The sequence below is a fragment of the Grammomys surdaster genome, unplaced genomic scaffold (genome assembly GCF_004785775.1).
Source record: "Grammomys surdaster isolate TR1022 unplaced genomic scaffold, NIH_TR_1.0 125704, whole genome shotgun sequence".
NCBI lineage: Eukaryota > Metazoa > Chordata > Mammalia > Rodentia > Muridae > Grammomys > Grammomys surdaster.
Window position 1 is genome coordinate 1,129,465 of NW_021620539.1, and position 68,847 is coordinate 1,198,311.

General features: G+C 42.2%; 3 protein-coding genes across 5 annotated transcripts in view; 2 read left to right on the plus strand and 1 right to left on the minus strand.

Moving 5' to 3' along the window:
* Positions 1–1,777: 1,777 nt before the first annotated feature.
* Positions 1,778–31,495, minus strand: Tmem39a (transmembrane protein 39A). Of its 3 annotated transcripts, none has more exons than XM_028788188.1 (9): positions 31,183–31,495; positions 29,988–30,174; positions 21,484–21,706; positions 18,571–18,654; positions 12,276–12,430; positions 8,089–8,431; positions 7,195–7,382; positions 5,276–5,396; positions 1,778–2,258 (listed from the first exon to the last, which is right to left on the minus strand). In XM_028788188.1, the coding sequence occupies exons 2-9, from the start codon at positions 30,098–30,100 to the stop codon at positions 2,025–2,027; spliced, it is 1,461 nt and encodes a 486-aa protein (XP_028644021.1). In that variant the 5' UTR covers positions 30,101–30,174; positions 31,183–31,495; the 3' UTR covers positions 1,778–2,024. The 3 variants fall into 3 exon arrangements, with proteins under 3 accessions (XP_028644021.1, XP_028644022.1, XP_028644023.1); XM_028788189.1 differs by having other exon boundaries at positions 31,266–31,454; XM_028788190.1 differs by lacking the exon at positions 18,571–18,654 and having other exon boundaries at positions 31,183–31,454.
* Positions 31,496–41,747: 10,252 nt separating this feature from the next.
* Poglut1 (protein O-glucosyltransferase 1) lies at positions 41,748–64,969 on the plus strand. The gene is made up of 11 exons (XM_028788162.1): positions 41,748–41,925; positions 42,568–42,658; positions 43,179–43,322; positions 45,332–45,467; positions 48,344–48,465; positions 52,547–52,606; positions 55,532–55,631; positions 58,191–58,249; positions 60,567–60,734; positions 62,215–62,271; positions 63,271–64,969. Exons 1-11 carry the CDS (start codon positions 41,841–41,843, stop codon positions 63,425–63,427), a joined length of 1,179 nt encoding a protein of 392 aa, XP_028643995.1. The 5' UTR covers positions 41,748–41,840; the 3' UTR covers positions 63,428–64,969.
* A 2,617-nt stretch (positions 64,970–67,586) lies between these two features.
* Timmdc1 (translocase of inner mitochondrial membrane domain containing 1) overlaps positions 67,587–68,847 on the plus strand; it is a 28,878-nt gene continuing 27,617 nt past the window's right edge. Inside the window, exon 1 of the mRNA XM_028788179.1 lies at positions 67,587–67,876. Within this exon, the coding sequence (XP_028644012.1) occupies positions 67,683–67,876 (194 nt within the window). The 5' untranslated portion in view covers positions 67,587–67,682. The remainder of the gene's footprint in view (positions 67,877–68,847) is intronic.

The following is a 68,847-nucleotide window of genomic DNA, read 5'->3' on the forward strand; positions in this document are numbered from 1 at the left end:
GGGAATATAAATAAAAGTTAAAAATATCTCTCTGGGTTCCCTGAGGGACAAGCCTGACTGCATAGGGGTTGGTGTCAAAAGTATCCCCTCTCCAGGAAAAAGACATCGGGATGGGTATGGCCCTCATGCCTCACTGGACAACGACAGGAGGACCGGAGCCATTACAAGGTCCCCTTCAATTACTGGAGGTCAGGCCTCTATCCCTGCCTTCGCAAGATTTGAATTGCCACAGCCCTTCTATACTTAGAGAAGGGAGGAGATGTCAGGGGCATCCCTGATTACACACTGAAGGCCTAAAATCAGTCATAGGCCTAAAATCAGCAATAGGCCTGTCATACATGTATACTAACACCAAGTCTTGGGTCTCTGTGGAAAAACATTGAAACAGATGGCTATAAGCTAATGTAAACAGGCAGCTTTTGTGGAAATTTACCAGCCTGAGTAGTCATAGAGCTTGTAAATAGGTAGCCTGGGCAGACAATACCAACTTAGATAAGAACAAGCGAGTCATAGGCAGAGTCATAGTGACCTGTCCCCTGAACCTTCACCCAGACGATATCCGGTTGTGAAAGATAATCTGTATTCCCCCTGAACACTCACACTCCAGTGTCATTCCCTTCCCCACATCCTGCCTTTCTGTGTTTATAACTCCTGTGTGAATGAATTACGATTTGAGAAAAAATAAATAAATTATTAAAAAAAAATAGAATGGGTTTCCTTTGCTAAACTCTTTCCTTTGGGGAACTCAAGAATTGTTTTATGAATTAAGCTTTTGAACTAGAAGGTTGCTAGTTTTGCTTTATAAGTCATATTTGTATCAGCCAAAGCTTCAAAGTCTAAACAGCTGAGCCTAGCACAGAAAACAGGACAGTCTGGTTTTGGTTCTCTACGACAGGAAGTTGATAATGCATCAGCTCCCAAGAGGATGGGCAGTGAGGACCTATAGGGGTAATGCTCACAAATATGAAGGTGTTGAATTAAAGTATGGTGTTTATTTACTAACCCTTTGCACTGTAGAGGCACAAATCAGACCTGGTGCACATGAACAGGTACATTAATATGAAGCTGCATCTCCAGCCTTTGAGTATGAATTTAAAACACAAATTTTGGCTATAGATCAAATTCTGAGACAAAGCAGCAACTTCTTGTATTTTTCCTCCTCTCTGAACTCCAAACCCACCACTGTGAAGAGGTGGCAGCTGGAGCGCCCGCTCTAAGGCTGTTTTGCTAAAGGCTTGCCCGTTCTTCCAATCAGTTGACAGTTTTTTATCTCCCCACACTCTAGTAATACACGTGGCTTTTACACTCAGCTTCTCCCTGGGACCCAGCGACATGTCTTCTCCTTCATGAGTGTGGGCACCCCAAACACTTCCTGTCTTTGAAAAGCATTATTACATATAACTAAGAATAAAAGGAAAACCTTTGGAAGTGAAAGCCATGAAAGATCAGGCAAAGTGACAGCAACCCCTAGGACCCCAGGCGAGATTACGCAAAAGTATCACAGGAGGCAGAGACAGCAGTTTAAAAGGGCCTCCTCCCAGTAGGACTTGAACTCACTCTGCTGTAGGCAGCACTATTAGCCAGCTAAGTTAAGGGGGAGAGGGAGGTGTAGGGAAGGCAACTCCATCCATCTGCTGGGTTTGCTTTTCTAGAGCAAAAATTATGGCCAGGAGAAGAACTAAAGAAAACAAAAAAGACTAGAAAGAAAACAGACACACCAAAGACACCAATTCAAGTGATATGCCAGACAAGCTCCTAAGTGAATGTTACTCCAGAGCCAAACAAACAAGTCAATCTTTTACTGAAGGGGCAACCTCTCATGTATAATATTCAAATATACTAACACATGAAAGATAACATCATCTTGTTTATGGATACATTTAATATCCCTTACCCTTCCCAACTTTCAAAACATAATAGTATACAAAATATAAAATATCTTAAATATTTATAAAAATCGCAAGAAAAAATAGATCGTATGAAAATATTTTTATCTGAGTTCTCCCTCGTTGTTGAGAGGCAGCTTAGTTTGCCTTGAGTTCGTAACTGTTGAGGGGGTAGGAGTATGCCCTGCCTAAGACTATTCTGTCCCGGAGGAGCTTAAATAGAACATAGTAGTTGCAGAAAAGGATGAGCGCCATGGAGAGCGTGTGGTTCCACCTGTCCGAGCGCAACAGGGAATATAGCTGGTAGCAGACCACGCTGCCCTCGATGACGATGAGCAGGTTCAACACTCTCAACGGGCGGTGAAACAGGAACTGCAGAGGTGAACACACAAAAGTTATTTTGGAGGAAAAGTAAAGTTATTTAATTCATCTTCCTAAAACAATTGCATAATTATAAGTGCATGTACCCAATAACAAGTAAATCTGCATATTCAGTGGTAAACTATTCTTGCTATAGAGATCTAGAACCTTTCTCCTTTTGCTCATGAACAACAAAATAAATGTTAATGCAATGCCTCTAAAATGCAAAAAATGATTAAGTACAATAAGATTTTTCTAACATGGTATCATAGATGTATTTTATCTAAGACATTCCAAAGTATATTTATCTAAGACCAGAATGATAAAATGACCACATGGAAATAGTTTAGACTTTGTAACACCGACCAAAGAATTAAAGCTTCAATGTAGTAGTAACATAACTACTTTAAAAGGTATATTTAAAATATTATAAAAATATTTTAAAGTATATATTTATTTATACATTATTTATGAATTATAAAATATTTTAAAAATCATTCTTAGCTTCGTTTGGGGAAGTATCAATACATAGCTTCTTCTTTTTTTTTGTTTTGTTTTGTTTTGTTTTGTTTTGTTTTTCGAGACAGGATTTCTCTGTGTAGTCCTGGCTGTCCTGGAACTCACTCTGTAGACCAGGCTGGCCTCGAACTCAGCAATCCGCCTGCCTCTGCCTCCCAAGTGCTGGGATTAAAGGCGTGTGCCACCACCGCCCAGGTAATACATAGCTTCTTTAGTTTTGTTTTACAAAGGGATTTTGCTCTGTCACCTAAAGTGGTTCTGACAACCACTTTGCCTTAGCCTTCTGAGTGCAGGGATTATAGGTTTTATTTTATATTGCAGCTATCTCACCAAGCAACATTAATGTCATAATTTTCCCTAAACTGTTTACAAAACTTTGATTACTGACTGAAATCCTCTACCCCATATACTTTTGCTGAGTCCTTTCTCCTTTCCTCGAATATGAAAAAATCAGGCAGACAAAGACGTGGGAAAGAGGAAGGATGGGAAAGGAACAGGCATTAGAGCCAGACTAAAAAATGAGCTTCTTACTTTGATCATCTTTTGCTCTAAGGGGCCAGATCCTAGCTTACTACTAAAAAGGTACTTTGACTATAGAGACAGATTGCAACATAACATGTGACCACATAGTCCTAAATTCAGATGAAGACAGGTGTTAGACATAGTTACTAATTTGGATGGAATTTCTGTCTCAGGAGCTAACCTGCCAGGGCTGCTCTCAAGGACACTAAGTTTCTCAGAGCAGTCCTCAGGGGACAAAAACTTTAACTTGAATTTTATTAAGATATTTAGCAACACTGTATATAAAATTGGCTCAGACTGGGCGGTGGTGGCGCACGCCTTTAATCCCAGCACTTGGGAGGCAGAGGCAGGCGGATTGCTGAGTTCGAGGCCAGCCTGGTCTACAGAGTGAGTTCCAGGACAGCCAGGACTATACAGAGAAACCCTGTCTCAAAAAAAAAAAGGCTCAGAATTACTGTTCTACAAAGATTACAGCAAAGTGCAGCAACCCAGAAACTGAACAAGTCATAAAGAAAGGTTTTAAAGTGTAGTAGCTACTGCTAGTAGGCAAACTTTTATTTATTAAGTTAAATTTATCAGGGTTTTTAAAAAACCTACAGAATCTCACTCTTGTAGCTAAAGGCTGGCCTGGAAACTCACTGATGTGAACTGCCTTCCTAGACAAATAGTAAGGTTTTAAATGAATTTGAATGCTCTCACTTCACAAAAATGTTCTAAATTCATGGGCTCTTCCAGGGATTCTGATTCAGAAAAGGGTCCCTTTCCCTGTTACGGATAGGCCAGATAATATATACATAGTAGCACTAGGGCTTTTGAGAAGTAGTGATTTACCTATGCAAAACCAACAACTAATTCATCTTTCTTATATGAATTTGGCTTGATTTTTCAGCTATCCAACATGAACAAGAAAACTGATAGCTTAATGGGATAACACTGGCCAAAATAATTCATTCGCAATTCCCTAGAGACTCCACTGGCTGAATTAAAGCCTATGGAGAAATGAAATGCTATGGAGCTGTGACGTGAGTCCACTCCTCATCTTAAGACCATCCTATATGAAAAGAAAATGATACTGTCTCCTTTTCAAGACCCTCTCCCTCTTTCCATGCTCTTCCCCCTAGCAAAATATCTCCAGGCATCTTGCCCTAGATGCAGGTCAAAGGCCTCTCAGTAACCAAAAAATCCATGTCCTTTCATAAGGAATTGGGAGGGACAGGAAAAAGAGATGTAGATTTTTTTTTAACATCTCCATTTTATTATAGAATTCAAGGGTAATGCACTACACACTAGGTAGTTTGACTGAAATTTACTCTCTGCATATACATTTTCCCTACCACATGGGTCAGCCAGTTGCCCTTTCTTTAGAAGTCAGACATTTTCAGGCCCCTAGAGCCGAAAATTTAATTAGAACACAGTTTAATTAGAACACAACTCAAGGCATAAGGTCAAATGGGACAGAAGCCGGGCTTAATGCCTACTGCTTTTTCCTCTTTTAAATCTTAACTTTATTTCTTTCAAACTCAAGTAAACACTGAAAAAATCCATCATTACTATATTAAATACCACTTTAATGCATAGATCTCGTTGGCTTGTTTTGAACAAGGCTGACATAGCCAGATCTCCCTGAACTCTGGATCCTCCTGCCTTTACCTTCCAAGTATTAGGATGACAGTCACATGCCACCATGCCAGGCCCAGATACAACAAACATGAAGGTCACTTCTAAACCTAACTATTAACAAATTAAGCTGTCAGGTGTAAAAGGAAGTCATATAATCGCCTACCTGTTTTAAGCAACAGTATGTGAACTTCAAGCTACCTTTCCAAAGACACTTCTCAAGATCAAAGGCCAATGTCACGGTAATAGTAATAATTACCTATTATTATTAACTCCCTATTGTGCATCACAAACTGTGCTAGGTGCTTACATACATACAGAATGGCCTTGTAACACTTCTAAGATTATGCTTAAAAGTAAATGATACTTGCATAAAAGCGGGCATGGGATACATCTGAAGGCACTGCTACGTTGTAAGGTCCCATGGCTCTATATAAACATCTGCTGTGCCGCACCAACACCCCTTGAGGCCATATTGTGTTTTCTGACCAACTACGGGGAAAAAGAAACATACTGTTAGAATACTGAGAATTAGGGAAGGCAGTGTTTTGAAAGGCCAGCTATATTTCTACGAAGATCAGATAAAGGATTCAAGACTTCATCTCCCTGAACTCTAGACATACATTCCACAGCCAAAGCCTTAGCAGTTAGAAAGAATTTGTTATGATAACTTCACTACTATACAGCATACAGGAAGTACTGAGTGAAACGGTAAACTCAGTGTTGAAGGATTTACAGGCTTGGAAGAATGAGCAGGCCAGAAAACAAAGTATTAAGAGGGTGACTTGTCATCTGGATGCTAAGTGAGCAGTACAAGGATTCAAACAGGAAGCGAACGCCAATGACAGCGAAAGCAGAAAAGAAATGAACAGCACTGCCAACTAGGAGACATCTGCTGTATAATCACACCCTAGAGAGGATCACTCAGCTTATGTCTCACAGATGTGAGAAGCTATATAGGAGAACACAGACAAACACAAGTACTAACAGACTTCCTCTTTACCGCTTTATTGGTTTATTTCTAGAGGTTTCTCTAAAGAAAAGAAATTAGGGAAGAAAAGGTTTCTTTCCAGCATCAATGTAATGGAATTGCAGAAGGATGGAAAGCTACAAATTAAATCTTTTTTTTCCCACTTAAATCTAAGTTAATTCATCATTTCCCGATTTTGGCAAGGTTAGTTTCCTAGGATAAGAACTGGGACAGCAGTTTAGATATGTTAAAAATAAGTTATTCTAGTCCCCTGAAGCTCTCCCAGTTTAGAACACGCTCCTTGCTCTCACTTACCAGCATTAAGGTGATGATACACCTCATGGCCACGTGCCACCAGTAGCCTCAAGATGTACAGCACTAGGACTGTGGGTTGTACTTTCAACTGCTATTGAAATCTGTCCTTTGCCCACATTCAGGTTTCTTTTCAGCCTGGCCCAATCTCTTTCAGTTCCTGGCTTGAAGGCCTGTGCTAATCTGTATCAGACATCAAGGCAGATAATTGAAGGGAGAATTCTTGAAGGGGTGAGAGGAATGGACGGTCACCTCAATCTGTCCCATTTAATGAGGGGAAAACTGGTGGATGAAGTTGTGAAATATTTAATTATAAAAGAGAAGAAGGTGAAGAGGGTCCATGTTTGAAGATGCTCCAAAACTGAGGGACAGTTCTGATAGGAGGCTCAGAGTAACAGAATGAAATCATTTGGAAGCTAGGCATTTTGAATCCTAGAGGTCATACAAAGAAATGATTAATATGGGTACACAATAAAAGTTATCATTTAATAGGAAACAAAGAAACAGCAAAGATTAGGAAGAAAAGGAAAAAACTATAGGCAAGAAGAATGACTACACCAGATCTGATTAATTAATAAGGATTAAGCAAATTCCAGCTGTTTAAGTGTGGGATGATGAGGCAGCAACTACTCAGCTGCGGCAATGAAGATGCGGACAAACTTTAAGTCTTACAAAATGGTTTAAACTATATTATATGTACATATATGTATACACACACAGACACACACACATATATACCCAAATCTATCTGGATTGGGGTATAAAGTAAAAACTGAAGGAGACTCCTGTGTATAATGCCCTGTAGCGTACTAGGCAGCTGAAACGTGGACCCACTGAAGGAGAGCTGGTGATGGTGGTGGAAATGAGTTAATGCCCTGCATTCTTTTTAGTACTGTGACAAGCAACCACGGAAACAAAAACCAAGAACAAGAATGCCACACAAAGCATGGAGGCGTGAGCAGCATCATGAAGAGAAGTGTTACTTGGTTTGTCCTCTGCCCTACTCACATGTGCTGTGGAGCATTGCTGTAGAACCCATGTTCCAACTTCTGCCACTTGCCCAGGTGAGCAGCTGATTTGTGTAGTAAGTCACAGTATTTGGATGGTAGTAGTTGCGTGGTGAGCATGACAAAAGCATTGATCCACACCATAATGAGGTGCTCGCATGACCAGCGCATGTCGTAATACTGGGTACTCTGGAAGAGATCATACGAGAAACGATCCATGCACTGGCGGTGAACAGAGGCAGGAAGGGTGTGTGGACAAACGCCACACTGAGTCAACATGCACTGCAGTCCTGCTGTCCGTGCAGAATCTTCCAAAATCAACCTGACTTTCTGGCTGTACGAGTTAGGGCTGGGAGGGAGAGCAATCACGTTTAAGTGCTTCCTTTCTGGAAGACCTGAGTGCCTCTGAAGTCCAGCTGCAGAAGTACTTCTGAATGGGTGAAAGGGGACACTAAAATGGCCCCATGTGGTATCCAGACCACTTATCTCTTCTATTGAAATAAATTAAGTTTAGTTGGATGGTTAGGTTAAATTCAAGGAAACTTTAGAAAACCTGTTAATAACCACAGCAGTCTAAATTTAATTGAAATTTTGGTTCTCTTAAGCTGCTACGTAATCATTCTATGTTAAGTTCAATCTTTAATCTTCCCAGAAACTTAAAAAAAACATATGGGGGGTAGGGGGAGAAAGAAAGGAGGGGCTACCATGGGGTGCATCACATATATGGAAATACCTCTCCGCCAACCAGGAGCGGTATTAGTGCACTCCAGATGCAGCCGAAATCCACCATCCAGGCTGCCAAAGGGGAGACAGAGAAAAGGGGAATTAAACAAGAAATACCCAGTTTATGTAACTGACACAAATCCAGGGAGCACAGAGCAAGATACCTGCTTACCTTCACAAAACACAGCGGGAGAAATGCAACATAGTAGGCACTGAAGAGGGAGTTGAAGAGAACTTCCTTGATTCTGTGGTTGAAATCTGCTTTCAGACATTCTACTTCATTGCGAATGAGATCAGGAGATAGGGGGCAGCTGTGGGTGGGGATGGGCGTGGCATTATTAAACTGTTCTTTTAGAGACTCCAGCAGTAATGAGAGGAAATCTTTGGATCTGGCCAAACTGCCCACATTTGAAGCCGCGTCCTCCACTGCCTGATGCTGAACCACATAGTCTGTGAGAAGAAGATGGGCTCTGCTATCTTGGTGAAAACAGTAGAGAGGAACATAAACACCAAACCTGTAACACACAGTGAATATGAAAATGAGACCAATCTCCACCTCAGCATAGCATATGACTACAGCATGCTCTACCCAAGGCAATGTAATTCCAAGGGGCTTTGTTTTCTACAAAAGCAGTATATATACATTGCAGGATAGGATAGGATAGGATAGGATAAAAGCCCCAATGACAACACACAAACACGTAGAAACAATCATTTTTATCAAGTGCAGTTTTTCAGAATGCAAATTCATACATGGTCATTACCAGTGGTCAGGGAATTGCCAGGTACTTGGACTCTTATTCAAAGAACTAAAATAAAGGCTCACAGATACCCAAGGGCCCTGATTACTGTTCAGGCTTCTGAGGTTCAGAAAAAGATGTCTTTGGTTATTAAGAAATGCAATGAGAGCGTGGTTCTCTCTTTTGGTTGAGATGAGGTCATATAATAATTCTGCTGTGCCTGTCGCTTCCTGTAATGCACATGACTTGAATTACATACTCTAAATTATGCATAAGATGATAAATAGTAGGTTTCCCCGACAAAATTCATTTCAAGACAGTTTGACTTACTGCTCATCCACCCCAGTAGATATGCGCACTATGTTTCAGGACAAACCAGTCTCTCCACTCTTTGTTAGGAGTATATATGTAAATAAACTGTCTAAATCTGATTGCTGTTGGGGGAGAAGAAACCCATTCCATTCACTCTTCAGAAAGGGATGTCTACATAGCTAGCTGCTTGCAAGTACAAGCGAGGGTTGCTAGATGCATGGTTCAGAGAGGGCTGTGTGAGTACATAGTACATGCAGGTGAAGGAGCTGGACTGTCAAGAACTTTACTGGGTAGAGGTAGTACATAACAAAACCAGTAGCGTCCCATGATACTAAATTAGTCCACTTAATTGCCTGCCTCATTTCCCTGTTATGTTCTCCAAAAATTCTGCTTGCATGTTTGATAGATTTGTTATTTGAGGATGTGTCTGTTTCCTGGATTACCTTCCCTCATTACCAATGTAAACTCTATAAAGCAATTTAAATCTGCTTAATTCACTGATGTGTAACTTTGTGCCTGAGATAGTAGATGAAACAGAGAAGTCAATCACTCAGTAAATATTTGATAAATCAATGGAAAAGTTCTAGAAGTACAATAAATTTCTACACACAATACTTGGCTAAATAATTGAATTTTTAGAGAATTTTGACAATTTCTCTTTTGACCCTAGAGCTAAATTCAGTCCTTACATGTTAAGTACATATCTATCCTGGGCTGTGCATACCTGCAGCCATGAGCATCTCAGTTATACTCATTCTAAGTCCCCTCAAGTCTTCATTAGGTAACTGCTACAGCATGGACTAGATTTTGGGGGTGGGGAGGGGTAGGTGGAATCAGGAATGGTCACTTCATGGATATCAATTCAAATACAAAAAACACCACCAATTTATGTCATTTCCCTAACAAAACCAACAATGACGCTTGTTCTTAATTTTCTATGAAGGGGACAAAAATGAACTTACTAATTGAGAGAGTGGCTTGTGGTAGCTTCAGGATCCACTATGAATAAGAAAATGTATGTCGAGAAGGTGGGATTTGGGTGGGATAAAAAGGTACAAGCTTCAGGTAGAAAGATCACTTGTGTACTTGAAACCATCAAACAGTTACACTGCCAAGAGTCTGAGGCTAACCTTGGCTACACGGTACATTCCAGACTACACAATGAATGAGATCCTCCCTCAAACAAACAAACAAACAAATTAAAATCCTCTCTATACAAAACCATGTTGTCTACAAGTTTCATGAAGTTCAATGTTGCTGTAACATGTGTAGGGGGTGGGTGCTTTAATCCCAGCACTTGGGAGGCAGAGTCAGGTGGAGGTTAGCCTGGTCTACAGAGTTCCAGGATTGCCAAGACTACGAGAAACCCTGTCTTTTGCACAGAAAACAACAAATCTGCGGAAACACAAGCTGACATCTAGAAATGACTGTGAGAGGCTCAGTGGATAGCATAGTGTGTGACAAGGCCCCACTTCCTTGGCCTTGTCATCTCACACTTCCTATGTGACTGCATAGCTCATCCTGTGGGTGTGTGATGCACCCCAATCCTCATGCTGAGCTCAGCAATGAGGCTTTTTTGTTTGGGTCAATTAAGATGTCAGCCAACACAGTACAGTCAGAAAGCTAAAATGAGCTTGTACAAAGACACTTTCTTGCAATACTCTGCCAAATTCATGTGAATATAACCAAGCTAGCCTGCTAAAGGAGGAGACGTGGGGAACAGAGGTCACATGTATGTTCTAGTAGCCAGTTAATCCCAAGTTTGTGGCTGAATCCAAGCAGTTAAATCAGGAAAGAGAGCCTCCTGATTGCCAGGTAACCTCAACACACATGCAATAAACACAGGCTGAGTAGGATAGCATGTGGTGAGAATAGCTGACTTAGAGTAAGATGAGAAGAAGCAGAAGAGAACATCAGACCATAGAAGGCTGTGCATATTAAAAGAAAGGATTCATTAAACTTTTTTTTTTGGGGGGGGGGGGGGGGGGGGAGAAATGACTCAGTGGATAAGAGCACTAACTGCTCTTCCAGAGGTCCTTAGTTCAATTCCCAGCAACCACATGGTGGCTTACAACCATCTGTAATGGGATCCGATGTCCTCTTCTGGTGTGTTTGAGGACAGCTACAATGTACTCATATAAATGAAATAAATAAATCTTAAAAAATAAATAAATAAATAAATAAATAAACTTTTTTGGGGGGGAGGGAGAGTTTGAGACAGTGTTTCTCTGTGTAAAAGGAAGGAAGGATTTTTATTTTTTTATTTATTTTTATTTTTTTTGGTTTTTCAAGACAGGGTTTCTCTGTGTAGCCCTGGCTGTCCTCGAACTCAGAAATCCGCCTGCCTCTGCCTCCCAAGTGCTGGGATTAAAGGCGTGTGCCACCACCACCCAGATCAAGGAAGGATTTTTAAAAAGGGAACACAATACAATATTTCAAATTATGGTTTCAAACTATATAGACCAGGATGACCCTTTAACTGATTCTCCTGCATCCAACCTTCAAATGCTGGGATTACAGGTATTACCACCACACCCAACGAAAGTTCCCATTTTGAAAATCATTCTAGCTATCTATCTACAATGAAAATGGAATGAAGAAAAGAATATAAAAATCAGACAAAGTTAAGAGTCCCAGTTGTTAGACTTGGACTAACTCACTAAGCTACCGAAAACTGAAAAAGTGAAAATGAGGGAGAGTTTAAAAAAACTTATAAATATTTAATTGATACTTACATAAAAGGTATGTTATACAAATCTCAAAACTTAAGAACAAATATATTTAAACCTAAGATTTGTTTAATTACATGTCTATTACTACCTTGTGACTTATTTTTTTGGTGGGTAGTTTGGTGTGAAGCAAAGTCTCATCATGTAGTTCTGACTCATCTTGAACTCAGAGATCCACCAGCATTTGCCTTCCAAGTACTGAGATTAAAGCCATGAGCTACATGTTTGGCAATAAGCTTCTTTATATCCTTAAATTAAAAAGTCTGCTAGCCATCTTGATGGTTGAATTCCTCTTTAAACTAGAGACCTTTACTAGCTGAAGAGAGCTAACTGAAATATTCTCCACTAAGAGGGTAGCCACATATCTGTTTCCAAAGAATGTTCTTGGTTTACACCTTCTTCCTCAACTACCTTACTTTAGAAAACAAATTATTACATAGTGCGCATATCTACTGGCTTTCCAATTTTCCAAATTCTTACTTTATATATAGAATCTCATTTCTCCTCCATTATATCATTTGTGTAACTCAAATAACTTCAAAAGACTTATTAATATGATGTAGAACTGAAATACTCACGGATAGCCAAGGAAGAGGAGGTTGAGGACTGAATGGCTTCGGAAGAGATTGACCAGGGTCCAGCAAAGCACCCATCCACACAGAGTGAGAAGTACCAAGCGAGCCAGTATCAGAGCTGTGTAGTGAACCATAGATGCTGCACCTGCTTTGGTAGCCTGAGTGTGGAAGCACCGAAAGAAACATTTTATATGCTTATACACTTCTACTAAAAAGCAATGTGCCTTACAGTAAGAGCTTAGATTTGGTGAAAACTAAACTGTGCCTTAAAAAAAAATTTTTAAATTTGCCCTATCCACACCTACCTACCTACCTACCTACCTAATGATTGAGGATTCAGCCTCTAGACCCCATTATTTCCTTCTTTTACTCCATACCCTCATGCAGACCTCTTGTAAGCTGGTGCACGATCACTCGTTTATACCTGGGCTTCTTAAATGTTAGCCCAAGAACCAGTCAGCAAAAGGCCACCAGGCTGCTGACTAAACATATCCATACCTAACAACTTTCGATTCCAGAAAAAGGCAACAAGATTCTGAATCAAGGAAATCTGTATTTCAACAACCTCCCAAATGATTTTTTATGTACATGGAGATAGAAAGGTGCTGAGCCTGGCGGCAAGGACTGTAATCATAGCTATACAGGAGGCTAAGGCAGGAAGGTCACAAGTTTAAAAGCTGCCTGAACTACAGAACGAGTTCAAAGGCAGCTTGGCCAACTTAGAAGGATTTATATTCAACACCAAGAATCATAAAAAAAGAAGGAAAAGAAGATGGGAAGGCACTGACTATTCTCTCTTTATCTCCTATCAAACAACAAGGGCCTCAATATCTCTCATTTCTGAACCTTTTGCTGGATTAATATTTAATACATTACTGAAGATGCATAATCACATTTTTGATAGACTACTTTAAGTTTCCTTTTAAACTTCTACACACATGGAAACAATGAATTATCACATCTAATTCTTTCTCATCACAGCTGCTCAAATATGTCTCTTTAATCCCAAATACTTAAAACTAACTGCATATGGTAAGAAAACATCTTTGGCAAAAGTTGAAGCTTCAAAAGTTGTTTTTCTAAGATGAAGGAGAAAAGACATCATGAATAAAGTACAGGGGAATCAGCAGGCCCTGCTCACGTCTAAGTAGCAATCTTTCTGTTGGTTTTTTTCATTTTCATGTTTTCTGTTACAGACAGGGCCTTATTACATAGCTCAAGCTGATCTCAAACTTCTAATGCCCGTGTCTTAGCCTCCTCTGCTAAAAACAGTAGTCTTAGAAAAAAAAAAAAGAGTAAAAAAGATCTGCAGTCACATGAGGATACACATGAGGATAGCAGTTCCAGTCTCTCCTTTATATCCATGCCTTAGTTTAGATCACAGCACTTAGCATACATAATGCATAAGTACTACACACTACACTAGTGTTCACTAAAACACTTCAGTAGAGTGGTTGGAAGAAATTAAGGGAGAAGTGGATGTGAGATTATACACATTCATATATGCAAGATATCTATATCACATGACTTCATCCCAGCTACTTAGATAATGGAGGCAGAACTGCTTGAGGTCAGTCTGAGCAACATAGTAGACCTCATCTCAGAAGAAGAAAGCATTAAATGGACTTTAAAACTCCTCTTATCTCGTGGCATCATAGCTGTCGGAATGTCACAGTTCCTAGTATGCTTCTGATGCTGACTTCAACTATATTTCCAGTTATATCAAAGTACAGTGTAGTTACATACAACAGTGTTTGATTAAAAAATATTGGAACTAGATTATGTATCATACTTTATCATTATCTTAATGTTACTCCTTATAAGCGTATTATTGTAGAACAGTACAGAGTATAAATCTGGCAGTATCACCTCTTGACTACATCAAGAGACCATGTGGGGTGACTGACAGCCATCATCCAAACTTATGTAAATACTCGATGCAGTGTTCACACAATGAGAAAAGCTCTTAGTGCTTCTCAGATCTTTGCTAATCATATACATGAGAGCATGTGTACATATGCTTACACACATACTGTTGGTACACACAGCATATGCAATAATAAATGAGAAGCAGCATTAAGTAAATACCATGCCTCTACTTAAGCCTCCAACTATGGAAAAGGATCAAGATATTCTAAGCTATAGCAGGAAAAGTGGCTCCATTCCACACCTGAATACACACTCCACACCAACAGGCCTCATGTCTCAAATCCTGGGAAAGTTATTTAAGCCACTGGAGCTATCCGATACACTGCCTCCATTCTCAACTTAAAAGTCAGAAATTCAGAATGCAATCTGGTACCATGGCACATACTTATATCCCCAACACTGAGGAACTGAGAAAGGAAGATCACCATGAGTTGAAGCCAGCCTGGGCTACAAAGCAACACAGTTTCAAAACTAAAATAAAAGACTGCTTCTATGCACTGGCACTAAAATAGGATTTGTAATGCTCAGTGATTTTGCCTTACTCCAGAACTTAAATTCTCAACCACTGTGGTATAAATGACAGCGACTATGCGAGGTCTGGAACCAAGGCGATCAATACAAAACTGACAGTCAAGAAGTGCAAAGATTAAACTTAAAACAATTATTTTTAAAATATGGTGAATGCTACAGGAAAAACCTAAGCTAGAAGGAACACATGTAACAACAGAGTCTAACCAAGGGAAGGCTTTCTGCAAGCACATGTAGGGCCTGGTGAACAGACCTGTGATACCATAGACTGACTGCAAAGCCAAGGTCTCCCTAGACTTACAATCAAGGCCAGCTTGGGCAATTTAGTGAGCCCCTGTCTCAAAATAGGAAGTAAAAATTAGGCTGTGGCTATAGTTTAGTGGGAGATCTCTGGATCTCTTGCCTAGCATATGCAGAAGTCCCAGGTCCAATCCCCAGTATCCCTGCCTGCACCCTTTTAAAGTGGTATTTATATTTAAGCTGAGATCTGAGGATAAATAAGCTCTGAACAAGGAAAGGGTAGAAAATTACTCATAACCTAGGTTAAGCGAAAAATATACAGATGTTCTCAAACATATGAAAAATATACAAACACACACACATACACACACCACACCAAACTTTTATGTGCATATAAAGATTAGAAGAAACTGTACAAAAAATTGATTCTTCATAATGGGACTGTAATTTTTAATTTTCTGCTTTGTTTTTGTTTTTTTAGTTTTCTCCAATGAAATAGCCTATTTCCTGCTTAGAGCAATGTTTAAAGAGAGCTGGTTCCAACTGGTGAAAGTTGAGTTTCTGTTTAGTCTTGTGGAGCAAACAAAGTAGCAGTCTGGCCTGGAGGTGAAGCAAGCAGAGTCTATCAGGGAGAGCTAGTCCCTGCTACCCAGGGAAAGCTAGTCCCCGCTGAGCAGTATTGAGCTTTCTGAGTTAATTACCTCCAGCCTGTCCTTAAAAATGACTGGTCTTTCTCAGGTAGGGATCCTTTCTGTGGCATAAGAAAACAAAAGAAGGCAGACATATTTTAATGGAAGACGGAAAAGATGTTTTATGATGAGCTTTATCCATCTAATTTAGATATTTTAGGAATTATGATACAGCTCTAATTTTTAATTTCTGAATAGGTAGTAGCCACAGTGCTCAGATACAAAAGATAAATAAAATACAATGTTTGTGGTGAAGCACCAGTATTGTCCCCAGCCACCAATAGATGCCTGGCATTAGTCTGTGTATATTTCCAGAGACAAGTTATTCACATTAGCAAACAGACTCTTCCTTCTCCTTGTCTTCTTTTAAAAACACTGTCTTAAAGCCAGACATGATGGTACAAGCTTGTAAACTCAGGACTCAGGAGGTTGAGACAAGCAGGCTGCCTGAGTTCAAGGCAAACCTGGGTTACACAGTTAAGTACCAGGCCAGCCACAGTTACAAATTAAGACCTTTTTGTCAAACAAACCAAATAAATAAACAACAAACCTACTCTTTTAAAAACCCTGTGCTTCTGCACTTACTTGAAGGTCAACATGTAAACACCCTGTCACCTTTCAGTAGCTGCACACTGTTCCATTCTGTGGATATATTGTAATTACTCTATATTCCCTTCTTGGACAGTAAAGTATAGATTTCAGTCTTAGACTAAAAATCTGTTTAAACTCAGCATCCTTTTTTTAGTAAGAATTGTGGGCTGCTCTAAAAACTGTTAATGCTTTCTTCTAACATGGTAAAAAAGTGGCTTGATCATTATTAATTACATCATCAATAAAGGCATTAAGTGCTTCAAGTTTCTCTGCAACAAGGTGGACATCCCAGTCACTAAGGATTTATACAACGTCAGGATAAAAACAGTTGACATGTGTTGGTATTTTTCTTAAAAAACAAGATCTCATGTAGCCCAGGCTGACCTCACACTCATTGTGTACCCAAGAATAGCCTTCTTCCAGATCTTCCTACCAAATCCAACTAACAAGTACCATTTCTAACTGACATAATAAACAAACAAGCAAAAATATCTAGTTTAAACAAAAGAACCAAACACTACTGAATTGTTCTAAACAAAGTTCTTTCTGGGAATATCCAAACTAAGCATCCAGTACGAAAAATAAAGGGGGCCATCTAGGACAGGCCTATAATTTTAACTACTGGGAGACTGAAACAGGGGAACAGAAAGGTCAGTGTTTGCCTGGTCCACAGGATGGGCTCAAGGCCAGTCTAAATACTTAGTGATAAGTGAATGAGGGCTTAGGAATACAACACGGTGGAACAGCACCTGCCTGGCATGCATAAAACCATGGGTTCCATAGCCTGCTTTAAAAAAGAAAAAGGCATCTATTTTTATGTTGTTTATTTTTGAGTATGTAGTCCAGGCTGGCCTTGAACTCACTACATAACAAGGCTAGTTTTAAAACCCTGATCACACTGCCTTCACCTCCCAAGTGCTGGTACTTCAGGCTTGTACAACCAGATAAAGTTCAGTTCAGTATCTATCTACTTTGATCACCTGAAACAAACTCGGTGAAAGGTTCCCCACTATTGAAAAGAAGTAATCTTTCTACCACAGCTTTGCAGTTAAGTTCAACTACTGTGTTCCCAAAAATCCAGTTCTTCAGTTAGAACTCATACATACAGATTTTTATGTCTGCTCTAGAGGAAAACTCTGGGGCTGGAGAGATGGCTTGGCAGTTAAGAGCTTGCAGCTCTTCCAATGGAGCCAAATTTGGTCCCCAGCACCCATATCAGATTGCTCACAACCACTTACAACTCCAGCCCCAATAGATCTGTCCCCACTTCTCACCTCCATGGACACCAGCACACACGTGCCACACACTCACACAAACACATACACATAAATTAAAAAAAAAATCTTTAAAAAAGGAAAAGCTGGGAGCTGGAGGTACAGGTCAGCAAATGGGAGTACTGACTGCTCTTCCAGAGGACCCAGGTTCAATGCCCAGCACCCCTATGGCAGCTTACAACTGTCTGTAATTCCAAGATCTGATACCTCACAGACACAAACATGTAGGCAAAACGCCAATGCACATAAAATAAATAAACAAAAAAAATGAGAAAGATGACTCTCAGTTATCTATGATTATAGCAAATATTCACTTAGAATGTCATGCTGAAATATAACTTTCCAAGATTAAGAATCATCAGTAACTTTGGATAAGTTACCATTTTTTGTTTTGGCCATCGTTTTCAAATGTTAAATATAGTAGAATTTGTGAAAACACATCCTCTTGCCTCACCAAGTTTATACATATATGAAAAATGATGCCAATGACCACCACTATCAACATTAATCTTTTAAAGATCATTTAATATTGCAATTCTCTCCTCTGTCCACTAAAGCTTAGGTTTTAATTTTCAGATTTAACACTGTCTTTTCAAAACTGGAAGTTCTAATAAACTCAAATTGTTTCTTGTTAGGACATTTTACAAGTAGTATATAAACCATTTCAAGTGAATGTTATCTGAAACTGTGTTTCAGATTCAACTACAAATGTACAAGTAACTCATTAACTGAAACACATCCTGTTTTTAACAAGAACTTTAAAATTAAAGATTGCGCACACACGCACACATACACACACACAAAACTATAAGCTAAAAATAAGCTCAGATCCTACAAATTACATTTCTAATAATTCTCTTAAAATATTTCACATTTAGATTTTATACACTGCTAGGAAAACTTAAGTACTAGTACTACTCACACAGAAGCAATTAACTTATAACTCTATAACAATTCTATTTGGTCATTACACATTTTGAGTCTGATCCCATTCTTGTGACTATGTTGAGCTACAGGTGAGAGAAGATAGTAAATGAGCCAGTATACCTCGGAAATGAGAGCCCATACAAGCCTCCTCGCAAGCATCACTGTGATGAATGCTGCCAGGTAATAATCAATGAGATGAAAATTCTACAAGAAAAACAAACAAGTGCATCATCAGAGAGAAGCACCGCGTGTACCCAGCTCACTGCTGTAACAGAGCCTGCCCCCTAAATGTCTTCTGAGACTACTACAGAACACAGGGATTCAGATAACCTCAAGACCACTACTTCTCTTTTCATAACAAACTGACGTAACTTTCCAAACACTAAAAAACTATCTAAAATACTTTTCAAACTGCTTTATTGAAAAGGGCTGAGCATGGTGATGACACATGCCTGGTCTACATAGCAAAGCACTATCTCAAAAAAAACAAGTAATAATCTACAGACTTATGAGACTAATTCATCTAAATGCCACACTTATAATGTGTCCAATTAAACAGATCATCTGAGATTCACAGTTTTCAGGAGTTACTACTACTGTTCATCTCTTTACTACACTAGTCTGAGTATCTACTGCTAAGTCCTCTCCTACTTGAAATATCCATCTGCTCACTTAGTCTTTCTAACTTGACTTAGAAATGTCTGGAAATAGCCTCCCCCAGATGCTACCTATGGTTTTCACTGACTCAGTCCATTTTACCGTGACAGGAAGGAGACTGCGAGCTTTAGCAACAGTGTCCTAGGAACTGAAATGTGATATATTTTAATTCCAATGGTCAAAATATCTGCAAGTTTCTACATTTGCTTACAAAAGGAAAATGTAAATTTTTCAATTAATTAATTCAATAAATATGCATTTAATTCAAAATATGCCAGGTACAGTTCCTGACAACAAGGACATGGTGTGAGGAAGACAGCAAACACTCCTACTTTCCTGGCTCTTACTCTCTGCTGCGGTTTAAGATGGAAACAGAATAGTACAGGTCAGTAGATCCTGCACCTCCTTCATGGTAAAACTTTAATCTGGACACTGACTTCCAGATATGGTTCCTTTCTAAGCTTCCTTTCCAAGAACTGCTTCTGAGCACGGATAGGTGAAGTATATGGTCTACACTCAATATATTCATAATCCAGGCAGAGAGGTAAAAAAACTATTAAAAATATTGTTTATACCAACTTATTATAATTCTTATATTAAAATAAGTCTCACCGCATAAAGTGTAAATGGTCAATACAGAAAAGTCTTAACAGTTAATTTCAAGAACTAAATGATATAAATACTTAAAGCTTGGGCTGGTGAGATGGCTCAGTGGTTAAGAGCACTGACTGCTCCTCCAGAGGTCATGAGTTCAAATCCCAGCAACCACATGGTGGCTCACAACCATCTATAATGGGATCTGATGCCCTCTTGTGGGTGTCTGAAGACAGCTACAGTATATTCATATATAATAAATAAATAAAAATTTAAAAAAAAATACTTAAAACTTTAAAAACTTATTCCCTTCCCACATCTACTCATCTAGAAGGTTCTCAAATATTTTGTAGCCAAAACATATAAACTAACATAAGAGTGGCTTCTGCCTGGATAATATGTATGTCAAGTCCTCTGACTAGAATCATGGACATTTATAGACAACCTTTATGGAAAACTTTCTCTCCTTCATGATCACCACTACTTTCTACATATGGGAAAGAAAGCAAAAGAAGATTTAAAAGATTTACTTTTATAATTTTTAATTATGTGTATGCATGTGGATATGTGCAACAAGTGTCCATGAAGAACAGAAGATGGTGCTCTCTGGACCTGGAGTTACAGGTGGTTGGGAGTCAAGACATGACAGGTGTAGGAGCAGAACTTGAACCCTCTGCAAGAACAGGAAGCACTCATAACTGCTAAGCCATCACTCCAGTCCATAATATTTACTCAGCACTCAGAGCTAGTTCCCAGTTCAATTTCATTTTTGTAACAGAATTCAGTTTTATTCAGAATAACAACAGATGTAATATACTTAAAGAACACTCTAGCCTCCCTTATAGTTAGAACTGAGTCTGTGAAAATGATGGTCACATGGCTCGTAAGACATGCTCCTTTAAAACCTGGAACTGTAGTTCAGTTGATAAAACTGTTTGCTGCTTTCAGGAGACAGGAAGAGGAGAACTGGAAATTTACTGTCATCCTTAGTACAGAATGAGTCTGAGGACAGCCTGGAATAGTAAAGTCCTGTCTCAAAAACAAACACTCTCTTTTATGCTTTCCTATCCATTTCTAGATCACAAAATTTATTTTTTTTTTCAAGACAGGGTTAGATCACAAAATTTAATTGCATCTACCTTAAAGGTCACAAATTAAAATGGCAGCTTCCACTCAAATATGTTCCTTGACTAACAGTCTAAGGAAGAACTGCACCCAACTGTCATGTGTTATGAACATTATATAATTTGGGGAGATTGTTTCAAAAATTATTATCCAAATTCAGCTTTTAAAAAGGTAAAGTTGAAAAAAAAAAGGTAAAGTTGATACTGGAGATATAGCTTAGTGCTCAAGTATGTATCTAGCTAGCATGCATAAGGTCCTGAGTTTGATTCTCACTACCACTGAAAAGGCTGATGGTATTTAAACATAGTGGCATCTGGCAATGAATTTAACATGATGTAGAAAAAGCCAAATAGCACAAACTTTATGAGATGTTATTAATTTAACATTTACTGCATTTTAATTTCTATTATTGGCAATATTTATATTTTAACAATTTTAGGAAGTTTTATTTCTGAAAATAATCTGATGTTTGGTAGCAAGATACTTTATTAGAGCATTTATTTATTCCTAGATAGGTGGTAGCACTATAGAGGTAGAAGTAAGAAAATTAGCAGTTCAAAGTCATCCTTGGCTACCTACTAAGTTCAAGACCAGCCTGGGCTATGTCTACAGCTGCTTTCTTGCCTGCTGACAAGGAACTTAAAGGCGAAGACTTACCAGTGAAGTACAAGATGCAGGATGATTGTATGGATACCACCACACCGTCTTATAGATGTTGATATACTGAATGAACAGGACAATCAGCAGGTAGATGAAGAAAAGAAATTCAAAGAACAGGCTCCCATCTACTGGTAAGTCAGGGATTTGGCAATGACGAACAGGACCTGGGGTAATTAAGGCTGTGGTGGGTGGGACTGGAAGGCCAATAGCACTACCATTCCTGAAAAAGAAATTATAGTTAACTCAGTGATAGCCTTTGGTGTCACACCATATATAAAGCCCTCTTGCCCTCTCTATTTACCTCTACTGCTGTCTGTCCCAACTCCTTCTCTCCCCCACACATTGTATCAGTGAGCTAAGATGTAGCTGTCTTACCATTGTCTCCTGGGCAAGGAAGACTAAAATTTCTCCAGAGCTCACCTTAAATTTATCTCATTACACAATTGTATACTGAACATCTGTGCTGCCCACCCCATACATAGTCCTGACAACAGTTCATGGCTTATTTTGCTGGCTGCCCAAATTAAAAAACCACCTAAGCTACAACGTGTCACCTGTCACTCCACATCCAACCACTCTCTGAAGGACTGGACTCCACTTCATAAATTGTCTTTAGTCTCACTTTCCCTCTCAATGCACCATCTTGGTTCAAACATTTATCAACTTTCACCTAAATCACTGTAACGACCCCAAGTCTACCTCTACTCTGCCTTCAAGGATCTTTCTAAGGGAAATTATACTCTTAAACTTTAAAATAGTTCTGCACTGCCAATGAATGACATAACAGTCAAACTTTGTTAGTAAGTCAGGTGGCCTTACCACAAGCCCTTCCTCTACCTGTACCACATATGCTATCCATGCTATGAGCTATCTGGGATGCATTCTTCCTGTGGACGCATTCCCTTTATATATACTATACCCACCACCATTACCTTTCTTAACTGCTCACACACATTTTTTTAAAAGATTTACTTAGTTATATGAATACACTGTAGCTGTCTTCAGACACACCAGAAGAGTGCATCAGATGGTTGTGAGCCACCATGTGGTTGCTGAGAATTGAACTCAAGACCTCTAGAAGCGCAGTCAGTGGTCTTAACCACTGAGCCATCTCTCCAACCCCTCATACACATAGTTATTGACAAAATTTGTGTGTATTTTCTTATTCATCCTTAAAGACTTTTGTTTTAAGACAGAATTTCCCCATGTAGCCCTGGATGTTCTGGAATTCACTCTGTAGTACAGGCTGGCCTCAAACTTAGAGATCTGCCCACGTCTGCCTCCTGAGTGTTGAGATTAAAGACATGCCCCATCACTACCCAGCTTCATTCTTCATGACTTTTAAGGGACTGGGGGAGGGAGATCCTACCTCAGTGACAGAGTAGTAACTTGGCATACACAATTATCTGGGCTAGATCTGTAGAATCACCAACAAAAGAGGAGAAAAAGAAAGAAAACCTACCTAGTCAAGGTGCCAGGTGCCAAGATTTGAACACTGGGACCATACAGAAAACAGAACAAACAAAACAAAACTCCTGCAAGTTGTCCTCTGATCTCCATGCATGGCACATGGCGTATGTGTGTGCTCTCCCCATGCACAACACTGGAGGGGTGCTTTGGGGGATGCTGCAAACGTATCCTTTGTGAGGTGTATTCTAACTCAAAACTGATACATCTCTCTTCATCAAACTTAATTATGCCTTTATAATTGTATTTTTTAATTCCATCACATAAGTTTTGCATCTAGATTTATGTCTTAGCTACTAGTTCATAATCCTGAGGACAGAAGATACTTTCCTTAATTCACTGTGGATATGTATACTTAAGAAGACAGCAGCCGGGCGGTGGTGGCGCACGCCTTTAATCCCAGCACTTGGGAGGCAGAGGCAGGCGGATCTCTGAGTTCGAGGCCAGCCTGGTCTACAGAGTGAGTTCCAGGACAGCCAGGGCTACACAGAGAAACCCTGTCTCGAAAAACAAAAAAAAAAAAAAAAAAAAAAGAAGAAGACAGCAGACCCGTAAAGTCATGAAAGAGAAAGGTCTTTTAAAAGACAAAGTTAGAACTGTTAGTCCCTGTCTTCCTTGTTCTTCTGTCCATGTTTGTTTACAGGTCAGAAAGAGCTTAGCTATGCACAGTAAGACAGGGGTAGAAAATAAAGTTTCCAGGGCCTAGTTGGAGATCTAAAAGTTGACTCTTATTTACACAACAAGGAAAAGAATGTTTGGTTTTAACCCAGAGAAAAAAACAGTATTAGTGCTACTACTCTAAAATGTCCAAATATAGGATTCCAACTGGTGTGTGGCATTTACAGTACTTTGAGGGACTCCTGGGAACATGAACTTGGCTCATTCTGAATAATGAAGAACAGTATGACTTAAACCGGAAAGGATTAGCACCACAGCTACCTCACTTCAGTTAGCCATAAATGTGGAAATTAAAGATGCTGATGAAATGTCATAAACCCAGGAGACTTTACTCTAAACAAATGAAAACTTCTTGTTCTCCTTTAGTAAAAATAAAGGGTGAAAACATGTGCAATTCACATGCTATTTAAGAATTTAAAGGACATAAAAACTCCCAGGAGAATGAATACTTGTTCCACTAACCAAGCCAATGAAATACTTGTTTCAAAACAGACACTTAAAGTATTGACACAGAAGATTCCCACTTGTGATATTCCCTGCAGCTTTAGCTTTCTTAAACCTCAAGCCAAAAGGCAAGAGACTAAGGTCAGATAAAGCAATAAAGGGCATCAGGAGGAAAAAGGAAAACATTCCTACCTAACAAGAATCTGTAAGACCAAGTCATCTTCTATAAAGTTGAAAGTTCTAAAAAGTTGAAAGCTTGAGAGGGACATCAATCAAAAGTTCTTAAAAACCAAAATCATTTAAGTAACTGAACAATGCACACATATTACAATACTGTATTATACTCCATAAACTAACCAAAAATAAAAATACTAAGAAATTTAAGAATCCATACACTTAGTCAATGTGAATCAGAAAATTAATTACAGAATATTTAGGAAAAATAAAAATACTAGTCCTGGTCAGAGCATATGGCTCAATGGTAGAGTACCTGTATAATATGGTAGGAAGGCCCTGGATCCCTAGTGCACAGAAGGCAGGGAGAACCATTTAATATGATACCAATTCAGATTTGAGAGCCCCAATTTTTCTGCTGTTTTTGTTGCTGTTGTACTGAATGTCTGATGCTCCTACTTCTACCTCTGGTATAATGGGATTACAGGCCCATCTGCCACCACCCTGGTTCAAGGGTTTGCTGAGATCTAACCCAGGGCCTCTAGTACACTAGCCTGTACTCTACTTGCTGAGTTATATTCCCTGGCCAGATTTAAGAATTCTATTCTGGATGCACTTAATTCTAACAGCAGCAATTTGTTAAGACACATACAAGGTACTGTCTACCAAAAAAGCTCACTAGAAACTAAAAGCTCTAGGTTTTTCATTCTTTCTTTTCTTAAACAGCCTCTCAGATAGTCTAGAAATCCCTGCATAGGCCAGGTTATCATTGAATTCACAGAGCCCTCCCTGCCTTTGCCTCCAAGCACTGGAGTTACAGGTGTTCACCACTGCACTGGGTAACATCCACGGTGTTCACTACAGACTAGCCACAAAAGCACTCCCTCACCTAACACCAGACTTACCAAGGGAAAGCTAGTGTCAAGCTAACGTGACTGGATTTACAACCACTGAGGGCCTATGTAAGGGCTTTCCAGAAAAGTTCCCTTAGAAGGGAAAACTCACAGTGAATGAGACCTGGCACCCACTGCCTAAGATGAAATGGAGAAGAGGAAGTGGGAATAGTAACCAAGTTCCCAGGTCTCCCAAGAAGTGGAGTCCCAACTGCATGCCTCGCCTCCATGACCTCTGTCACATCTCCCCACACTGAGGGGCCCTCAAGAAACTCTTCCTTCCATAAGATGCTTTTGTCAAGCTTTGTCACCACAACAAGAAAAGTAATTTATACAGTTGTCTTACCAAAGACCTACTCAGAAGGACTGCATCTTGTATGTGACCGGTAAACATCTCCCTCCACTGATTAAAAACAAAACAACCTCCCCTAGATAGTAAGAATGGTTCACCGTGATTCACATTGAATTCTCACTATATGCCTGCATACAGTCTATGTATAAAGATTCATGCAGCAGGCAAGACCTTTGTGGAGCAGCAAGCAGCACATGTGAGATAAACAAGTGAATAAATGAAGAAAGACTCAAAAGGAGAGCAGGTGCGGTGGCACACACCTACAAGCCTGGCACGTAGGAGCTCTCTGAAGTTCAAGGCCAGCCCCAGTACACAGCAAGTTGTCCTCAGACTTCCAGAAATATGTCATGGCACTCACAGACCCATTCCCATGCCCAAGTAAATAAATAAGTTTCTCTATGTTACAGCCCAGGCTGGCCTCAAACTCAAGAGGCCCACTGGCCTCTGCCTCTCAAGAGCTGGAATAAAAGGCACACACACCACCACATCCAGCTTATGTTTTTAAAAAGAGAAACAAGACTGTTTTTGTTTTGTTTCATTTTATGGGGGGAGGGGTGTTGACAAACGTAGCCCAGTCTAGCCCAGAACTCCCATATATCCCAGTGACTCTGAACCTACGTTCCTTCTGTCTCTGCCTCACCAGTGTTAGAACTACAGATGTGTGCACTTGTGTGCCTAGATTAAAGATGTCTTTTTCCAAATCAATCTTGTGAGGTAAACATACCATAAAATATCAATCAGAGTCAGGACAATTTTAAATAAACTACCTTTCATTTTTAATCTACTGAAAAACACATTCTTCCATGCCCTCATCTAAAAGAGGAAGACGGCTGGAGAATGGTAGATCAAACCAAACATGACCCAAACCTCAAAAGCCAATAAAAGGCACAAGAAAGAATAGGAAAAGCCGGGCGGTGGTGGTGCACGCCTTTAATCCCAGCACTTGGGAGACAGAGGCAGGTGGATTTCTGAGTTCAAGGCCAGCCTGGTCTACAGAGTGAGTTCCAGGACAGCCAGGGCTACACAGAGAAACTCTGTCTCGAAAAACCAAGAAAAAAAAAAAAAGAATAGGAAAATATATTCGAACTTCCTCCTCCAAATAAATAAAGTTTAAAAGGTGCTATATAAGCATTGCTAAAGTCAGTTAAAACTGGCAACACTGCCAGGCCTTGGGGCACATGCCTCTAACCCCTGTCCTTAGGAGGCAGAGGCAGGCAGACCACCTCTGAGGCTATCTTGGTTTACACAGTTTGTTCTAGGCCAGCCAGACTCAGATAATAACAGTAGTAGTAATAATAATAATATTCAAAAATACCAGCATTTTCAAATGTTTGTCTTTCCTCCTACTACACTGTTTACAGAATCCAAGAGTAAGCAGACCTACCTAGGAATGAAGCCTCAGCCCTAGTCATTTTTGTTTATTTGAGATAGGCTCTGACATGTAGCCAAAGGTGCACTCCAGCCTCCCATGTACTGGAACACAGATGCGCACCACCAAAGCTGGGCTTTAACTCCTTTTAAATTGCAGACTGCTTCCTTTCCTTATCCTTAAAAATAGTTTCAGCCGGGCAGTGGTGGCACACGCCTTTATGTACTTAGAGCTGACCTCTTACCCTATGCAGGAGTTCGTTCTAGGAGGCAAGCATTCTCCTTCTCTGCAGTCACTGATTGGCTCATCATCTATGGTTGAGACTATGGAACTTCATCTGTCCGTGTCAGCATGACAGTTGCTCTTAACCCTATGCTGGTCATATTCTGGCAGCCATAACCCATGAGATTTCATAGGTGTATTCTTGTCATGCTTAGGGGACACTGTCTGCTAACAGGTATTCTGTAGACTCTTTCTGCCCATTCTTCTGGTATTTTTCCCCCTGAGCCCTAGGTGTAGGGGTTGTGTTGCAGATGTAGCAGTCTGTGTTGGGCACCTCCCAGTCTAACTGTATTTGACTAATTGTAGATCTCTGTAATAGTCTCAATCCATTGCAAAAAGAAGCTTCTTTGATGAGGGATGAGAACTACATTTATATGTGGGTATAACGAATAAATATTTAGAATATGGTTAGAAAATATTGGTTTAGGAACATGACAGTGGTAGGTTTTCCTCTCAGGTCTGTGACTTCTCTGGCCATGGATCGTTGGCTATGTTTACAGTGCCAGGAATGAATTTCCTCTTACTGAGTGGCTTTTAAGTTCAGTTAGACAGTTATTGGCTACTACCAAAATAAAAGGGCCACTGTTGTACCATTGTGGGTATCTCTTACTGGTCTAGTCACTTTTGTGGTTCATATGCTTTACAGCTAGGTGAGAGTGCTCCTCTTCTGTTGGCAGCTTACAAAGCACCTCTTACTATAAGGACTATCAGTCCGCAGGGAGGACGTTTCCAGGTCAATTTCAGCTCTGTTCCTCTAAGTTCTGTGTCTAATGTGTGTGGTGTCATCAACAAGACACTTAACTTCAAGGTATAAAAGGCAACTACAATAGTCCATATTGTTTGGAGAGACTTGTAGTACTCTGACCAACAACTCAAAGAGAGGTTTCCCACGGTTGTTAGTGAATGGCTCTGTGTAGAGTAACCTCATTATACACAACACAACACACACAAGCATGCTAAGCATGTGCTTTACTACTGAGCTACATGGCCAGCCCAGATGAGTTATTTCTGCTGATCTTATGCAGGGTGAGTCTCTGGAGGCTTGATCATGCAGCAATGCAGATACTTTTACCTAGTCATGCATTTGGTCAAGATAATTTTTGCCCGAATTGTCTTGTTTCCTCCCTAAAAGAGGTTTTTCATGTCTTGATTTTGGTTTCCAGAGTTACTAGTCAGTACTACTCTTGTCTTTCAGGCTCTCTTGATATCTTTGAGAGTTTGTGTGGAAGTTCTAGCAGAGGAGTTCAGTTACTCATATACATTTGACCTAACACTGGTCCTCTTCCACTTGTGCACAGTCATTCTCTTTAGCTGAGTGCTACCCATCGAGCTACCCAGAGGAGCTGGGTCAGCTCTGTTGATCTGCTTTGTGGCTTCTTCTAGTTTATTGTGTTCTTAGGGCTGCCCATGGGCTTCTTCCTGATTTGCTCTAGGAAGCTTAAAAGGAAAAGTGATCAGGATACCCTGGTAGTTGGCAAGGTTTACTGATCCTCTCAGTTAGACTAACTTTTAAGATTTTAATTACTGGAGTGTTGAAAATATCTTTTTTTTTTTTTTTTTTCGGAGACAGGGTTTCTCTGTGTAGTCCTGGCTGTCCTGGAACTCACTCTGTAGACCACGCTGGCCTCGAACTCAGAAATCCGCCTGCCTCTGCCTCCCAAGTGCTGGGACTAAAGGTGTGCCCCACAGCTCGGCCTAAATACTTATATATGAACAACACTGAATACTCAGTAGGCTGTATATACACACACACACAACAACAACAACTAAAGAGACCATAAGCTGGGGAGAATAGGGGAGTTGGAGTGGGAGTGATCTAGATACAGCGCCACTGTACAGAATTCTAAAACAAAGCTCTGAAAACTGGGCACAGTGGCATACCCTTGTAACCCCAGCACTGATGACACAGCTAGATCCCTGGAGCTCAAAAGCTAGTCAACCTAGTCTATCGGTGACTCTGGCCACTGAAAGCCCATGTCCCAAAAACAAAGGTGATGACTGCCTGAGGAATAATACCTCAGCTTGTCCTCTGGTCTACACATATATACATGCGTGCACACACACATACAAACTCAAATCCTAGAATCCATATAACATGGCACAATTCTTAACATTTTTCAGGCTACAGTTTACAATTATTATTAACATTAAACAATCTTTTACCAGAATAACTTTTAATATTAAAATGTGTGGGGCTAAAGAGGAAGAAAAGGCTTATGAGCCCCCACTTCTAACTGAGGAGCTATGAACAGTTCATGGCTTCCTGGGGCGGGTAAGTCAGTTTTCTTTAAGGGTGTGGCTCCTGGTAGGTCAACCACATTTCAGTAGATGGTCCCACACTCAGGAGATGAACGAGACAAAGTGAATGCAATGTCTAATTTTTTTAAGGGAGTTGGAGGATAAAGAGATGGTTCCACGGTTAAGAGCATTATCTGCTCTTTCAGAGGACCAAGGTTTGGTTCCCAAAATATGGTGGCTCAGAACCATCTAAGGCCCAGTTCTAAGGGATCCAACAACCTCTTTTGGCATCTATAGGCACTAGGCATCCAAGTGGTACAGAAACATACATGCAGGCAAAACACTCATGCACATAAAAAATTAAAACTAAAAAAGAACTGGATGTGTCTACTCTGTGGCCCTTTTGTTACATTATTCTACCTGCCAAGAATGCTGAAACATGAAACACTAAGTTTTCAGTCTTTAAAGGCAGAATTTCTACTTCAATGACAAGAACAGTTTGATAAGCAAATATTTGAATAGGATTACTTTTATATTAGTCTTACTGATAATAGGATATCACAAATTATGCAAAGTATTACCCACAGAATTATATTTTCTTTACCTGTTCCTCAAGCCTGTTCCATTGCCACAGCTGCCACCAACCAAAGTCTGTATAGAAGGCAAAGCTGAACGGCTTAGCTGCTGCCGACTAGGACCCCTCCTTCTACTGGGCATGTCCAGGAACCAGGTAGTTTCCAGTGCCACCTGAAGTTGCAACCCCGGCTAATGGCTGTCAACTTATTTCAATTCTGAATAATAAAAAATTTAAAAATTAAAAAAAAGTAACATTTTATAGAAGTCAGTGTAACAAGCAAAACTATGTGAGCAGATTTTATAAACTCCAGATTAAATCTTCAAATAAAGGAATGTTCCCATTCTTATATACTGCTTGGATCTTGGGGTAAGGTCAGAGGCTTAAATTCTGATCTAATCTTTGTTCAGTGTTAAGGCAACTCACAATTTGTGTCTTTTATTGCTGACTTTTTGTTAAATAAAACAGACTACAATCTACAAGGTGGAAGTCTACAAGAAACACTACAACTTACTCAATCCTAATTTGATATTTCACATTAAAGTCACTTGAAATAAAAGAAACATCACTGTCCAAAATAACAGGTTGTTATCAAGGAATCTGACTGAGGTAAGACCTGCCACACATTTCTGACCTTGACCAAGTCGTTTTACCAGAGTTTGTTTCTTCATTTCATTCAAATGGTTGTTCGTTTCAGAAAAGCTACTGTAAAACCACTAAGAAATTAAATGAAATTGCAAAATTAAAGAGTGAGAAAAAGATCTTCATGGGGGAGGGGGTGGAGGAAGACGACGACATTGTTTTCCTCAATTTAGGCAAATATGGTTCTGCCAACATATACCAAATATTTCCTAAATACAACTGAAAATATTCTGAAGACTACACGTTGAAAAAAACATTTAGGAACATTACTACTGCAGAGGCACCCGATGTTCCCTATTCCAGATCCTTTGACTGCAGACTAACAAACGCCAGGTGGGACAAAGAATCCAAACTGTTAAGAGGCAAAGACAGCTGATCCTCGCTCAATTAAAAAGAAAGTAAGGTGAGGGCAAAAGGCTGGGACGCAATAGCGAGAGATAGTTTAAGGTGGACGGCCAGAAACCACAAACTTGACTAGCCTAGCCTCCGAGAAGGAGTCATTTAGTGGTCCCAGCCCGGCGGCCGAAAGGACCGAAGCACGCCAGGGACAGCGAGATGACAAAGCAGGTTAAGTAAAACTCACGCATGAAACAGGCTGGCCACGGAGAGGGATCCCTGGGAGGAGGAGGCGGCTTCAGAGACCCGACCCCGGGCACCCGAACTCACTCCCTTCTTTGAAGCGCTCCAAAACAGCTGCTGGGACGCAGGCAGGATCCCACTGGAGAGTCGAAGAAACGTGGGTCTCTCGGTTACCAGACCCAGACCGGGAGTCCGTGCCACAGCCAGAGCTAAAGTCAGAAGCAGAGCCTGACCCCATCACCAAGACTCATCATCCTCAGGCTCCATCGCCCAGGAGCTGAGGAGACGTGGCAGCGCACAGCAATGACGTCAGCTCTGCGTCGAGCTGGCCCCCGGAAACAGACTTGCGGCCAGCAGAGCCGGCTCGCCAACCTCACGGTGCACCTGCGCAGTGGGACTCTCCCGCCCTTTCCCGCCCGCTCGGGCTTTCCGGCCCACGCGTGGCTTGCGGAGGTTTTTGTTTGTTTGTTTGTTTGTTTGTTTGTTTGTTTGTTTGTTTGTGGGTTTTTCCCCCTCAAATTTCCTGGGCTTCAGTCAGCTAGTGTCAAAAGTTATTGCCTTTACGAGGGGAGGGAAATTGGGAGATGCCACCTAAGGGCACGACATATGCAAACGACTGTCGGCGGGCACTTCAGACTCCAGCCCCTCCCCCCTTGCACGGACCATATATTAAATAATGAACTAGATAGATGCTTGAAATAAAAACCGAGTTCTAGAAAAGCTCAGTCTAGCAAAAAAAAAAAAAAAAAAAAAAAAAGCGCACCAACAAGCCTCAGTAATGCTGTTAATAACAATAAAAACACGGTTAGAAGTACATAAAGGTCCAGGAATGGTACTAGTGTCAATACTGAAAATGGTTCTTAGCTGAGACTCCAAAGATGAGTAAGCTGCTTTCTGGTGGACATTACCTGGTAGATAAAAGGATAAGGACGATTCAGTTGTACAGCTTACTTTACCATGCTGAATTCAATCCCTAGCTTTCACCCTACCAAAAAAAGATGGGCAGTCCAATGATGCATTCTAGAACTGTCAGTAGTTTGATATTAAAACAGTAACAAAATGAAGCCTGGTGTGTTGGTGGAGGCCAGAGGGATCCCTGAGGGAGACTGCTTCACAGACCGGACCCCGGGCACCCGAACTCACTCCCTTCTTTGAAGATCACGAGTTTAATATACAATATATCCTCAATAGCCGGGCGGTGGTGGCGCACGTCTTTAATCCCAGCACTCGGGAGGCAGAGGCAGGCGGATTTCTGAGTTCAAGGCCAGCCTGGTCTACAGAGTGAGTTCCAGGACAGCCAGGACTACACAGAGAAATCCTGTCTCGAAAAACCAAATATATATATATATATATTCATATTCCTCAAAAAAAAAAGATTATCCTCCATTGTAAACTGTTACTATATAAAGCAAACAAGCAAGCACTGCAAATTTTAAAAAATAAAACAACCCACTGAACGACTCCTCCAAGGGGACCCAGGAATGACGCGGACCCAAAAACACTCCAGAAACCGGCTTGCTGTAATTACATGAGTCAGGTCCTTTAATATACGAAGCTTCGGCTCTATACGTGCGTGCGTCACACAGGAAGCAGGGGTTATCAACCCTGAGACCTAATAGCTTAGGGTTTATATAGGCAAAGGCTGGGGGGAGGGAGAGGGTTGTGGGTAATCACACACAATTGGTTGTTTCAAATGTCAGTAATATGTGTAAGCAGATCTCACAAGAACAGTCTCTGGTTTCTGTGGCCTTGGGACCTAGTGTGAATGTTTATCTGAGCCAACAGACCATCTGGCTGAATTTAATTCGCGAGGCCTTGGGACCTCTGGTGGGAGTTTTTCTAAAGAAGACTAAGTCAGACACCACGAGAACAGATTCCCAGAACATTCAATTGACCTTTGTTTCTCTAGCTCTGCATTCCCTGTGAAGGCCTTGGGTTAGCAAGCTAGCTGACCTGTTATTCTTAACTATTTGTATTAGAGAATTAAGGCTTCCTATTATACTATTTAATTAGCTTTAAAAAAATCCCCTTTCACCACAAAACTGCCAATCAATAATTCGGCCAATGAATTAGGCTGATGGTTCTCATAAGAAAAAATACAAGGCCAGGACTTTTAATCCCAGCACTCAAAAGGCAAATCGCTGAGTTTAAGGTCATACTGGTCTGTGTACTGAGTTCTAGGTCTGCTGGGACTACACAGCCAGACCTTGTCCCAAAGAAAAATAGCCAAAAGTGTTCCACATCCTCAGCTCTCAAGGGGATACAAATTAAAACTACTGTGAGATTCCATCTCACTCCAGTCAGATTTGCTATCATCAAAAAAAGATAAATAAATATAAATAAATAAAAATGTTGGCTGGGGGGCTGGTGAAAGGGCTCAGCAGTTAAGAGCACTGACTGGTCTTCTGGAGGTCTTGAGTTCAAATCCCAGCAATCACATGGTGGCTCACAACCATCCATAATGAGATCTGATGCCCTCTTATGGGGTGTCTGAAGGCAGCTACAGTGTACTTACATATAATAAATAAATAAATAAACAAACAAACAAACCTTTGGGCCAGAGCGAGCGGGGCCAGAGTGAGAGGGAGAAGGGAATGGGGGGGGGGGGTGAGTTCCTGGTCATCTTTGCTATATAGTGAGTTCAACACCAGCCTGACATAAAAGAAACCCTGTGTCAAACACACACACGGCTAGGATAGAAAGAGAGAGGAGAAGGATCCTTGCAGTTGGTGTCGGTATAGGAAGGTATAACCACTATGGCAGTCATTATGGAGGTTTCTGAAAATTAAAACAAACAAAAACACTATGATAGGATCTGGCTGTACCAGTCCTAACCATATATACCCAAAGATATTTGCACATCCACATTTATTGCCATTTCATTCACAACAGCAAGGATATTGAGTCAGTCTGTACATGTCCATCTTCAGATGGATGGATCATAAAAATGTGGTCCATACACGATGGATTTCATTAAGCTTTAAAGAAAAATGATAGAACTGGAAAATATTATATCCTGTGAGGCAACAAGTTTGAAAAGAGAGACACCAGGTGTTCCCACTCGTATGCATATCAATTGTTTATGTGTGTGTATGTGATGTACGTGTATGGGGGTATGGGTGAGTCTGGGCGTGTAAATGCCAGGCCACAAGTGTGGAGGTCATAGGACAACCTTGGGTACTTTCCACCCTGTCTGAGACAGGGTCTCCTTGTTATTGGCTGTTTCTTATGCCAAGCTATTGTGGCCTTTGAGCTTCTGGGGATTCTCCCGCCTCTGCCTCCCATCTTGCCACAGGCTTGCTAGGATAACAGATGCATACTACCACATCCTAACTTGGCGTAGCTTCTGGAGAACTCTTGGTCTCACATTTGCATCACAAGCACTTTCTACACTGAGCCTCTCCTTAGCTGTACATGTGTGTTTGTGTAGGAATGAGTATGGGTAGATATCAGGGAGGGAGGATAGGACCCAGAGAACGGGAAATGAGCCTTTAAGGAAGCAGTGGGTGAGGAGGGTAATAAAATATGTGATATAAAACAGGAAAGGGGAAACTGAAGGAGGAAAAGTAATGGCAGGAAGTTAATGCAGGACCATGAGGGGACAACCAAAACTAAGTAGGTGTGAAAATGTGGTACAGAAACCCGTTACTTTGTATGGTAATTAAGAAGTAAAATTTTAGGGAAAAAAATCTGCCAAAAAAATCAAAATGAAAATTTATATGAGCCGGGCGGTGGTGGCACTTGGGATGCAGAGGCAGGCAGATTTCTGAGTTTGAGGCCAGCTTAGTCTACAGAGTGAGTTCCAGGACAGCCTGGGCTATACAGAGAAACCCTGTCTCGAAAAACCAAAAAAAAAAGAAAGAAAGAAAGAAAGAAAGAAAGAAAGAAAGAAAGAAAGAAAGAAAGAAAGAAATTGTTGCTCCCAACATTGGACTGTATATTTTGTTGAAATTTCACAACCAGGTTGAAGATGTAGCTTAGTGATAGAGCACTTAGCTCAGCATAACTGAGCTTCAGAATTAAGATCCCCAGCACTGAAAGAGGAACAAAAACTTCAAGGGGAGGCAGCATTCTCCTGTACTCTCAGCCCTGTAGAAGTGGAGGCAGAAAGTTCCAAGCCAGCTTTGGTTATAGAAGAGCCTACCAAAATAGAGAAAAGTAAGCCTGCAAACATGCTGATAGAGCTCCATAATTCCCATTTTATAGAAGAAACATAAGAACCGAAACCAAACAACTTGTTGGAAACAACCTACCTACACTAAGCCAAAATAGAAACAGAGGTTTGTCTGAAAGTGACCTAGCAGTAAAGCAAAATGGAAACTGTCCCTTAATGGGACAAGAAACTCCCTTTCTTCTTTTTATTTTATGTCCCCACCCAATCCTTTCTGCCGAAGAGATGCTCTCCCATAGGCTTCGATCCTGCTTGTACATGCTCATATCTTGCAAGGCCTTCCAGCTTCATCCCCAGTCACCTCAAAGGCAACTTCACTGCCATAGTCCCTGGAGGGACTGACTGAGAGGAGTGTACCAACCCAACTGGAAGTGCAAAAGGATGGAATCAGGCCTTAAAATTTTGTTAAGCTGATTATGTTGGAGGAAGGGGGGGTGGGATGGAAGGTGACTAGGAGATTTTAGTCTGGGGCTCTCTAGTCAACTTTTTCCCTAAGTGCCATCTTTTTCATTTGAGAGTCTCTGAAAATGACCCTTGGTTCCCTTCAGGAACTGTTTCAGTCTGAAAAGAAAATGCAAAGCAAGGCATGGTGCTGCAGCCAGTAATCCCCCATTTGGAGTGCTAAGGCTGGGGGATTGCTGCCAGGCTTCCTGTCTGAAAAATACACATGAAAAATACACATGTACTGACTTCCTGAGGTTGAATTCTAAGTCCACTTTCAAGAAAAGTAGATGGTGATCTAATGAAAAAGTCCCTGTCCATCTCGGGAACTCCCTGCAATCCCCTGCCTCATACAAGTCCTTCCACCCTCTGAGCCTTAGAAAGTGGAGATGTGAGACAGAGAGAGATCTCCATTTTTCTCAAATAAATCTGCTACTGCCACGCACTCCCTCATCTTCCATTTCTGATGATAGAGTAGCAAGGAATGGGAACTTTACATTGCTGTAAAAGAATGGCTAATATCAAAACACTAAGGGGTTGACCCACTAAGGTGTTCAGTCATTAGCCCCAGTAACCCCAGCTTGGAGAGGCAGCAGGATTCTCTGAAGCTAGAGGATAGCCTGAGAATACACATTTACAACATTTGTCTTCTTCCTTCCCTCCTTTGTTTCTTTAAGCCACACATATGTTAAAGATTCTGCTAAGCTGACCACTAATTAGAAGCTTCTGATTGTAACCAGTTAGAATGTAGTGATTCAGAGCCAGATTATCTGAAGCTATTATTCCTTTAATTGAGGAATGTCTCTCATAATCTTGGGTATTTGAATGCTTGAATCCCAGTTTGGGAAGGCTTAGGAAGTGTGGCCTTGTTGGAGGGAGTGTGTCACCGGTGGCTGACTTTGAGAGTTTAAAGACATTTGCATTTGTTTGTTTTCTTTGCTTCCTGTTTGCAGTTCAAGACGTGAGTCTTCAGCTTCCTGCTCCCTCTGGCAATCCTTCCCTCCTTCATGATGGACTCTAAACCTCTGGAACCATAAGCCCAAATAAGTCCCTTCGGGCCAGGCAGTGGTGGCACACACCTTTAATCCCAGCATTTGGGAGGCAGAGGCAGGTGGATTGCTGAGTTCAAGGCCAGCCTGGTCTACAGCGTGAGTTCCAGGACAGCCAGGGCTACACAGAGAAACCCTGTCTCGAAAAACCAAACCAAAAAAAAGAAAAAAAAAAGAAAGAAACTTTTTAGGATGTATGAACAGATCACTAGCTTCCCCCAACACGGAAGCTAAGTAAGACTGTCAGCAGATAGCAACTAAAACCTGGAGCCAAGGCTGCTGTAACCTACCAACCTGATATTTTTTCCAATGGATTTGGGGAAAAAATACCTTGACTCACAATTGTTTTTGTCTTGTAACTATGAAAACTTCATGAAACTATTACTACACTGATACACGGTATTTGGTAAGCTTAGTCCATGCACCTGGGACCTTGGTCATTAATATTTGGCTCTAGGATAAACCATGTCTTATTCCTTTTGCACATGTGAAGCTTAGAAGACAATCTGTGTGAGAATTAGTCCTTTTCTTTTCTCAGTGGACTGATGGATCCATGCAATCATACAGTTTGCAGCAGACAGTGAAGCTGCTTATTGAGGTGAGCAGGCTTGCCCAGTAAGCAATTTTACCAACCCTAGACTGTTTTTCTTTTTTCTTTTTTTTTTTTTTTTTTGAAAGAGTCACATATAGCCTTAAAGCCTGATCTGCCTGCCTCTCCAAATCTGAGTGCTTGGATCACAAACATGTACCACAATACCAGGCATTTTATCACCTTATCACCAATCCCAGTGTGCTGACTAGATTTATAACTTGACACAAGATAGAGTAATTTGAGAAGAGGGAACTTCAATTGAGAAAAAAGCCCTTGTCAGATTGGCCTGTGGGTAAGCCTATGGGGCATTTTCTTGATTGATGATTGATAGGGGAGGGACAAGCCACTATGGGTGTGGTGCTACTCCTTATGGGATGCATAAGAAAAAAAAAATCCAATAAGCTAGGAAGAGCAAGGCAGTAAGCAGCACTCCTCCATGGCTGCTGCTTCAGTGCCTGCCTCCCGGTTCCTGCCCTGCCTGCCCTCTGTGATGCACTATAATCTGGAAATGTTAAGATAACCTTTCCCTCTTCAAGTCACTTTTGGTCAATAGAAACCCTAACCAAGACACCTAGGAAGAGTTTATTGTTTATTTGGTGTGTGTGTGCGCGCGCATGTTCGTTTAAAGAGCCTATTTCTGCCGAAACCCTTTTTTCAAAAGCTGGTTTTGCTATTATTAGTTGTTTTGTTTTTTGGGGTTTGTTTGTTTGTTTGTTCTTTCTTCTTCTTCTTCTTCTTTTTTTTTTTTTTTTTTGATTTTTCGAGACGGGGTTTCTCTGTGTAGTCCCGGCTGTCCTGGAACTCACTCTGTAGACCAGGCTAGCCTTGAACTCTCGAACTCAGAAATCCACCTGCCTCTGCCTCCCAAGTGCTGGGATTAAAGGTGATTAAAGGTGTGTGCCACCACTGCCCGGCATGTTTCAATTATCTTTTAAAAGATTTATTTTGTTCATATGAGTACACTCTAGCTGTCTTCAGACACACCAGAAGAGGGCATCAAGATCCCATTACAGATGGTTGTGAGCCACCATGTGACTGCTAGGAATTGAACTCAGGGCCTCTGGAAGAGCAGTTAGTATTCTTAACCACCGAGTCATCTCTTTAGCCCTTAATATTGATTTTTTGTTGTTGTTTTGTTTGTTTGTTTGTTTGTTTTTTGAGACAGGGTTTCTTTTCACTCACTTGTGTAGCCCTGGCTGTCCTGGAACTCACTCTGTAGCGTTCCAGGCTGACCTCAAACTCAGAAATCCACCTGCCTCTGCCTCCCAAGTGCTGGGATTAAAGGTGTACGCCACCACCGCCTGGCTACCTAATATTGGTTTTTAAAAAGGTTTTATTTATGTATATGTGTGTATAACGTATGTATGTGCACTCATGGACTCCAGAAGAGGGGAAGAAATGCCCTAGAGCTGGGTTATATGAGTTTTGAGCCACACACACCCCTTCCTTGTTGGTGCTAGAAACTGAACCTTGGTCCTCTGCATCTCTCCACCACCTAGTTTTGTTATTTTTGCTTCTGGCTATCCCCCTGATTCAGTCACCAAAGTACCAGCATTTGTGGTATGTGTCACCACGCCTGGTCAGTCATGCCCTTTATGTGATGATATAAGTGATTCATATGCTTTTAACGAACAATTTTAAATTTCCACGTGCCTTCTAGAATTAGAAGAAAAGTTTACTTTCCGTGTTTTGAGTTCCAATGGAAGTGTAATATGATACAGTGTTTAGGAACCTTTTATCCTTTTGCCTGTGTAACCCATAAACCAAGTAGTTTTTACCTCTGTAGAATGTCATGCACTGTGGGGCAGTGGGCTGTGAGAAACAGCTGGGCGCCTGTCCGAACACATGTTTCGAACCCCTGACCCTCAGAGGACCGGAAGGTGTTCTGCGTTGTCACTCCTGGCTCCTGGTTCTTTTCACTCAGTCTCAGCCCCCACAACCTCTCCCACAGAGAGGTCTATGGCCACTGGTCCCATAGGAATAGTGCCTCAGGCTCTCCCACATGCAGATTAGGCATCTCCAAGTCCTTGGACCAAGCCAATAGGGGTTATCAGATGCCAGACCCTAACACCCAAAAACTGCATATATTGACCCTACTCAGGAGAAGTAAAGGTGTGCGAGAATCTTCCTGAGAATTTCTGTTGCAAGAGCGGTAACACTAGAGCTGTAAAACTTGGGAAGAGCCTTCGGGACCCTCACTGCCACCTGCCAGCTCAGCACAGAGAGGCGAGTGCAGCACCTGGGAGTAACCAGGAAGCTACAGCTGACTGCCGAGAAGCGGGCAGAGGCAGCAGCGAACCCTCCCTGCTCACACTCTGTCCCCAGCAAGGCAGGAGATCATCTCGGGACACCCTCTGGAACGAGACCCCGAAATGCACAACTGTTATGATCCATGCTTACTAATGAATGTTAATTATTTATACTCCTCCACTACCAACAGCCTGCCTTGCCTTCTACACATCTACCTGCAAGTCTCTGAACTCTGGATCCATGTTTTATTGTCTCTAGCACAATATTCTCTAACTGTAATATCTCCTTCTTCCCAGTCTGGAATGCCCCCTCTAGCTCTTGCTCTAGATTTGCAGTTTGTATGTGCTTTTTCCTATACTCAAACCAGTACATTTATACATTAAAGTATAAGTGATCTTAAGAACAGCTCTTTAAAAAAAAAAACCTAATTCTAAATTCTATGTAGGCACAAATTTGATTTTGATATTCTCATGTATTTGTATACATATATTTAATGTATGCATTTCATGTATACCTCCTAGAATGTTGTTATATATATTTTCAACAATATGTACATTTTAATACTTATTCTGCCTATATAACCAACATATAAATTTACAACAATACTGCCCAGTATTTAATTACCCACTATCAAGGGAAAAAAGCACCCATATTTCAACAAACTTTTTTTTTTTTTTTTTTTTTAGGGTTTTCGAGACATGGTTTCTCTGTGTAGTCCTGGCTGTCCTGGAACTCACTCTGTAGACCAGGCTAGCCTTGAACTCTCGAACTCAGAAATCCGCCTGCCTCTGCCTCCCAAGTGCTGGGATTAAAGGTGTGTGCCACCAATGCCCGGGTTGGCTTTTTCTTTTTAAAAAAGATTTATTTGGGGCCAGAGGAGAGATGGCTCAATGGTTAACGTGAGATTCTGAGTTCAATTCCCAGCAACCACTTAATGGCTTACAACCATCTATAATGAAATCTGGTGCCCTCTTTTGGTGTGTCTGAAGACAACAACAGTCCACTCATACATAAAATTGTTTTAAATCTTAAAACAATTTTTTAAAAATTATTTTTTAAACATATGTTCCTGTGTGTGGGTATGTACACTTGAGGGAAGGTGCTCACTGAGGCTAGAGGCTAGATCCCCTTGAAACTGGAGCAATAGGCAATTGTGAGCCGTGGGACATTGGTATTAAAAAATTCAACTCAAGCCCGGTGGTGGTGGCACACGCCTTTAATCCCAGCACTTGGGAGGCAGAGGCAGGTGGATTTCTGAGTTTGAGGCCAGCCTGGTCTACAGAGTGAGTTCCAGGACAGCCAGGACTACACAGAGAAACCCTGTCTCGAAAAACAAAACAAAACAAAACAAAACAAAAAAAATTCAACTCAAGTCCTCTGCAAGAGCTGTGTGTGCTCTCTTGGCCACTAAGCCATCTCTCAAGGCCTTTTTGGTCCTTTTTGGATTGGTTGCTGTGAGTCTCCTGGTTTGTTGTTTGTTTAAAAAAAGCACTAATACATTTGCAGTTCTGAAGTTGAGTTCGTGTTTGAGAAGGTCTGGTGGCGTGTATTTACAAACTTCAGAAGCTGAGGCAAGAGGATTATGAGTTGGAGACCAGCCTGAGCTATACAATAACATTTTATCTCAAGAATAAAAGAATTTAATGATGATGAGAAAATACATTAACTTAAAAAAATGTCTTGTTTGCTTATTGATATTCTGGTTTGGTCTTCTGGAGCCTATCACAAACTTCAGTATAAAACAAAACAGGGCCGATTTATGTTATATTACTGTAAATTCCTATTACAAAGGGACATGTGCAACATTTTGTGGACTAACAGGATACATCCATTCATACGATCAATAAATAAGTAGTTTGGTGTTCTGGAATGACCTAGCCTAGGAATGACATAGCCTAGGCTCTGTGTGTAGCTGAAGCAAAAAAGCAAACTTCCTCCGACCTCCAGTTTGTCACAGAACTGACCATAATTAAATGTGCTATCCTGATGGGCTGCCTGGTGTCTTACTTCCCAAGCCAGGCTCCCACAGACCGAGGGGCGGGCTCGGCAGCCATCTTTGTGTAGGGCAGCTCCCACGTGCCGTGGCGTCCGCCGCCATCCTTCTGCCGGGCGGCGCTTCTGCCGGCGTGCGGGTCGGAATCCGCAGTGGTCTGTGGGTGATGGAGCGGCGGGCGGGCTGTCGGCTTAAGCCATGGATGCTGTTACTGCTCTTGTTCTCGGTGCAGGGCCGCCAGAAGGACTCAGGTGGGCTCCGGGCAGGGCCGAGTCTGCCGCCGAGGCTCGGGGTCCGCTCGGGTCCCTGGGTGCTCGCTCTGTTCCCCGGCGCGCGGAGGATGCTGTGCGGCTGCATCGCGAGCTGGGCAGCGGGAGGGGGGTGGGGCGAGCATAGGTTTTCTGGTGGGCCTCTTCTGGTCCTAGACCCTGGAGAGTAACCCTATCCTCCAGAATTGGGGATGGTAGGAAGAGAGGGATGTTCTCTGTTTACAGCAGAATGCTGTTCTGTGCCTCCCCGGAGGAGGGAGGCACTTAGTTGTTAGGATACAATAGATGAGGGAAGATTACGTCCAAGAGTTTGCATTGATTGTTTCTATGAGGCTCAGTTTGATTAGGTGAGAATCCATGTCGAAGTCCAATGTCTCCATAGCCTATTGAAGGCCGAACATTAAGCTTGTGACTTTTCCAATTTCTTAGATACCTGATGGCGCAGGTAGAGGAGCAGACTTGACTCAAGCCCCGACAAGTTACACAAAGAATCCTTGGCATTTCCACTACTGGGAAAGGAAGGGGATTTCTCCAAGTGTTGGTCTTCTGTTGCTTCTGCCTGCTGCTTGCAAATACGAATGCCAAGGGTAGTCTGTTAACTCTCATTTCCTTCACTCTTTGAAGGCTCAAAATGGAAAGTATTTATTGACCAAATTAACAGGGCTTTGGAGAATTATGAACCATGTTCAAGTCAAAACTGCAGCTGCTATCACGGGTGAGTTCATGGATGTGTCTCTGAGAGCTGGATTCTTGTCGTAGGGAGCTCCCCTAAGTCCTTTGAGTTCTCCACATAGCCTCTATTCCCTATGGTATTTAGCAGCGTGTGCTTTCTATTTCTCCTGAAAGCTTCCTAGGGCCAGAATCTATATCTTGTTATTATTGTCTCTGGTGCTAGTTGTTTGAAAGTTCATCAGCTAAGCAGCGGTCATAACTCTTCATCTTTTATTTGATCCCTCAAAGATTCACCTGATGCTGATGATGCTTACTGAAACTCACTCTGTGCTGAATTTGAAAAGGGATGTGATTTATTCCCTGGTTACTGCAGCCTATGCTCAGCATCAGTATGAGTTTGGTATTTTTCAGTTACTCATGGTGCTCTTGGAGGAGAGTTGCTCATTCCTGTCCACTGCTCTTCCCCCTGCTTAGTGTGTTCTCTAAACAAAACACTGGGAGATAGATGGGATGGCGGCAGTCTCTTGGCCTGCTTTGGCTCCATGTTTTCCATTTTTGCACAGCGTCATAGAAGAGGACCTGACTCCTTTCCGAGGTGGAATCTCCAGGAAGATGATGGCCGAGGTGGTCAGACGGAAGCTAGGAACCCACTACCAGATCATTAAGAACAGATTATTCAGGGAAGATGATTGCATGTTTCCCTCCAGGTATCCTGTGGTGTCCTCTAACAGAGTTATTACTTGCAGGCTGACTTGAGAGCACTCCTAGGAACCAGCTAGAGGATTAACAAGTGCATCTTTGGTCACATTTCAGTATTGATAAACTAACCTTGCCTGGGATTTTTTTTTTTAAATACCAGCTATTTTAAGTAAGCCTAGTATGCATAATTAACTCTGATGGCTTTATCTCTGTCCCTTCTCTTCTTTGTCTGTTTCCCCAAGCTGTGAGGAGCAGGCTAATGAAACCTGGCAGGGTGACCTGGGCTACAGGGGGAAGTGAAGCAGAGAGATTTGTGAATGTCTGTTGTGGGCCAGGTCTGCTTTCATGGCTGCATAGTAATAACTCATTGTACAGATTTCTTCATTTAATCCTCTATCAGAATGTTTAAATTACTGCTTACAGCACCCCTGCAAAGTTTGACTAATCGGCCATTGCTGTATTGAGCATTCTTCTGCATATACCCTTGATCTTGCTGGTCATGTACATGCATGTATACATGTGGGCTAAATTCCCAGAATAACTAGGCTAAGTGATACATTTTGGTTTTCTTTCCCATGCTTTTAAATGATACTGTAATTGATCAATTTACTAATTTATTTGAGACAGCATCTCATTATGTAGCTCAAGTTGGCTTGGAACTTGCTACATAGACCAGGCTGGCCTTGAACTCAGAGTTTCAACTGTTTCCACCTCCATAGTTCTAGGATTAAAGGTGTGTGCCACCATGTCTGGCTTACATGCTCTTAAGTAGACCTCATACCCTCTAACACAATCCTGTGTATTAGACTTTTAAAATCTTTGTCGATCAGCTTGTTAGGTGTTGTTTGGCTTCTTTGACACTTCCTTATTACTGATACAGTTGAGCATGTGACGTTTATGAACCATTGACTTTACTTTTGTAATTATCAACTTGTATATACAACTGTTTTAGCCTCGAACCGTGGCTGTAATGCTGGGTCTCGGGGAAGTCTGAAACCACATGGTCTATATGCTAAGTTTCAGACTAGCCACGTTGCCAGAAAATCCTGATCAGTCTGTCAGATGTTCCTCCAGAATGTTGCTGGTTAGGATCTCAAGAAATAGGGCAGAAACAAGTTAAGCATTTTTCCTTTCATTTATTCATTCATAAATAAATTTTCTGAGGCTGCTCAGGGAGTCCCGTCCAAAAGTCTTGTGGTCTTCATGATTGTGTCAATGCCATTTCTGTCTTACAAAACTAATTTTGATAATGATCTATGTTTAGGTTTTAGGTATGAAAAGTTTCCTTCCTCAAGATCTAATCACAGTAGAAGGAAAGATGGTATCAGAGTTAGCTTTCTGATACTGTCGAGGAACATCTGAGACAAGTAACTATGGAGGGAAGGTTTACTGTAGCTCACGGTTTCAAGGCTTTCGGTCTGTGTTCAGATGGCTGTCTTGCTTTTGGGGTCTGTAGTTACGTAGCACAACCTGGAGGTTAGTATAAGGCAGAGCAACCTGCTTACCTCCTGTCACTCGGGAACGTGAGGAGGTGGTGGGGGAAGGAAGAGAGAACACAACAGCTTACAGTCTCCTTTGAGAGTATTTTGAGCTGTGATCTAAAACCACCTACCTCTTAAACATTTACCATCACCTCCCAGTCAGGCAAAGCTGAGGACCAAACTATAACAATGTCCGTGGGAAGGAAGGCCAAGGAACTCAAATAGAAAATAAAGCCTTCTAGTTTCTGTATTAAAATTTGCATCTCGTCTGCTAATTAAACTATTCTGTGTCGAGGAAATTAAAACCTGGTAGCAAATAGAGAAGGTATATGGGTAGAAATGGAATTCTAAGTTAGGATTGTTGGAACAAATTAGCGATGAAGGGTAACCTGCCCCATGTAGTCCCTTTAGAAGCATTGCTTCCAGGGGACTGCAGTGGGCTGGTGATCTGGGCGCTAGCTCACCTCACTTTAATGCCAGGATCCTTCCTACACAGGTACTGCTCTGATGATCTTGTGTTTTTGTCTGGTTAACAGATGTAGTGGCGTGGAACACTTTATTTTGGAAGTGATCCCTCGCCTCCCTGACATGGAAATGGTAATCAATGTCCGAGATTATCCTCAGGTTCCTACATGGATGGAGCCTGCCATCCCCGTCTTCTCCTTCAGTAAGGTGAGCACAGGAAGGGGCACTTGGGAGGTAGGTGGTCCTCCCGTATGAGTAAGAGATCTCCCTTGGCAGTCTGATGCGTGTTAGTGAGGATGAGACCGGAGATCCAGGAGTGAATTTAGTCTGTGTTAATTTAGTCATAAAATAAGACTGAAGAAATAGAATTGGTAACCCATATGTAATGTAAGATGCCCTCAGTGTCCAAAGCTAGGGCTAGGGAGCGAGGTGCCTCAGGAACGTAGAACATTCAGAGAAGGGTCCAGGAAAGCTCATACTATTAGGAAATGTTTCCATTGGAAAAAATACTTCTCACATTCCTATAATAGGTACAGTAGCCACAGTGCTAAGTACCGTCTGTCCTATTGATGTCTCTGTCCCAGGCACCCAGCATAGCTGACACTGACTGTGAAGGTGCTGAGTAACTCCACGTGATTTGTGCCTAAACAGCACATTGTTCAGATAGGCCTAGGGTAGCCAAGAGGGAGTTGGTGGGGCGGGCTCCTACTGGGGAGGATAGATGTAATGGATAACAAGCACAGACTTGGAGAATTTGAGGCAGAAAACAGCTTGTCTGTGCTCAGCTTCATGCAAATGGTATATTGACACGTTGGGCCTTCTGTGGAATCCAGGCATTCTAAGTGGGGTAGGGAGGGAGGCTTGAAGAAGAAGATCCATAACCTTTGGGAAAAGGAGCATGTGTTCTGGTTTGGTTTCTTCAAAGCAGTGTTCTTACTTTGTGTAGTTGTTTTTGTGTGGGGACTATTGCACATGGATGTATGTATGTGTACATAGCGGCCAGAGGTCAGCCATTGATGTCATGCCTTAGGAGCTGTCTGTCTCTGGCCTGGAGCTTACTGATTAAGCCACTTGGGGGCAAGGTGGGCGGCGAGCCCCAGGGATCCACCTTGTGCCACGGTGCCCAGCTTCTTGTAGGTTTGGAGGCTGGAACTTTGATCTTCGATGCTATCAAGGCAAACACTTCTGCACCGCCTCTCGGCCACCCTGTTTTTTCTTTGTCACGGTTATGTTCTCTGTAGACTTTATTTCCTGCATTGTTCAGTGGTTCACGCTGATTTCTCGGTAGTGCCTGGTCCCAGCGTGACCACGGGTCTACTCACTCGTTTTCAGCTCTACTTCCCTCCGTTTCTCACAGTCACTGACTGCACTGTCCAAGGGAGAAATTCGAGTTTGCCAGCCTTGGCTAACTGTGGAGCTTTGATGGGAAGGCTTGATGAGACAGACAGATGTATGCTGTTTTCTAAGTATTTAAGAGACTCAGTCAGCGCCTCACACAATGAGATGTGCATTGCAATGAAGAAACAGATTAGAGGCTTACAGGTAGTCATGAAATAGAGTAGAGGTAGCCATGAAGAGGGAACAGAGGGTTTCAAATTTTACCAAACATATGTGAGCTGGACTTGGTGGCATCTGGCTGTAATCCTAGCACTGAGGAGGCAGAGGTGAATGGATCACTACATTTGAGGCCAGCCTGGTCTATATAGTAAATTCCAGGCCAGCCAGGGCGACACAAGATCCCATCTCAAAACAGTAACAACCAGCTCTTCCCACAAGATGTTTGTGACTAGACTGCACCTGTATTCTTCTGTTTTGCCCTTGGCCCTTCTGATCAATGAGCAGCCGAGAGCCAGTGTGAGCTCAACAGTGACACACACAGGGTTGGATAACACCAGATCGTGCTTACTAAATATTCACCACACACTGCTTTCTCTCTCTCTTTTTCTTCTTTTTCTTCCTCCTCCTCTTCCTTCTTTTCCTTCTTCTCCTTCTCTCTCTGTGTGCATGCTCTTTCTCTCTTTCTCTTCCCCCTGGCCTCTATCCTTGGGGCTAGTGGACTCATCTGAGAGCAGCTTCCCAATAAGCGTGCCTTTAATATAAAACATATATCTAAAGGTTTGGGGGCTGGAACTTTAGTCTTCAGTGCTCTCAAGGCAAACACTTTCATGCTGTCTCTCCACCACCCTGTTTCTTCTTTGTCACAGTTTACTTTCTCTCTAGACTTTATTAAATACTGCATTGTTCAGTGGTTCATGCCGATTTATAATAATAATATATATATTATATTCATTGCATAACAACCTTTTAAAATATTTTAAGTCATTTTGTATTGAAAATCAACCCATAGATAGAATTTGGGGTATCATTTCCCCCATGACAAGGAGATTAAGGCATAAAGAACACTCACTTATAGCAGTGAAGGGCAAGGGTCAGCATTCAGACAGCCGTAATTAGTGGTATTTCCTGATTCTTACTCTCAAAATACCCCCTGGGAAAGAACTAAGAACGGGTAAGGCAGGGAAACACCAGGATATAACAGTAGTTATGTTTTGACAGAACAGATTATTCATAATTGGGAATATTATTTCTCACACACTTTAAAAAAAAAAAAAGAAACCCTCCAGAATTTTGAGGAACTGAAAAACTTGACCTTAATGATTAACATGATTAAAATTTCTGGAATTCAGGGGTCTATCACTTTTTTTTGAGACAGGGATGTCCTGGAACTCACTCTATAGACCAGGCTAGCCTCAAACTCAGAGATCTCTTGGTGAGTCTGTTATTTTGAACCCATGGTAATTCTTGCCTTTAATACCTGTAGTCTAGACATAGGTGATGTTTTGTCCTGTGGTGCTGGGTATTGAACTCAGGTCTTCATTTATGCTAGGTAAGTGCTGTATCACTAAGCTGTATTGTATTCCCAGATCTAATGCCTAGAATCTAGACTTCTAGACAAAGAAAAACACTTTCTGGCAGGTGGGCACTGTGAAGGCATTTGTCCCAACTCTATATAAAGAATGCAGCCAGCTACTTCTCATTCTCTCCCAAAACTTACATAGAATGCCTTTCTGTTTCCTTCAAAGACATCGGAGTACCATGATATCATGTATCCTGCGTGGACATTTTGGGAAGGGGGCCCTGCTGTGTGGCCACTTTATCCTACAGGTCTTGGACGGTGGGACCTCTTCAGAGAAGATCTGTTAAGGTAGGTCCTTTAGAAAGGGTTTGCTTTTTCCTCTTTGTGAGTTTTCTTGAAGTAAGCAGTAGAATGTAGTCATTAATTTAAGATTACTGCCTAGGCTCAAGAGATGGCTTAGTAGGTAAGAGTTCTTGCTGTATAACACGAGGATCTGAGCTTGGATCTGTAGCATCCATGTAAAATTCAGGCATGGTTGTGTGTACCTGTAACCCCCAGGGTTCAGGGGGCCAAACAGAGACAGGTGGATCCTGGGAGCTCGCTGGTGAGCTAGTCTAGTCAAAATAGTGAGCATCCGTTTCAGTGAAAGACTATGTCTCAAGGGAATAAAGACTGACATCTGTCATCTTCCTTTAGGCCAATATGTAGTTACAGGTGACTGTACACAATGATACACAGACACACAGACACACAGACACACACACACATACAAAATAAAAGCCAGGAGACTATTAATAGCGTAAGCAGTTTTTCTTGTATATAAATATTCATGTTGGGCCTAAGGTTATATTTTAGTTGGTAGACCACTTTCCTGGCATATGTGAAGCCCAGGGTTTGACCCTCAGCACTACATAAACTGGTTATGGTGGCTTATACCGATAATCCCAGTGCTGGGCAGATGAAGATGGGGGTTCAAGGCCGACCTCAGCTATGCAGTGTGTTTTAGGACAGCCCTGAAATCATAAGACCGTCTCTGAATGGAAAAATCACTGTCAAAAAGGGGCAGAAGAATCTCCCCTAGATTGTCAGCAGGGCCTCCAAGGAAAGGGTTTTAAAGATCATTTTCTATGTGTCTTAAGTGTCTCCATCCATGTTTGCATGTGTACTACATGTATGCATGCCTAGTTCCCCTAGGCAGAAGTTAGAGGACGACACAGATCCTCTGGACCTGGAGTTGTAGATGGTTCGTGAGCTGCCTCGTGAGCACTGGGAACTGAACCCGGATCCTCTGCAAGAGCACCAAGCACTCTTGAGCACTGAGCCACCTCTCCAGCCTATTTTCTTTAGTTATTTTAACACTTTAATCATTCTTTAAGAGAATAAACTTTTTTTTTTTCTTACTCAGTATCCCATCCTGACCTCAAACTCAAGTTATTCTCCTGTTTCACTCTCTCTGGGATCACAGACATGAGCCACCATACTTTTAATCACTATCATATTGAAAATAAATCAACTGACCTTATTGTAAGGAGGGATAGATAATTTATTGAAACAGGGTCTCACTTTGTAACCCAGGCTGTCCGTGAACATGCCATTAGCTCAGGCTGGGCTCAAACCCCCTAATCTACCTGGATACTGAGCTTTGCCCTCCCAAATGATAGAATTGAAGGTAGCTACTCCTCTGCCTGCCTTTTAAAAATTACTTGGAATGTACTTGGTATTTGGTGCTAATGGCGGGTTGTGGATCCTTAGGTATATTAAGGACAACTGTATTCCAGATCCTTTCTGTTCATAATGGATGCATGCCTTAGCCTATTGATTCTATTCTACTGTACTTTTCAGGGTCTGATTATCCAAACTTCCCACACCAGGTACATATTACACTCATGATTTATACAGTGTTTGTGTTCCTCCGGTGACTCTCTGCCCATATAATCAATCTTGCAATACAGAACAAGGTCACCTTGAATTGACATTTTCCTGCAAGTGTGACCTAAGATTCAAAGGGGACTGTAAAAACACAGAAAGTGTTAAAAACAAACAAACAAACCAACCAACAAACACACACACACCAGATGGCCTGCCTTCTGTTACATCAAGGCTAGCATGCTTGTCAGTCTTGGTAATCCTGGTATTTGGGCTGGGTAATTCCTTGTGGTGAGGAGCTGGCCTGTTCCTTACAAGATACCTAATACCTCTTGCCTCTGCCCACTAAATGCCAGTTACAGTTCCTCAGAAATGTTTCCAGATGTAGCCACATGTTCTATGGGTAGGTAGGAAAACAGAATCAGTGCCCACGAGGGCTGCAGATGTGGTTTAGTGATAGAGCGCATGCCCAGACTGCCTCAGTGTCTGGCACTATGAAAAGGGGAGGAAGACCCAGCTATGAGGAGAATTGAACAGAAAGCAGACATAGCCCAGGTTGACCTCAAATTCCCTATGCAGTTGAGGATGACTCTGAATGATTCATCTTTCTGCTTTTACTTCCTAAGTGCTGGGGTTATAGGTATGTACCACCATGTAGAGCTGTGGAAAAGAAATTCTTTTTCTTTCTTTTTAAAATTATTTCTTACATTTAAATTATGTGGGTCTCTGTGTGGGGTTACGCACAATGCAGAGGGCAGAAGAGGGTGTTGGATGCTCTGGAGCCGGAGTTTCAGTTGGTTGTGAGCCATCAGACGTGGGTACTAGGAACTGAACTCAGTTCTTTGTAAGAGCGGTACATGCTCTTAACCATTGAGCTTTTTTCTTTTAAGACTTACTTATTTTTTATAAATGAGAACACTGTAGCTGTCTTCAGACACCAGAAGAGGGCATCAGATCCCGTTACAGATGGTTGTGAGCCACCATGTGGTTGTTGGGAATTGAACTCAGGACCTCTGGAAGAGCAGTCAGTGCTCTTAACTGCTGAGCCATCTCTCTAGCCCCAGGAACTTCTTCACTGGAGGCTAACATAGCTGTTGTGGGTAAGGAGATGCCAGATATTATGCTTTTGGTCTTATGCTTTCATCTTTATGTTTTACCATAGAATTTAAAACAATGTTTGTGTCTTTTCCCATTGAATACAAAAAGACAGAACCCTCCAATCAGTGTATAGTGTTTATACTTCCAGGGAATAAGACATAGTTCTGGCCTTGGACTGGAGAATCAGGTAAAGTTGTCACAAGGGGTGGTACAGGCCTGCCATCCTAGCATTCAGGAAGCAGAAGCAGGTGGGCCTCACTATAAGTTCAAGGATAGCCTGAGCTAAGTGGTGAGCCCTAGGCCAACAAAGGCTATGTAGTGAGAGCCAATCTCAAACAAAACAAAAAGAAAGTACTAGCCAGGCCTGGTGGCAAACACCTGGTGTAATCCCAGCAACTTGGAAGGCTGAACCAGGACATCAAGACCAGCCTGGGCTGCTGGGCTACATAGCCTTCGGTACACAGTGTGCAGTGTGATCCTATTCCAAAATGAAAGGAAAGACGGGACTGGAAATGTTGCTTAGTTGGTGGGCTGCTTCTCCAGCACACACAGAGTACTGGTTTATTTCTCAGCACCACAGAAAGCCCGGCAATATTGGCACTCCCCTATCTCCTAGCACTTGGGAGGTAGAGGGAGAAGGAACAAGAGTTCAAGGCCAGCCTGGGCTACAGGATGGAAAGTAAAGGGTGAAAGGGTGGGCCAGGTTAGCTGGGGGCCTTGAAAACCCCAGGCATTTCTCTTAGTGAGTGAAGGAGAAGCTTGGCACTGAACCCTTCCTAGACCTCCAGAGTCCATAGCCTGTGCTCTCCGTTTCTAGAACACAGACCCTCATCTACTCCAGTTTAGCCTTCCTCTTCACTGAGGAAGATGCCGCAGTGTCTTCTGTGCAGGGTAGGGCGGGGAGCCTCTGCAAAGGCAGTTAAAGTGATGTGCGCTAGGAGTTACAGCCAGGAAGGCTGGCCACGATGATACTTGCTAACTACTGTGTTTTCGGGACTCTGCTGTTTTGAGAGCACTTCATGAAGCTTTAAGAAGCCCAAGGTCCTTTTAGATAGCAGAGTACATCCCCCTGGTGATCCTTGCTTTATTCCCAAAACATGAGTTCCCTTTCACTCAGTTCCTTTGTGTTTCTTGTCACATGCTAGTTTTATTAATAGCCTTCTGCTTAGAGAGGGAACCTTGTCTGTGCCAGCTCAACAGTCCTGTACGTGCTGCTTGGACCCTGTGCACTTTGCTTTTGTAAGTTAATGTTACTGGATTGGTGAATTTGTAGCTATTCCTAGCAAGCTCCTTCAGACATTGAAATGCTAACAAAAGGGGTCAATGGTTTTGTTCATGGCTTGTTTTAGTGGCCTTGAATGGATTTATTTAAAGGTACAACATCACAAACTAATCTTCAGAAATGGTTAAAACGTACATAGTCTAGGGAAAAGCCCCAAAACTAATCAAAAATCTGTATTTTTAGGTCAGCAGCGCAATGGCCATGGGAAAAGAAAAATTCTACAGCGTATTTCCGAGGATCAAGGTGATTATATTTTCTGACCTGTAATAATGATCTTCCAAGCAGTGGGTAAAATTATGTTACCCTAGGGGTATAATGTGTCTTATTGCTCAAAGGAAAAGCTAAGATAATTAAAAAATTAATGTGGAATGGTGGCCAGGCATAGTGGTGCACATTTGTAATCTTGCACTCAAGAGACAGAGGCAGGATGTCTTTAATGTTGGGTTCCGGGCCAGCCTGGTCCACATAGTGGGTTCCAGGATGTCCTGATCTGAATAGTGAGTTCCATGCCAGCCGCCACCACCACCACAACCACCACCACCAGAAACTTGGACTAGCAGGATCTTAAACTACAGAATTCAATTGTGGTGGTTAGTTTTTTGTCAGCTTGACCCAAGCTAGAGTCACCTGGGAGAAGGTAACTTCAGTTGACAAAATACCTCAATGAGACTGGTGGATAGACATGTCTGAATGGACATTTTCTTGATTGATTGGTGATTGACGTGGGAGGGCCTAACCCATGGTGGGTAGTGCTTACCCTGGGTTTGTGGTCCTTGGTCCCAGCGGCTGATGGGGCTGGAGAGATGGCTCAGTGGTTAAGAAAAAGCACTGACTGCTCTATCAGAGGTCCTGAGTTCAATTCCCAGCAACCACATAGTGGTTCATAACCATCTGTAATGGGATCTGATACCCTCTTCTGGTGTGTCTGAAGATAGCTTTCAGTGTACTCATATACATAAAATAAATTAATACATCTTTAAAAGAAGAAAAAAGGAAAAGCAGATGAACTTGATCCTGACCCTGGAAACAAGGCAGTAAATGGCTTTCCTCAGTAGTTCCTGCTTTTGCCTGAGTTCCTCCCCTTATTCCCTGAAAGATCAGCTATGATGGGGACATGTAAGCCGATTGGACCCTTTTCCCCAAGTTGCTGTTGGTCACGGTGTTATCAATCGATATTCATAGAGTGCCACCTGTCGAGCAGAGTGGGTGTCCTTTTCCTGTTTACAGTTCCCTACAAGTAGCTTTTCACTGTGCTTCAGTCTCAGGTGGTTAACACAGCCAGAGTCGTCATCAGGTCTCAGGACTGGACTTCCTGGTCCTCAGACCTTGTGACTGCCGCACAATGCTTAATGTCATAGACTGAGGCTAGGAGAAATGGAGCAGAAGGAGAGGAAAATGGGGAAGCTTGGCTGTGGTGTTCTGCTTCATATCCCCATGCTGAGGAAAGCACCTGCTGGGTAACCGCAGGGTCAGCATCTGTGGGATGGGTAAAGAGGGAGACCGTGAAGGGAGAAGAGTTATAGTTGTGGTGGTGGTGTGCTGTCTATCAGAGTTACCCGTTTTCTACCCACTGGACAGTGGACGTGAAAATACAGATGGGCCTAACACCCATCCTACTGTCTAATGACCTGATTCTCACCTTTGTTGCTATGGAACAGAGACTATCCTTGAACTTGAGACCTGCTTGCTTTCCAAGTAGCTAGGATTATAAGCATGTAGTCACTGTGCCTAGCTCTTGCCTTTTTTTTGTTTGTATATTTTAAGATAGGGTCTCACATGGTAGCCCTGGCTAGCCTGGAGCTCACAGAGATCTTCCTTTGCCTCCTGAATGCTGGGATGAAGGGCATGTGCTACTATGCCTAGCTTGGTTTTCAGATTTAAGTGTTATACTGGCCTTTACAGTGCATATGCAGCAAAGGCCATGCAGCTATTCTGGTAGGTAGCAATTATATAGCCACACAGCTGTGGATAGTAGTGATAATAAGCATTGGATGAACCTAAAGAAAGGAAAACCATTCTCTGAAAGAGAGATATAGTCACCAGAACATCATTGTCTTAGGTAGGGTCACTATTGCTTTGACAAAAAACCATGACCAAAAGCAACTCGGAGGAAAAAGTTTATTTCACGAACAGTTCCGTGTAACAGTTCATCATCAAAACAGTGAGGACAGGATCCTGGAGGCAGGAGGTGATACAGAGGCTATGGAGGGTGCTGCGTACTGGCTTGTTCCTCCTGGCTTGCTCAGCCTGCTTTCTTATATAAGTCAGAACCACCACCCCAGCCAGGGGTGGGACCACCCACAGTGGGCTGGGCCTCCCCTGTCGGTCACTAATTAAGAAAATGTCTTAAGCAGGATCTTATGGAGGCATTTTTCTCAGTTGAGGCTCCCTCCACTCTGATGACTCTTGCTTTTGACAGGCTGACATAAAACTAGCCAGTACAGTCATACTCTTAAGATCAGATGCAGGCCAGATGTGGTAGCACACACTTAGAATACTAGTGACTGAGAGTTCACTAATCAGGATTACGAATTCAAGGCCACATTTGGCTATATAACGAGTTGGAAGGTAGCATGCTGTCTCAGGGTTTTACTGCTGTGAACAAACACCATGACCAAGGCAACTCTTATAAAGGATGACATTTAATTAGGGCTGGCTTACAGGTTCAGAGGTTCAGTCCATTATCATCAAAGCAGAAGCATGGCAGCATCCAGGCAGACATGGTGCAGGAGGAGCTGAGAGTTCTACATCTTGTTCCGAAGGCAAACAGGAGAAGGCTGACTCTCACATGGTTAGCAGGAGGGTCTCATTGCCCAACCCCACAATGACACACTTCCTCCAACAAGGTCACACCTCCTAATAGTAGTACTCCCTGGGCTAAGCATATTCAAACCACCACAAATGGGCTACCTGAGATCCCGTTTTAAAATCAACAATGAACCTGGATGTAAGCAAAGAAAGACCCAACACTCCCTGTCTTTGATGGATAAAGAGGGATAACCTGAACATCTAAGATGTTACACTGCCCAGGATTTTCTTCACTAATGTCCCAGATCCAGTGAACTGTCCGATCTGTCCCAGTGGGATAGCTGGCACTAAATGCTGCGTAGGGATTGGGAACATTATGGTGTAGGCTACATAGATTTATGTTCTGTATTTTTTCTGTAGGACAAGCCCAGAAAGAGATCCTCTCATTCTCCTATCTCGGAAAAATCCAAAACTCGTCGATGCAGAATACACCAAAAACCAGGCCTGGAAGTCTATGAAAGTAATCAGCAACCGTCTGAATCGAACCACAGCAGTGCTGGCTCTCAGAACGTTGCCGTCTGGGTAGAGTTTGAGATTAGGCCTCCTGTCAGTGGTGAGATGAGCGTAGAGCAGGTGCTATGCACTGCTGTTAGCACTACATGTAAATAGCCGTCTCCCAGGCTTGACTCGCCCTGCTCTGCTGAGCGGCAGTAACTCTGAAGAGTTGAGCGTATATGCTTTTCCTGTGAGCGGCTAGATAGTAAATGTGGGGCTCCCTGAGTCACTCCTGCAAGGCCTGCTGTAGCAGCATGAGAGTAGCAGAGGCAGCTCTCACAGAGCGACTATTCCTAGTTACTATTTATGGGCACCGAAATTTGAATTTCACATGAAATGTGAATTTCATGTGAAATTTAAATTTTATGTAATTTTTTTCTTTATATTTTGTTGTTTGTTTTTATTTTTGAGACAGGGTGTTATTATGTAGTTCTGTCTGTCCTGGAACTCACTGTGTAGAACAGGCTGGCCTCAAACTCACAGAAATCCATCTCCCTCTTCTGAGTTCCTAGGATTAAAGGCATGTGCCACTATACCTGCATATCATGTAATTTTCCCTTTTTTCCTCCCCAGTCACTAGAAAATGAAAATATCTAGTCCCTGAGTTCTATACCACTATGTGGTGCTGTGGGCTATGGTTTACCAATCCCTGGTTTACATGGGTTCTCGATGGCTTTAGAGTGCATCCCGAGAGCTAACATGACATATCAGTGAGCTAAATGACTAAATCTGGGACCCAGGTTCCAGGACTCTTCATTTCATTAAAATCAGAAAAATGTGGCCTTTAGCTCTGAGGTCCATCTGTCCTGACTGTGACTTCTTGCTATAAGAAAGAACTTAAAGTCCTAAATTCCTCATTTGCAATTTCAACACAGCATATAAAGAAGAAAGCTTCGAGCTTCATGGAGAAAACCTCAGTATATATCTGCAATGGATGCATGTTTTACATAAGTTTCATTTGTACATTTTTTTTATGTTGGTATACTGGGGTTTGAACCCTTGCCTTAGAATGCTAGACAAACACTCTATCCTTGAGCTATATACCCTTGAGCTATATACTATTAGCCTATTATTTTTTAACTTAAGATTTTTATTTTATGAGTATGAGTGTTTTGCCTGCAAGTATGGATGTGTGCATGTATATGTGCCTGGTGACTGCTGGAGTGACGGACATTTGTAAGCTGCCACGAGGATGCTTGGGATTGAGCCCAGCTCCTCTGCAAGAGCAGCAGATCCCATTACAGATGGTTGTGAGCCACCATGTGGTTGCTGGGAATTGAACTCAGGACCTCTGGAAGAACTGTCAGTGCTCTTAACCTCTGAGCCATCTCTCCAGCCCTCAAGTACTCTTAACTACTGAGCCTCCTCTCTAGCCTCATCCTCAGCCTGTTTTATACAGTTTTAATCAAACAGGAACAAATGAGCTTAAGAAACTTTGGATAACAAAACTATGCATAAGAATTCAAGGGCATCCTTACTCAGTTAGTGACGTTGAGCCTAGCCTGGGCTATGAAACCCTATGAACAACAAGACAGGGAAAGGACAACAAAACCAAAGAAATGAAAGAGTACATTAATTCAGCACACATGTGGTCAGCGTCTTCTGTGGAGGGAGAGAGGGAAGAGAAAAGGGTCAGCCAGAGGATGGGCAGCTCCAGATGACTGCTGCCAAGTAGGGATAAGAGCTTGGTGTGCAAGATCTCTGTCTTAGTTAGGGTTTCACTGCTGTGAAGAGACACCATGACCAAGGCAACTCTTGTTAAGGAAAACATTTAACTGGGGCTGGCTTACCTTTTCAGAGGTTCAGTCCCTTAGCAGCATGGTGAGAAGCATGGCAGCATCCAGGCAGACATGGTGTTTGAAGGAACCAAGAGTTCTGTCTTGGGGGGACTCTAATGCACTGGGCGAAGCTTGAGCACTTGGACACCTCAAAGCTTGTCTACACGGTGACATGCTTCCTTCAACAAGACCTCACCTATTCCAACAAGGCCACACCTCTTAATAGTGCCACTCCCTGTGGGTCAAGCGTATTCAAACCTATTAGTGCCATTTCCCATGGTCCCAGCATATTCAAACCATCACAGTCTGCTTTATCATCGTCACCACCACCATCATCATTTTTTCTTGGGGGAAATTTAGAAAGCTGGGTTTTCATTATTGATGGATTGATTTTGAGATAGAGTCTTCTGTAGCCTAAGCTGGCCTTGAGATTTTTTTTAATGTAGTTGAGGGTGACCTTGAACTCCTGATTATCCCCGCCTTCACCGTCAGTTGAATTTCAACAGTAAAATCCCCCTTTGGGATTACAGGAATGGTCTGGGCTGCCAAGCCAGGCGGCTTTTGTGAGAGGTATCATGCCACCTAGTGAAATGGTAGCAGTGACTTGCATATTTATTTGTAAATACTTTCCAGGTCCAACAAATGTCTTCGTCAGTTACAACCATACACCCCGTAAACCAGCACTTATGGTCTTTTGCGCAGGTAAATGCTATTGCTAGTGGTAATAACTTCCTATTCCCCTACAGGATACTTTGGGAAAGCCAGCTGCTAAGGATGTGCACCTTATAGATCACTGCAAATACAAGTAAGACTTGCACTTAACTTCTCTCTCCCTCACCCTCTCCCTCTCCTTCCCCCCGTCCTTGCTTTTCTTTCTTTTTTCTTCCCCCCCCCCCCCCCCCACTTTGATTTCTCTGTTGTAATCCTGGCAGTCCTGGAACTCACTCTGTAGATCAGGCTGACCTTAGAGATCCACCTGCTTCTGCCGCCCCCACCCACCCTAGCTACTTATTTCTATGCTGCCTTTGAAATACTTCACTTTTTCGAGACTTTCATCCTAAAGTATCATGTCAATTAATTTGGTTGGCTTTTACTGGGGCCTGCAGGGCACTGACCTGAGTCCTGTGGGGACTATAGAGAAGAGTGAAACATGGTTCCTTAACTGATTGCCATTGATTAGTGTGTCAGGATCACCTCTCTCCACAACACTTGCCCCCATAGTTAGGTTACGTGTATCCCGGTCGTAGCTGTTATAATGAGGGCTATAGCGATAACACAGTAGTAGACATATTCTACTACCTAGGAGGTTCATTCCCATTGTGTACCAAACAGACAAACATCATAATGAAGTACCAGCACTAAGAATTAGCTCATAAGGTAACCTGAGGCTTGGAGGACAGTTAGGATGGGACTTGGAGGTAAGGACAATGACTATACCCAGCAGGAGCTCCTCTGGGTATAGGGTAGGGTAGGTGCTCCTCTGTTAGAGATGGGTACATATATGAGAAGTGCTGAGAAGAGAGCAGCCTTTTCTTAGAGGGCTTTTCCAGGGAGCTTCTCTTTGAGGATCGATTAGCTTAGGCTTGTTCTCCTACACTTGAGAAGAAGAGGGTGATGTCTGGGACGAGGGGCCTCCTTGACTTGACACAAGGGGAAACAGAAGGATTGGGAGCCTGACTTCCTGGATAACTCAGTATATACAACTAAGGACGAGCTTGAGCTCCTGGTCCTCTGTCGCCACCTTCCGAATGCTGGGATTACGGGCATGTCCCCTTGTGTCCACTGTGGAGTTTTTTCTTTTTAAAATATATTTTTACATGTATTTATTTCATGTTGAGTGCATGTGTGCCATTGCATACATGTGGAGGTCACACTTCTACAACAGAGAGTGGCTCTCCCCTTCCACTCTCTGGGCTCTGGAAATTTAGTGCGAGCACCTGTGGAGCCATTTTTACAGCCTGGTTTTTGTTGTTGTTGTTGTTGGTAGTGGTGGTGTTTTCTTCTTTGTTTGTTTTTTGTGTTTTTTAATTTTTTTATTTATTTTATTTTTTTACTTTTTGGGTTTTTTGTTTTGTTTTTAGTTTTTGTTTTTGTTTATTTGTTTGCTTGTTTGTTTTTGGGATTTTTTTGAGACAGGGTTTCTCTGTATAGCCCTGGCTGTCCTGAAACTCACTCTGTAGACCAGGCAGGCCTCGAACTCAGAAATTTGCCTGCCTCTGCCTCCCAAGTGCTGGGATTAAAGGCGTGTACCACCACTGCCTGGCTAAGCTACTTTTTGTTTTTAATGTACATCATTGAACAAAATTTTTCATGTATGTCTGAAATCTACAAAAACCAAGCCAAACCAAAACCTACTATTTCTTTCTGAAATACTATTTCCTATCTGTTTTCCACGCAGCACAGAGCTGCTGGCCTCATATAGCTCTTTCTGGAGAAATTATTTCTTCTTGTTTACCTGACATTCCTGGAACAACGTGCAGCGCCAACCCAGGAAAAGCAAGGAATTTATGGAAACTCCACAGATACATACTGATGTCTCCTTGAAGACTGAGAATAGGGCTCAATGCCTACAGTCTCAGCACTTGGGAGGCTAAGGCAGGAGGATTTCTGTGAGGCCAAGGCCAGCTCAAGGTAAAACATGAGGCCATGTTATAGTTGGGGTTTCTATTCTGTAATTAAACACCATGACCAAAATCCACTTGGGGAGAGTTTATGTCAGTTTATACCTGATAGTTCATTCTCCAGGGAAATCAGGGCAGGAATTCACGGCAGAAACCTGCTTGCTTCCCATGGCCTGCTCAGCCTCCTTCCTTATACAGCCCAGGACCACCTGCCCATGGGTGGCACCGCCCACAGTGAGCTGGACTCTCCCATGTCAGTCAAGGAAGTGCCCTACAGACTTGCCTATAGGCAAACTGATAGAGGATGCTTCTCAACTGAGAATCCTTCTCAAATGACTCTAGCCAGCATATCCTGTCTCAAACAATAAGATAAAAGATATACTTAGGGAAGGAGGGAAGTCATAAAAGCAGAGATGGGAGTGAAGGACAGGGGGAATGGGGAAGGTCCTGTGCTGTGGTAGCAGCTGTACAAAATGAAGTGTGCTTTCTTCTCTTTTTCAGATACCTATTTAATTTTCGAGGTGTAGCTGCAAGTTTCCGGTTCAAACACCTCTTCTTGTGTGGGTCGCTGGTCTTCCATGTTGGCGACGAGTGGGTCGAGTTCTTCTACCCACAACTAAAGCCATGGGTTCACTACATCCCAGTCAAGACAGACCTCTCCAATGTCCAGTAAGCACACATCTTAAGTGCAGCCACTTATATTCTCAGGATGATTTCATTTTCAAGTGAAGTTTCTTCCTGCTTGAAATATTTGGTCTGTTGTGCATTATGTAGGTAGGTTATAAATTTAAGTTGAGGTGCTTTAATTTAAAGTGTCGTTTCTAACATAACATGTAGATGAACTGAAAAGACTTTGATCTTTCAACAACTGAGGGTAGATTTGGTCTTGTCATGTTGTCATTAGGATTTCAGATAGAGCATAAGAGTTGGCCCAAGTGAAGCCCTGGGAGCTAGTCGTTTTCATGATGGGAGGAGATAGGAAAAGGTATGAAGGACCAGAAACGTGAACCCAGTTCCTGCCTCTGGCTAGAACAAGAATTTGGAGACAAGTTTGAAATTTAAGTTTTTTATTCACATATTGGGTGGGGACCCAAGGGAATGAACACCTGTGAAAGAGCATATACACATGCCACTGCATATGTGTGGTGGTCAGAGAACTTCCGGGAGTCTGTTCTTGCCCTCCACCTTGCTGAGGCGGGGTCTCTTGTTTCAGCTGCTGTGCTGCATGCTTGTCTTGCTGGCCATGGAGCTTCCAGCTGCTTTCCCACCTCTCGCTGAAGGGGCTAGATCCCAGCCTTTTACCTAGTTTTCAACGGTGGACTCGGCTTGTCAGGCTTCTGCTGCCATTTTTCTGGCCCCAAAAATTATTTTTCACACTTGATTTTTTTTTATGATTATTGTCATAAAATATATTTTTCAAAAATATATCCCAAGCTTATATAGTAGAATTAGCATAATAAATAATAGCGACAGCTAACAATCTGTCTTTAATTTATTTATTTATTTATTTTTTTGAGACATGGTTTTGTATAACTCAGGCTGTCTTCAAACTTGTTATATAGTTGAGGTAGCGTTAAACTTCTGACCCTCCTGCTTCTACCTTCCGAGTGCTGGGAATAGCAGCATACACCAGCCCCACACCATTCCTGACTTTGTTTATTTAGCTTTTTTCTTTGCTATTATTTCTTTAGCCACCCTGATCTTTTTGCTTTAAAGAAATTATGTACAAACTACATATCTACAGACTTACCAGTTGTCTTTCTGACTTGGTATTAATGAGAGTGATCTATATTTTAAAAGCTCATGATTTTTGTGTATGTATTTCTCTGTATGTTCATGCGCATATGAAGGCCAGAGCTCAGCCTTACCTGGTACTCTTCAGGGGCCATACATTTTGTTCTTTTTGAGACAGAATCTCTTTCACTGGGACCTTGGGCTTGCCATTAGAGTTGGCTACAGGCCAGCAAGCTCCAGGGATCCATTGGTCTCTACCTTACTAGCACAGGAATTAAAAGCACAAGCCACCATACCTGGCTTCTACTGTGGGTCTTGATCTCTGAACCCAGGTCCCTGTGCTTGAGTGGTGAAGACATTAGCAGCTAAGCCATTCCCCCCAGCCTCTATAATGTTGTGGTTCTTGTCCTTTTAGGGAGCTGTTACAGTTTGTAAAAGCAAATGATGATATCGCTCGGGAAATTGCTGAAAGGTAAGCTCTATTCATTTGTCCTTTCTTGTCTGTCTTATCTATCCTAAAGTTTTGTACATATAGTTACCGTGATAATGTCCATACCTCAGCTTCATTACAAAGACAATCCAGAGTGAAAGCTGCCCTGGAGGCAAATAGTACAGGTTCACAAATGTTCCATAGCTGTACAAATATAGATTCCAGTTTATTTTATTTATTTATTTTATTATTATTTTGTTTTTGTTTCTGTTTTTTCGAGACAGGGTTTCTCTGTGTAATCCCAGCTGTCCTGGAACTCTGTAGATCAGGCCTCGAACTCAGAAATCTGCCTGCCTCTGCCTCCCAAGTGCTGGGATCAAAGGTGTGCGCCACTACTTCCTGGCCGGATTCTAGTCTTTTAAAGAAGAGTTACCTATTTTTAAATTGTATGTGTATTTGTGTGTCTTATGTGTGGGTATGTGCGTCAGTGCTAGTGCCCAGGAAGTCAGAAGCATAGAGAGCTGGAGTTAGAAGCATGCATGTTCCTTTGCAAGAGTAGTAACTCTTAACCACTGAAGCCCCTCTCCAGGCCCTAGACCTCAGTCTTCGAGGAACTAAGATAAATGTTTTTAGCTGGGCATGGTGACTTACCTGTAATCCCAGTAACGGAGAGACTGAATCAAGAGAATGACTTTGAGTTCCAGGATAGCCTGGGCAATGAAGTCAGTCATATGAAAGAGTCAGAAGTCTCAAACTCCAAACTAGGACCAAACAAAACAAAACAAAACAAAACAAACAAACAAAAAACCCAACAAAACTCAAGTGCTTAAAAATGAATATTAGCTGGTAATAATGCTTGCTTTTAAGAGACAAATGTTAAATTTATTGCTAAATACATACATATGGATATGATAGTTATGGGGTTGTTTGTGAGAGGCAGGTGAGTTAATTCAAATAAAATACTTGGAATGAGGCTCATGATAAAGTACCCAACCATATGTTGCCTGTGATATACAATATTCTTGTTAATCTTCTGTCTAGGGGAAGCCAGTTCATCATAAACCATTTGCAGATGGATGACATCACCTGTTACTGGGAGAACCTCTTGACTGAATATTCCAAATTCCTGTCCTATAATGTAACAAGAAGAAAAGATTGTTATCAGATCATGCCCAGACATTTGAAAACTGAACTGTAGTATATCCATCACAGGACCAGAATCCTGACAGTGGATCTGAGATGCTCTGTGCTGAAATACTATGATCATGACGCCTGTATCTTGAACACCTTTGGCCAAGCGAAACATCCATTTTTCCTTATCATGTTGAAGCCAGAGGGACTCTTGAGAAAGATCTAGATTGTGTGTAATGAGCAGAAATGAAACAGCTCAGCTCTTTGAAATCATGAAATAAGGATTTGGAACTGCATTCTAACTTTCATTTTCTTATGATCAATCACAGCTTGTGCCTCAGGTCATCCACATGTATCATCACTGTGAAATTGACTGGGTCCATGTGAAGATGCTCTTTGTCCTGTTATTTGGAGCAGACAATCCATCGTTTGGAACTAGTACAATACACTAGGAACTCTGAAGTTATTTTAGGCTTGACCTCTGTTGCTTTATTTCTATGTAGAAATCCTTTGGAGTTTGTGAAAAGTACCGCAGCGATCGCTTCCTCCAGAGTCTATGCCTATGCCTGTGCTCTCTTTTCTAAATGCATCAATTCTCTGGCTCTCAGGAGGTTTCCATAATGCCTCAGTTGCATGAGTAACTTCTGTAGTTGGATTTCAAATTCCCATTTTGTGCCTTCATGCCTTTTTCTCTCTAAAGGAGATGAAGAGAAATTTCCCAGTACATTCAGGAAGCAGTGTCATTAAAGAACTATGTCCCTAGCATTTCCGAAGGGAGGCAGGAAGATGAGTTTGTGGCCATCCTCAGCTACACAGGAGTTCAAGGAGCCTTGCTACGTGGGGTCCTGTCTCATAAATGCAAACTCACCTTTTGCACATCTTTTATTTTGCCATCTTAAATTAGTAGCAGCAGGACCACCTCAATTTTCAGAGACTACAACCTTCATATGTGAACACATCATGAAGTGGCAATTTATAGAGCATTCAGCTTTTGCTTTTACTCCGATATGAAGTATTATTGGAGTACTTCCTATTCCCCTTCTGAAAAAAGATGTAAGGACAGTGTATTTCTGCTAGAGCTCCAGTATTACCTCTGAACCTCATTCTTGGCAGTTGGCGGCCCATGCCTGTGTTGTGTGCCATTGTGCTGCTTTGTAGTCACTTGGCTGTCTCCCCATTGTTTTGTAAGCTTACTGATGGATGACAATGATGTTTCACTGCTCTTGATGTCTCCATTATCAGATAGTGCCTCTCACAGAATAATTACTGAACAATTCTTGGGGGAATGAGTGTGGGGGAATGAATGGATACACTCGCCTGGCTTAACTGAATTCTGTTTTTAAATTGCCTAGGTACTTGCTCCAGTGGGGATGAGATACATTGTAAGACATGAGTCAATACAGATCCTCACCTGTTCTCTCCAGTAGTAAGGAGTGAGTTACTCAGATCTTACACTTACCCCTGTACCTCACTGTAGATAGTATGAGAATGACGTGTAACAGTATGTAAAGTGTAACAGTATGTAAAGCGTATGCTTTTGAAAATGGTTTGTATGCTCACACTTCTGAAGATTTTGTTATTGGTAATACTAGCTTGGTCCCAAACTTAACCATTTGCTCCTCAAAAATTTATTTACTATAGAAAAGGTTACTATTGTTTTCAATATAACCAAATATATGTTTTGTAAGAGTTGTACTTGGTGAACCTGGGAAAGAGAACCTGCTGACCCAAGAGAAAACTGACCATGGAAAAAGCTGTTGGGCTTGATGAGCCGAGCTCAGCTGCACTGAGGGAGAAGTGATGGTTCCAGACAGAGATGATTGAAATTCTTCACTGATGGTTCTCCTGTTAGCAAGTCCATGTCCTGAGGATGAGAGAGCTATGTTTGGTGGAGTGTGTTTTGACTACTCCTCATGACAACATTTTGACTGACAGAATTGCTTTGAGACCCTTGAAGATCAGAGTACAGAAGAGGCAGCGTGTTTCTCTACTGGTAAAAGAAGGTAAGCTTAGATAATGTGGGAGGCTGACAGAGTTAAGAGTTAGCGAGAGTTAAGGTAGAGCTGTGAGGTGGGTCATGACTGAGGTCCTAGGGAAATTCTGGGTACTAGGTAGCAAAGGCAACTTTGAATCTTGAGGGCTAGGATGTAGCTGAGTGGCAGGACACTTGCCTGGCATAGGATCATTTCCCAGCACCACCTAAAACAACAAAATCAGTCACCAGGCGCCCAAAGGAAAAAGCTGTAGAGCTCAGGAAATCTATCTGGTACTAAGACCATGTTTGTGTCTACAGGGTACAGGATCTTGGGGACATTTGGACTATATGTAATGATTTTTAATATTTTATTTCATGCATTTTTATGTATATGAGCACTCCTGTCTTCATGCACATCAGAAGGGGAAATCAGATCCCATTACAGATGGTTGTGAGCCACCATATGGTTGCTGGGAATTTAACTCAGAATCTCTAGAAGAGCAGCCAGTGCTTTTAACTGCTCAGCCATCTCTCCAGCCCCCATATGTAAATGATTTTGTCAGTGTTTATCCAACCTTTTTCCTGTCTTCATTCAAGACTACCCTGATTCTAGAAAGACTCTAGTTCAAGTGCTGAGGATCATTCCCAGAACCTCAAGTATGTCAAATAAATGCACTCAGCTTTTCTTACAGGTAAGCTAGACAGGCAAGACATCCATTTTTTTGGGCTTTCAGGCCCTGGGACCCTAATCCCAGTACTCACCTCTGAAAAACAGACCAAAGACATACCAAACTAGAGCCAGGAATTGGCATCTGAATTCTTCATCCAACATTTAATTGCTTGAGGTAGGTACATCACAGATCGAGGCCTGTCTGCTTTTCAGAGCTAATTACATGACAGGGGTACACAAGAGAAACCCTATCTTGGACCCTCCTTCCCCCCTAACCCCCGAAAAGATAATCTTGGACCCTCCTTCCCCCCAAAAAAGATAGTTTTATAACACCTACTTCATGGTATAGACTGGTGATTCATAAGTACAGAGATGAATACGCAACTTCAGTCCTTTTGACAGATCAGCAAATAGGCAATTACACCAATGCAGTAAGTGCTGATGGAAAGTTTATTTAAGGCACTTTTCCAAACCTGATCTGTAGAGAGAGGTTCCAGAATCAACTCCCTAAATACTATTAATATATCCTTATGAAAGTTTGTAGTCATTTATTTAGTTACACCGTGGAAGTGACTGTAAAGCACAACTGAGCTGTATATCAAGTATACTTTAGAAGAGGAAAAAGTAGGTGAAGGTGTCTGCAAAGACATAATTGGTAATGACCAATTACTAAGTTACACAAATCGATTGGGAATATTTTACCTTGGTAGACATGTTTTTGGTTTTGTCTTGGTGTTTTTTTTTTTAATGTGTGTGTACAGGAGTCCAGCTGGAGTACAGGCACTTGTGAGATGCCTGATATAGGCGATGAATATAACCATGACGTGTAGTTTTCAACTGGTCTTGTGTACCGCTGGTGGCCTAGAATAAGGCCAAATCAGGTCTTGATCTTGCACCACTTCCGAAAAGCTGAAATTAACAGGCATGTGCCGCTTCATCCAGTGAGAGGGCAGTCCAATAGAAACTAGACTTCGAAGCACATTAGCAGAAAGTGAAATAACAGTGTCAGTTATTGCATGATAATTCTAGATCTTTTGCTCTCCTCAGAGTAGTAAGCATACGGATACTTGTAGTGGAATCCACGTTATGGGAAAAGTGCCCACAGCTAATATTTCAAAAAAAGTTTTCAGATCTTGAACCCTTCCGAGTGCGCCCTAATGTTTAGGAAAACGGTGGACTCTACTCCGCCCAAGAAGCTTCTACGGCCCACCAGGGTGGATGGGCGTGGCCTAAAAGCATTTTATCTGTTTCTTTCCCCTCGGCGCTGGCACTGAATAAAGTGCTGTCCCCTTCTGTGTGGCTTTCTGCATCTTAAACGACTCATCTCACTTAAGTCCCTGAGCACTTCAAACTGAGCAGGCCCAGAAAACCGGTGCGCAAGCACCTCACTTAGACGAGACCTCCGCCAACTCACGTCCGGGGGCCCGACTGACCCCCAACCCTGCGCTACCGGAAGAGCTTTCAGCCGGAGTTTCGCGGTCCTGCCTCTCGACTTTTGCGCGACTAGGGGCGGGACTTCCGATCTCTTGTTTCCGAGAGCTCCCGGAAGTGAGCGGCTGGGGACCGGATGTGAGGTTCAGTGTCCCCGACGAATCGCCGGTGAGGTGTGCAGGTCACCCTCTCCCACGGTGCCCGCCGACCCCTGGGTGTTTGTCTCTCAGCGGGTAGGAGGGCACCATGGGGACGCCGCCACCCGCGCCCCGCAGCCTCCTTTGCGGAGCCTGGGGTCCTTTTCCCCGAGTCTTTGCTGCCGGTGCCGTGGCTGCGGATTCTCAAGGTTTTGTGGAGGATCAGGAACTGCGTTCAAATGTCTCAGACCCCGGTTTCCCGGAATCCGGATGGGACCGACTCCGTCAGCTGTTTACCAAAGAGTAAAAATGCCTCGGGTGTGTGGGGAGGGTTTCTCGGGGGACGCCCGCAGCCTGTGCGAGCCCCAGCGTGCGGTCCCAGGGAAGCTGCAAGTTCTCTCTGCCCTTCTATCCAGCCTGGTTGACACGCAGCCTTTTGAGTCAGACTCATTCAGTCACACTCTTAAAACAGTATCGTTCTAGTGAAACCAATACCCTAGTTTTACATATTAGAAAAATTGGACTAATACGATTATTGTCATGTAATATCACTGGAAGCTATATTTGTTTAGAAGTCTACACTAATACTGGGTTGTTGTTGGTTTTTTTTTTTTTCGTATTTCATTTGGTCCCAAACTTTGATCTTTCTTGGCCAGTAATGGCTCTGTATACTTCAAAAGCGAGAAGAACAGAGAGAATTGTCAATTTATTATTATTACTATTATTTTGCACAAGAAAAACAATAGTGACAAGTGTTCTCCGCACCTTCCGTTCTCTCTGCCCCCTTGTTCCCATCTCCATTTTTAAGAATTATGTGTATATATGGGTCTGCATTTGGGTATGGGCACGTGAGTGCAGATGCCCTCCGGCCAGAGGTGTCAAGATTCCCCTGGGTCTGGAGTTACCTGCAGTTGCAAGTCAGCTGACAGCTGGATCTGGAGTTACCTGCAGTTGCAAGTCAGCTGACAGGGGTTCTGAGAACTACCTCCGTTGCAAAACGAATACAGGATCTTAATTGCCAAGCCATCTCTCTAGTAGCCCAAGTCTCCCTTTTGAGACAGAGTTTTGCTGTACATGTAGACCAACCTGGCCTGAAACTCAAAGCAACAATCCATTTTCAGCCTCCTAGATTCCGTGATTAGAGCCTGGACTTCTGGGCCCAGCCTCTCTCTTGTGCCCAGCTGAGGGTCGGTCATGCATGAAGGCCTCATCTGTCACAGATGCCACATGGCCAGTTCTATCTCCCTTTGTAGAAGATACTAAAATAAACTATG

Excerpts from the sequence above, each read along its gene's own strand:
- Poglut1 (XM_028788162.1), top strand. The coding sequence starts at position 41,841 with ATGGAGCGGCGGGCGGGCTGTCGGCTTAAGCCATGGATGCTGTTACTG. Across the intron at positions 41,926-42,567 it reads GGGCCGCCAGAAGGACTCAG|GCTCAAAATGGAAAGTATTT; the intron begins GTGGGCTCCGGG and ends CACTCTTTGAAG. Across the intron at positions 52,607-55,531 it reads GCGTATTTCCGAGGATCAAG|GACAAGCCCAGAAAGAGATC; the intron begins GTGATTATATTT and ends TTTTTTCTGTAG.
- Tmem39a (XM_028788188.1), bottom strand. The coding sequence starts at position 30,100 with ATGCCCAGTAGAAGGAGGGGTCCTAGTCGGCAGCAGCTAAGCCGTTCA. Across the intron at positions 7,383-8,088 it reads TCCCGCTGTGTTTTGTGAAG|AGTACCCAGTATTACGACAT; the intron begins GTAAGCAGGTAT and ends GATCTCTTCCAG. Across the intron at positions 5,397-7,194 it reads AGCAATGCTCCACAGCACAT|TTGGTCAGAAAACACAATAT; the intron begins GTGAGTAGGGCA and ends TTTTCCCCGTAG.